At 44.0% G+C, this 72,089-nt stretch overlaps 3 protein-coding genes across 6 annotated transcripts; 1 reads left to right on the top strand and 2 right to left on the bottom strand.

Moving 5' to 3' along the window:
• Positions 45,477 to 47,699, bottom strand: LOC110435795. 4 transcript variants are annotated; one of them, XR_002453646.1, is made up of 5 exons: positions 47,584 to 47,699; positions 47,388 to 47,520; positions 47,214 to 47,296; positions 46,979 to 47,136; positions 45,477 to 45,621 (listed from the first exon to the last, which is right to left on the bottom strand). XR_002453646.1 is itself a non-coding variant. In XM_021461839.1 (3 exons), the coding sequence occupies exons 1-3, from the start codon at positions 47,487 to 47,489 to the stop codon at positions 46,980 to 46,982; spliced, it is 342 nt and encodes a 113-aa protein (XP_021317514.1). In that variant the 5' UTR covers positions 47,490 to 47,699; the 3' UTR covers positions 46,604 to 46,979. The 4 variants fall into 4 exon arrangements, 1 of the variants encoding a protein (XP_021317514.1); XR_002453645.1 differs by lacking the exon at positions 45,477 to 45,621 and having other exon boundaries at positions 46,604 to 47,136; XR_002453647.1 differs by lacking the exon at positions 45,477 to 45,621 and having other exon boundaries at positions 46,604 to 47,116.
• On the bottom strand, positions 48,118 to 58,869 carry LOC110435889. The gene is made up of 3 exons (XM_021461988.1): positions 56,553 to 58,869; positions 49,457 to 49,529; positions 48,118 to 48,145 (listed from the first exon to the last, which is right to left on the bottom strand). Exons 1-3 carry the CDS (start codon positions 58,867 to 58,869, stop codon positions 48,118 to 48,120), a joined length of 2,418 nt encoding a protein of 805 aa, XP_021317663.1.
• Positions 63,461 to 64,288, top strand: LOC110435397. The gene is made up of 2 exons (XM_021460897.1): positions 63,461 to 63,889; positions 63,965 to 64,288. Exons 1-2 carry the CDS (start codon positions 63,481 to 63,483, stop codon positions 64,096 to 64,098), a joined length of 543 nt encoding a protein of 180 aa, XP_021316572.1. The 5' UTR covers positions 63,461 to 63,480; the 3' UTR covers positions 64,099 to 64,288.

Raw genomic sequence — 72,089 nt, 5'->3', positions numbered from 1 at the left:
GTCTTAACATCAGAAGCAGCTGAAAGAAGTGCATCGATGGATCCTCAGCATTAGATTACTGCTGCCGATGCTAAAGGAAAGGGTTTGATCCAGAAAGGAGTTAGCTCAGGAAGACCTCCCTGATCTGGCATCGTGATAACTCATAGAAGGCCTCGAGAGACTTGGCAGCAACGTGAGGATCGGTATCGGCGCCAGCAAGAAGATTATCGTCGGGAGGAAGAAAGACGCCGACAAGAGTGGAATCGGCATAGGGATCATTGGAATTGTCCGTTCTTTATCCATTGCTAGGAGCAAAATATTAAGCTTCCTACTGTCAGAGACTGCACTGAATGCAATGGTTATGATCGGTACGACAGATCGGATCGGCAGTATCAGAGCAATGACCGCTGATTTGATGGACCGATTAGGGGGAGAACTTCAGTGCATGATCGGCTGGGGGGCAGACTCAGTGTACACGATAGGCTTGGTGATCGTGTTGAATATTTTCCTAGAAATCAAGAGGAGCTTGAAGAGATGGCAAAAGCTCGAGTTCCCGATGAGTTCATATTTTGCAGGGATGCTAATACCTATCGGATGGAGCCAAGAGAAAGTCGTCGCCCATCGGCAAGGCAGCCACAACTTCCTCCATGGTATCCAGAGGGATTGACTAGGACCCAGAAAAGGAGGCTGCAGCATGAAAGACGAGAAAAGCTGAACAAAGGCGAGGATTCTGGTCAATCTGGAGTTCAGCAGCAACCGGATCCTAAGGGAAAAGGGCCATCGGCAGATGTTAACATGATATTTATGTTGCCGATGGAGTTCCTTGCGCCGTCTAGTGATGATGAGGAACTGGATTTTTCCGACCAGATAGCTCAGTTGGCTTTGGATCCGATGACGGCTATCTTTGAAAAGCCTGCCGATAACGAAAGGCAGCATCTTAAAGCTCTATTCGTCAAACGGAGAGTTGATGGTCAGCCGATGACCAAGATATTAGTCGATGGTGGAGCTGCTATTAACATCATGCCGTATGCAGTCTATCGGAAACTTGGGAAAGGAGATCAAGACTTGACCAAGACTGATATGATGCTAAAAGATTTTGAAGGAAATGTGTCTCCAGTTAAGGGGGCAATATGCGTTGAGTTGACCATCGGCAGCAAAACCTTGCCAACAACTTTCTTCATGATCAGTGGAAAAGGTGCTTATAATTTGCTGTTAGGGAGAGATTGGATTCATGCCAATTGTTGCATCCCGTCTACAATGCACCAATGCTTGGTTTAGTGGGTAGGTGACAAGATTGAGATTGTCCCAGGAGATTCTTCTTTGTCATTGCATCGGCAGAGGCGGACACTTATGAAAGAACTAGGTGCATCTCAGGAGAGATTTGGGAAAAGGATTTCCTCAAAGTTGCTGATTACGAAATTCCACCGATCCAAGCAGTCGGTTCTAATGAGGAGTTTTAATGGATAGATTCGCCGATGATGGAAAATTAGGCCAGGGGTTCACATCGGCCGATGATTGGAGAAAAGAGATCATTGATTATTTGAAAGATCCATCTAAGAAGGTTGAGAGGCGTGTTCGGTTTCAAGCTACCAAGTATGTACTCCTCGAGGATGAATTATATTATCGAACAATCGATGGAGTTCTTCTCAAATGCTTAGGCGATGATGAAGCTAAAAGTTTAATGGGAGAGATCCATGAAGGAGTGTGTGGAGCACATCAGTCGGCTTTTAAGATGAAGTGGATGATTAGAAGGAATAGGTATTATTGGCCAACCATACTTGAAGATTGTTTTAAGTATTTCAAGGGGTGTCAAGGATGTCAGAAATTGGGCAATATTCAAAGGGCACCCGCATCGGCCATGAATCCCATTATTAAGCCTTGGCCGTTCCGGAGATGGGCTATTGATTTGATTAGCCAGATTTATCCACCTTCTAGCAGAGGGCATGAGTTCATCTTGGTTGCTACTGATTATTTCACCAAGTGGGTTGAAGCTATTCCTTTAAAGAAAGTCACATCGGCCAATATGATTGATTTTGTAAAGGAACATATTATTTACTGATTTGGTATTCCTCAAACAATTACTACCGATCAGGGTACTATGTTTACATCGGGGGAGTTTGATGAGTTTGCAATCGGTATGGGAATTAAAATGTTAAATTCTTCTCCTTATTATGCTCAAGCTAATGGGCAGGCCGAGGCATCTAACAAGGGAATTATCAAACTTATTAAACGGAAGATTGAGGAAAATCCTAGGAGGTGGCATACGTTGTTGAATGAAGCTTTATGGTCATATCGGATGGCTTGTCATGGGTCGACCAAAGTTTCACCTTATCAATTGGTGTATGGGCATGATGTAGTGCTACCTTGCGAAATTAAAACTGGATCTAGGCGACTATCTTTTCAAGATCAGTTGACTGCCGATGATTATGCTACTTTGATGAAAGACGAGTTGGATGATTTAGCAGGGCATCGGCTGAGGGCTTTGATAAGCATAGGAGAAAATAAAAAGAGAGTTGCCAGATGGTATGATAAGAAAGTAAAGGCAAAGGTGTCTGCCGATGGAGACTTAGTATGGAAGTTAATTTTACCGATCGGGACTAAAAGTTCAAAATTTGGGAAGTGGTCTCCTAATTGGGAAGGTCCTTATCGGATAAACCGATCCGCTCCTCGCTATGCCTATATTTTAGAAACCCTCGAAGGAGTTGAATTTCCCAAAGCATTGAATGGCAAATATCTAAAGAAATATTACCCAAGCATATGGGTCGATGCATAAAAGTTTAGGTGCCAATAACACTCCTATCAGCTGGATCAAAGTATGTCTGGGGCTGGACTTAACATTTTAAAAGGGTGCCGATAACAGTCCTATCGGCTAGACCAAAATAATCGGGAATGTTTGAAAGAGAAGAGCAGGATATGCCGCCGATGAAGAGTTTATATGTTCAGCAGAGCCTGGATCATCGATATGGCGCGCAGATGAATCTGGTCAGCTTCTTCTATCTCCTTCATGTCTTCATCGGCAGAGCCCTCCACTGGCTGCAGTTTCTTCTTCATCTACAGTGCCTTACGAGCATGGATGTTTCGCTCCTGTTCAAGGGTCTTGATTGCTTCAGGCAGCTGGCTTTCTTCCTGTTGAGCTTGGGACAGAGCTTCTTCTACTTGTTTGAGTTCTGCCAATAGTGCTTCTCTTTTTGCCGATAGATCAGAGATCTTTTGCTTCAGCACGTCTCCTGAGGATTTCAGAATGCCGATGTTCTTATGCTTTTCATTGGCAAGGAGCTTTATTTTCATCATCTCTTCTGAGAGCTGGGCGTGAGTAGCTCTATCGGCAAGGCGCTGAACGGCCTTTTGATACTGAAGCTGTCGACTCAACAAGTGAGCAGCCTTGAAGAGAATCTCCTCGGCATCGGCAGGAATTTGGCCTCTGAGAGTCTTGAATAAGGCCTTAGCCGGATCGGAGACGTCGACCAATTGGGCCGTGTCTTGATGAAGGAGGGACGACAATTCTTCTAACTTTGCTCTGATCTCTGCCGATGAGACTCCAATAGCTCGAGAAGAACTTGCTTCCTCGCCTTCATCCTCAGAAATTTTGATGGCAAAGGAGAACAAGCTATCGGGAGAATCTTGTTCCTGAAAAGGAAGATAAATATAAGTTATTTTTATGATCAAGTACTGGTGATGACAAAAATAGGGGTCAAGTAACTTACTTGTTTCAGGGCTATCTCTCGCCTCTGACTAGTTGAGGCCGATGGAACCACAGGCTGATCGGCTGGAATTGCCGATGGAGCTATGTCAGCTGAAAGATTGACAAAAATAGTTATAAAGTGGAAAAAGTAGGGTCATCGGCAATAAATAGAGAGTATGTTACCTTGAGGGGGTGCAGTACTTGTCTGAATCGAGGAGACCACCGATGCTATGATCAAACATGCTGGATCGGCGATCTGCTCGTGTACATCACCCGATGTTTCTTCTGGCTGGGGTTCTTCTGGTTGGAGTTCTTCTGCTTGGGGTTCCTCTTGTGGCTGAAGAGGGGATGGTGCTTGTTGTATCTGAACTTCTGGACGATTCCACCGGAATCGGTGACCCTGGAGGGGGAGAAGGCGTTGCTGTTCTCTGGCGCTTCGCTTGTGCTCTGGTACTCTTAGAACCTTTTCTCTTTGGTTGGCTGGACTGGGGGGCATCGGCAGTCGTGCTTCTGGTTTTTGCCGATGTGCCAGTATGCTGGTACAACAATGAAAATTTTGTGAGTACAAGTGTAACAGGGTATTGATAAGCTTTTGATTAAAATGATAAAAGTTACCGATGAAGTTCCCATACTAGCTGATGTATCTTGAAAAAATGTGTAAGTATAAAAATGGATTCGGTATAAGTTGAAGGGCTCGAGACTTTACCTTGAAGGCTTGTGCCAGGGCAGTGGCAGCTACCGATGGGGATGTTCTTGTTTGTTTGGTGGTAACTTTCTTGAGGCGCACACCCCGATGCATTATAGCAGCCAAGGTTGGAGCGTTGTTGCCGATCAAAGAAATTGGGCCCGATGGGAGGAGTTCAATCGGCCTGCCGCTCTTGGTGACTGGTGGTGACGTATCATCAACCTGTATACAACACAAAAAGTGAATTACCGATGGAAGTGAGAGTGAAAGGATTGAAGCATCAGTTTAAAGTACTTACAGTATTATCAGGGACTTTGTATTTGGGGTCGATCATGCCACGGTATGTGAGAGCCGATCTGCAGAACAGATGCTCTTTCCACTCTTCCCACCACTGTTTGAATGCCTGAGTAATGAAGAGGGCTGGGATCCAAGCCGATAGATCGACGTCTGTATCGGCGTTTGGTGGAAGTTGAGCTATTCTGATCCATTCTAGATTGCTAGTGATGGTCTCCCTCGGTTTTATCACATCGGCGTAGCAAAGTGCTATTGGCAGTTGGCCGAAAGCCAGTTGATGAGCTAGTGCCGATGGATTGTAAAATTCATAAGTCAGATTAGATGCTTTCCCACTGCCAAAGAAGTTCACTGGTATGGCTCTTGGGGTGATAATTGCCACCATCACCTCACGGTCCTTGTTGAGAGCATCGTTGAAGGGGTGGAAAGTCAGGGGGAATCTGATGTCTGGATCTTCATAAGGCATCCATGCTCGCTGTTCTTTGGTCAGACCCTCATACAGAGTTTGGAAGAATCGGCTAACCTGGTCTACGTTACCACCCGTGCCAGGCAAAACTATGGCAGCTTCACCAAAGTTCAGAGGGGAACGAGTTGTCGATTCTTCTTCATCCAGTTCATAATCCTCGGCTATATCCCTGGGGAAGCGCTGTGCAAAGAGATCAAACTGAAGGTGCTTGTGCATGTGGAGACTAAGCCACATATTGATGAACCACCAGGGACCCCCTAAGTTGCCGGTGGGTTGACCAAGCAGTAGTTTCTTGGCCACCTGGTGGAGGAGGTGATAAGCAGAGCCAAGTAGGTATCGGCCGAGAGGAAACCGGCCACCATTGGCTAATCTTTCTGCTGCCGACAAGTAAACAGAAGTTGGTCCTGCCGATCGGCCACAAAATATAAACTTATCTAGCCACATATTCAAGAAAGTGATATGTTCCTTTGGATTAACAGGGCCTGTTCTTCGGTACTTCTGAATGTACCCAGACCAACCGCCGATAGCACGAGTTTCCACCTTAGCACTAGGTTTGGTGTCGAAGAGATGACTATTATCGGCAAGCCGGTGAGCATGAGCACATCGGCAAGCGTGGGAGAAGCAGGGCCATGGCCAAACACAAAAGCATTGAGCGTGTCTGACCAGAAATACGAGGCAGCTATCAGTAGTGACTCGTTTCTCTCCATATCGGCAAGAGACAATCTAATGCACTGATCTAATTTTCGTTCACCCCATTGGACCTTATTTGAGTTACTGACTCTCAGGAACCAATCCTTCCATCCCTTGGTAGGACTGGGCCAGGAACGGAAGGAATTTTTCCATAGATCTAGAGAAAAATTCTCGGCTCTAAAGGGGATTCAGTTTGTCTCTGCGTTTGTAAGATTGGTGGGATCTAAGTTTCCTAGTGGACCGAGGCATTGGAGATGGTGTTGATCGGTAGGGATTACGATCTTGTCGGCCAAATCCTAAAGATTTTATGGATAAAAGAAAGAGCAAAAAGAAAAAAGGGAATATTCAGTAAAAGGAATTGCGGATGGATAGAAGTACAGCAAGAGTATGGAAAAAGAAGGGGGGTAAGCTGACCTCAGGGACGACGAAGTTGACGTCCATTGCCCCGCGAGGAAGAAGATCGAAAACTTGGGGTTGTTGGAGGAAGCTCTTGCTGAAGTTCTTGGAGTTCTCGAACAGTGCCACCACCAGGAAAGTAGAGTTTGGGCTGTAGAATGATGCGATGGAGAAGGAGTACCCGAGAAGGAAGTATTTATAGGACAAAACGGGCAAGGGCAAATTTGACTTATCTCTTCGCCGCATCCGTGAAATCCGAGGGTGCTCAGGTGGATATGGTAACTGTTCGCACGGTAATCAAGGGATTGCGCAGGTGATTTGACAGCAAGTGGTCTTGATTTTGGAGATATTTCACTATACAAGATCTCCTGGTCGGTCCATCGGCAGTTTCCTCTAACGGTAATATTGTCGATGGGCGCATAAAGTGGAGAGATTCGGTTCGGAAGGCCGAGGAATTTGAGGAATATGCAAGAAAATCGGGTCGAAGTTGTTCGGATTTTGACGAACGGTTACCAAATTCGGAGAATAATTGCAGAAAGGCATCATTACTGCAGAGAATTTCAGAGAATTAATGATTTTATACTCCAAAATTGGGGGGCATGTGTTGACACCATTTTTGGACACGTACCCGGGGATCGGTAAAGTATAGATCGGCAGATGGAGCAACGGTAACTAGTCTGCAGGGAAGTTGCCGATGAGGGTGATTGCCGATGAGGAGACAGTTGAATATGACTAAGTCCAGAAGAGGTGATGTGTTCGTACCAATGATCAGTTTGCCGATGGCCATAAACAGGAGGTCTGCCGATGAATCTGAAGGAAAGCGGAAATTGCCGATTGATCTATGACGGTGTCCCGGTTGGTTACAAGGAGATAGTTTTATGTTTTCCTTAGTCATTTAAATTCGTTTTGTATACGGATTCCGTTGAATTTGGAATTTGAGTCCTAGTCGTGTCTGATTGTAGCTCTTTGAGTAGGGTATAAATAGAGACCCTAGGGCCTTGTAATGAAGAATCTATCAATCAATCAAACACAAGTTTTTACTCATATTCCAGCATCTACTTTTTCGACGACTTCGTCATATTTTCCTTTTTACTACGAGTTCTTAGGAATTCGTCGACTTAAGCTCGGCACGTTCTCAAGTTCCGCGTGAGCACCTCTCGGCCGTGACATCCGGGCGCATCGCTGTTGTCGGGACCAAAGTGTTCGAGTTACCACCTTTGCCGATAGTAAGGTCAAATCGGCTGACACGCCTTAACGTTTAAATCGGGAATTAGCCCTTTGTGTTTGCAGATCAACTTTTGCACCAACAATAGTATCTAAGAAAATAAATATACCAAAAATACGAGGGCACATGAAGGTCCATGAATTATAATAATCTTTTTATGAGTCTATTAAATCTTAGCTATTGTTTTAGAGTGTGTTTTCAGTCCGGTTCAAGAGTCTCACAAAAGGGCAGCCTAAGTTGTCCTAGTTATCTATGTAATAAGGCACAAGTGTGTTAGGTTAAAAGTTTAGAATCTTTTATAAGACAAAGTTTGTTAAAGTTAGGGCTTAGCTCAATTGCTAGAGTGTTTGTTAGGTTGCTTATCATCATGAATAAAGTGCCTTATTTCTTTATTATTATGTTGGTTTAATATTATCTACTCTACTCTACTCCCTATTTTCTTGGTATGTGTATTTCTCTCCACATGTTACGCAGAAAAGTCTACAGGAAACAAAGTGTGGGGAAGCACCACAAAATTATGAAACTCGATTTGATCGGAGAATCACGTCATTGGGGAGATAGTCATTCCAGGACCACGCACGGCAAAGCAGGGCCCGAGCATCCATATGGGCCCGCCGTCCCTTATGGGCCGGCCCCCCTGCCTCTGCTGCCGCTGCGCCTCATTCACGCTCAGGTTTGAGCCCAATATGATATATTCGCATATGTTTTGATTACCGTTCTGATCCAAATTAAAATTGACATGTTAAAATGATTTTTTTAGAGATAATAAAATTGTTTTCATTCATTTCAAGGAATAACATTATATAACACTTTTCTGGAATTATAATTACTGCTAGGAATCCATGATTGCTTAAGTTGTTGTGGAACATGAGATAGCTGAATAATAAAAACTCAATTCTTGATATTTGGGCTTTGAAGATTTTAATTCAGACATTTAAAAACACTTAGCTATACTCCTATGTGGTAAAATATTTTTTCCTATACACTATAAGTAATGATTAATTTGCCTTAGCTACTTGTTTTTGATTCTGAGTTACCCTTATAAATTGGATTGAGAGATTTATCATGTTCCCAAGATCAAGATCATTTAAAGTTTATAGTTATAAAAAAATCCCTCTTGAGAAGTATTATTATGAAGGAGGCATGAGCTATGCAAAAATATCCGTAGAAATAAAAATGGATAAGTGTTCGAAACCTCAAATAGATAGATCCCGAGAAAATAAAAATGGACAAGTGTCTGAAACCTCAAAGAGATAGATCCTGAGGAAATAAAAAGGGACAAGTGTCTGAAACCTCAAAAAGATAGACCCCGAGGAAATAAAAAGGGACAAGTGTCCGAAACCTCAATCTAAAAAAAAGAGAGCACGTGCTCAACAGTAGAATTAGCCTTATAGCTCATGGTCCCTCCGACATAATATGCCAAGCAAGAGAGGATCATTTTCAAAAAGAAATAAGTATTTCGTGATCTAGGAGTATGATACTCCTCTCCCTGATTTTAAGTGTTGACTTGATCAAAAGCTTGTGTGATAAAGAAGGAAATATTAAATAATGTTTCGACAAAGATACAAGAATTTATTAAATGCTACAAAACGAGAAGGGCATGCTAAGTTCTAGGAAATCAACCTACTCTCCAATAGACCTGATTAAGGAAAAGAGATTTGTTTCAAGCTGTTCTGTTCTTCAACTACTAAAAGATTCTTGGTAGAAGATTCGAATTCCATAATAAGAGATATGACTAGATTTATCTTTATGCAAATATATATTATGCTCCGAATGCTAAAACTAACATTTTTGTCAGGACGAGTAAAAGCTTAAGTGTTAGGGTAATTATTGACATTGTTAATGCTTAATTTTTATAATCAATTATCCCTATATAATATATAAATACCTAGTAGAATAGGACTGTTACTAATAATTTCCACAAGTTTTGGTGAATTATATATTTTTAGTGATTATTTTAGGAAAGGCATTGTTGGCATTTCTTAACGTAGTCACTAGCAGTAGGCAGAGAGCCTATCCCCCGCCACTGCGCAGGAAATGTCGGCTGTCGATTTTACTTAGAGACATCACTAAAGTATAGTAGTGTCACTAGTATTGACCTTGATAGTTCCTTGATCTCTTTTAGATATTAATCCGCAAGCACATGGAGCTATCATTTGTAGCATTTCACCCGGTGAGTATTCGGGTATTGTTATTTGTATTTTTCCAAAGGAAGACATTTGATTAAGATTCTGATATGATCATGAATAGTAGTACTATACAAATTAACCAGTTGTTCTTACAGGGGTAAGGATTGATAGTATAGATAGTGGACACACAAATGAGCTCATCTCAAATGATAAATAAAAGAGAAACTAATAAAATAAGTGTTGATGCAAAAGCTGATCTGCAAACACAAAGGGCTAATACCCGATTTAAACGTTAAGGCGTGCTAGCTGATTTGACCTTACTATCGGCAAAGGTGATAACTCGAATACTTTGGTCCCGACAACAGCGATACGCCCGGATGCCACGGCCAAGAGGTATTCACACGGAACTTAAGAACACGTCGAGCTTAAGTCGACAAATTCCTAAGAACTCGTAAACGAAAAGGAAAAAGTATGACGAAGTCGTCGAAAAAGTAGATGCTGGAATATGAGTAAAAATGTGTGTTTGATTGATTGATAGATTGATTTTACAAGGCCCTAGGGTCCATATTTATACCCTGCTCAAAAGAGCTACAACCAGACACGACTAGAATTCGAATCCCAAATTCGGACAGAATCCGTGTACAAAACTATTTAAACAACTAAGGAAAACATAAAACTATCTTGCCGTGACAAGCTAGGACACCACCACAGACCACTTGGTAACCTCCAAGTCTTCCTTCCACGTCATCGGCAACGATCAATACTGGCCATCGGCATGAATACATCACCACCCATGGACTCAGCCACATCCAGCTATCTCTTCATCGGCAACCACCCTTATTGGCAACTCTCCCGCAGACCAGTCACAATTGCCTTCTCCTTGCCGATCCACACTCTACCGATCCTGGGTACGTGTCCAAAAATGGTGTCAACACATGCCCCCCAATTTTGGAGTATGGAATCATTAATGCTCCGAAATTCTCCGCAGTAATGATGCCTTTCCACAATTAATTCTCCCAATTTGGTAACCGACAACTTTATCCTGAACAATCTTGGTTCAACTCTTCCGCAGATTCCTCGAAATCCTCAACTTCCCAAACGAGCACCTCTACTTTAATCACCCATCGGCAATATTACCGTTACAGGGACTTGCCGATGGACTGACCAGGACGTCCATATCTTATCCTCCCGAACGGCTATCTCCACTTCATTCGTCCATCGGCAATATTACCGTTACAAAGCGCTGCCGATGGACCGACTAAGAGATCCCGCATAGTAAAATATCTCTGGATAATGACCGCTTCCTGTCAAATCGCCTGCACAATCCCTTGATTACCGTGCGAACAGTTACCATATCTACCTGAGTACCCTCGGATTTCACGGATACGATGAAGAGATAAGTCAGATTTGCCCTTGCCCGTTTTGTCCTATAAATAGTTCCTTCTCGGGTACTCCTTCCCCATCACATCATTCCACAGCTCCAACTCCACTTTCTGGCGGCGGCGCTGTTCGAGAGCTCCAAGATCTCCAACGAAGCCCCTTCTTCACCAACTCCGAAGCCTTCGATCATCCCCTTCTTCGCGAGGAAATGGCCATCAACTTCACCGTCCCTGAGGTCAGTTCATCATCCTGTTTCTTGTACCTTTACCATATCCATGTCTGTTCGCAATTTATTTACTGAACATCTCTCTTTTTCTTCTTTTATTTTTCCTTTCAATACCCAAAACCATTAGGATCTGTTCTTGTTTGTTTGGTGGTAACTTTCTTGAGGCGCACACCCCGATGCATTATAGCAGCCAAGGTTGGAGCGTTGTTGCCGATCAAAGAAATTGGGCCCGATGGGAGGAGTTCAATCGGCCTGCCGCTCTTGGTGACTGGTGGTGACGTATCATCAACCTGTATACAACACAAAAAGTGAATTACCGATGGAAGTGAGAGTGAAAGGATTGAAGCATCAGTTTAAAGTACTTACAGTATTATCAGGGACTTTGTATTCGGGGTCGATCATGCCACGGTATGTGAGAGCCGATCTGCAGAACAGATGCTCTTTCCACTCTTCCCACCACTGTTTGAATGCCTGAGTAATGAAGAGGGCTGGGATCCAAGCCGATAGATCGACGTCTGTATCGGCGTTTGGTGGAAGTTGAGCTATTCTGATCCATTCTAGATTGCTAGTGATGGTCTCCCTCGGTTTTATCACATCGGCGTAGCAAAGTGCAATTGGCAGTTGGCCGAAAGCCAGTTGATGAGCTAGTGCCGATGGATTGTAAAATTCATAAGTCAGATTAGATGCTTTCCCACTGCCAAAGAAGTTCACCGGTATGGCTCTTGGGGTGATAATTGCCACCATCACCTCACGGTCCTTGTTGAGAGCATCGTTGAAGGGGTGGAAAGTCAGGGGGAATCTGATGTCTGGATCTTCATATGGCATCCATGCTCGCTGTTCTTTGGTCAGACCCTCATACAGAGTTTGGAAGAATCGGCTAACCTGGTCTACGTTACCACCCGTGCCAGGCAAAACTATGGCAGCTTCACCAAAGTTCAGAGGGGAACGAGTTGTCGATTCTTCTTCATCCAGTTCATAATCCTCGGCTATATCCCTGGGGAAGCGCTGTGCAAAGAGGTCAAACTGAAGGTGCTTGTGCATGTGGAGACTAAGCCACATATTGATGAACCACCAGGGACCCCCTAAGTTGCCGGTGGGTTGACCAAGCAGTAGTTTCTTGGCCACCTGGTGGAGGAGGTGATAAGTAGAGCCAAGTAGGTATCGGCCGAGAGGAAACCGGCCACCATTGGCTAATCTTTCTGCTGCCGACAAGTAAACAGAAGTTGATCCTGCCGATCGGCCACAAAATACAAACTTATCTAGCCACATATTCAAGAAAGTGATATGTTCCTTTGGATTAACAGGGCCTGTTCTTCGGTACTTCTGAATGTACCCAGACCAACCGCCGATAGCACGAGTTTCCACCTTAGCACTAGGTTTGGTGTCGAAGAGATGACTATTATCGGCAAGCCGGTGAGCATGAGCACATCGGCAAGCGGGGGAGAAGCAGGGCCATGGCCAAACACAAAAGCATTGAGCGTGTCTGACCAGAAATACGAGGCAGCTATCAGTAGTGACTCGTTTCTCTCCATATCGGCAAGAGACAATCTAATGCACTGATCTAATTTTCGTCACCCCATTGGACCTTATTTGAGTTACTGACTCTCAGGAACCAATCCTTCCATCCCTTGGTAGGACTGGGCCAGGAACGGAAGGAATCTTTCCATAGATCTAGAGAAAAATTCTCGGCTCTAAAGGGGATTCAGTTTGTCTCTGCGTTTGTAAGATTGGTGGGATCTAAGTTTCCTAGTGGACCGAGGCATTGGAGATGGTGTTGATCGGTAGGGATTACGATCTTGTCGGCCAAATCCTAAAGATTTTATGGATAAAAGAAAGAGCAAAAAGAAAAAAGGGAATATTCAGTAAAAGGAATTGCGGATGGATAGAAGTACAGCAAGAGTATGGAAAAAGAAGGGGGGTAAGCTGACCTCAGGGACGACGAAGTTGACGTCCATTGCCCCGCGAGGAAGAAGATCGAAAACTTGGGGTTGTTGGAGGAAGCTCTTGCTGAAGTTCTTGGAGTTCTCGAACAGTGCCACCACCAGGAAAGTAGAGTTTGGGCTGTAGAATGATGCGATGGAGAAGGAGTACCCGAGAAGGAAGTATTTATAGGACAAAACGGGCAGGGCAAATTTGACTTATCTCTTCGCCGCATCCGTGAAATCCGAGGGTGCTCAGGTGGATATGGTAACTGTTCGCACGGTAATCAAGGGATTGCGCAGGTGATTTGACAGCAAGTGGTCTTGATTTTGGAGATATTTCACTATACAAGATCTCCTGGTCGGTCCATCGGAAGTTTCCTCTAACGGTAATATTGTCGATGGGCGCATAAAGTGGAGAGATTCGGTTCGGAAGGCCGAGGAATTTGAGGAATATGCAAGAAAATCGGGTCGAAGTTGTTCGGATTTTGACGAACGGTTACCAAATTCGGAGAATAATTGCAGAAAGGCATCATTACTGCAGAGAATTTTAGAGAATTAATGATTTTATACTCCAAAATTGGGGGGCATGTGTTGACACCATTTTTGGACACGTACCCGGGGATCGGTAAAGTATAGATCGGCAGATGGAGCAACGGTAACTAGTCTGCAGGGAAGTTGCCGATGAGGGTGATTGCCGATGAGGAGACAGTTGAATATGACTAAGTCCAGAAGAGGTGATGTGTTCGTACCAATGATCAGTTTGCCGATGGCCATAAACAGGAGGTCTGCCGATGAATCTGAAGGAAAGCGGAAATTGCCGATTGATCTATGACGGTGTCCCGGTTGGTTACAAGGAGATAGTTTTATGTTTTCCTTAGTCATTTAAATTCGATTCCGTTTAATTTGGAATTTGAGTCCTAGTCGTGTCTGATTGTAGCTCTTTGAGTAGGGTATAAATAGAGACCCTAGGGCCTTGTAATGAAGAATCTATCAATCAATCAAACACAAGTTTTTACTCATATTCCAGCATCTACTTTTTCGACGACTTCGTCATATTTTCCTTTTTACTACGAGTTCTTAGGAATTCGTCGACTTAAGCTCGGCACGTTCTCAAGTTCCGCGTGAGCACCTCTCGGCCGTGACATCCGGGCGCATCGCTGTTGTCGGGACCAAAGTGTTCGAGTTACCACCTTTGCCGATAGTAAGGTCAAATCGGCTGGCACGCCTTAACGTTTAAATCGGGAATTAGCCCTTTGTGTTTGCAGATCAACTTTTGCACCAACAATAGTATCTAAGAAAATAAATATACCAAAAATACGAGGGCACATGAAGGTCCATGAATTATAATAATCTTTTTATGAGTCTATTAAATCTTAGCTATTTTTTTAGAGTGTGTTTTCAGTCCGGTTCAAGAGTCTCACAAAAGGGCAGCCTAAGTTGTCCTAGTTATCTATGTAATAAGGCACAAGTGTGTTAGGTTAAAAGTTTAGAATCTTTTATAAGACAAAGTTTGTTAAAGTTAGGGCTTAGCTCAATTGCTAGAGTGTTTGTTAGGTTGCTTATCATCATGAATAAAGTGCCTTATTTCTTTATTATTATGTTGGCTTAATATTATCTACTCTACTCTACTCCCTATTTTCTTGGTATGTGTATTTCTCTCCACATGTTACGCAGAAAAGTCTACAGGAAACAAAGTGTGGGGAAGCACCACAAAATTATGAAACTCGATTTGATCGGAGAATCACGTCATTGGGGAGATAGTCATTCCAGGACCACGCACGGCAAAGCAGGGCCCGAGCATCCATATGGGCCCGCCGTCCCTTATGGGCCGGCCGGCGCCCCCTGCCTCTGCTGCCGCTGCGCCTCATTCACGCTCAGGTTTGAGCCCAATATGATATATTCGCATATGTTTTGATTACCGTTCTGATCCAAATTAAAATTGACATGTTAAAATGATTTTTTTAGAGATAATAAAATTGTTTTCATTCATTTCAAGGAATAACATTATATAACACTTTTCTGGAATTATAATTACTGCTAGGAATCCATGATTGCTTAAGTTGTTGTGGAACATGAGATAGCTGAATAATAAAAACTCAATTCTTGATATTTGGGCTTTGAAGATTTTAATTCAGACATTTAAAAACACTTAGCTATACTCCTATGTGGTAAAATATTTTTTCCTATACACTATAAGTAATGATTAATTTGCCTTAGCTACTTGTTTTTGATTCTGAGTTACCCTTATAAATTGGATTGAGAGATTTATCATGTTCCCAAGATCAAGATCATTTAAAGTTTATAGTTATAAAAAAATCCCTCTTGAGAAGTATTATTATGAAGGAGGCATGAGCTATGCAAAAATATCCGTAGAAATAAAAATGGATAAGTGTTCGAAACCTCAAATAGATAGATCCCGAGAAAATAAAAATGGACAAGTGTCTGAAACCTCAAAGAGATAGATCCTGAGGAAATAAAAAGGGACAAGTGTCTGGAACCTCAAAAAGATAGACCCCGAGGAAATAAAAAGGGACAAGTGTCCGAAACCTCAATCTAAAAAAAAAGAGAGCACGTGCTCAACAGTAGAATTAGCCTTATAGCTCATGGTCCCTCCGACATAATATGCCAAGCAAGAGAGGATCATTTTCAAAAAGAAATAAGTATTTCGTGATCTAGGAGTATGATACTCCTCTCCCTGATTTTAAGTGTTGACTTGATCAAAAGCTTGTGTGATAAAGAAGGAAATATTAAATAATGTTTCGACAAAGATACAAGAATTTATTAAATGCTACAAAACGAGAAGGGCATGCTAAGTTCTAGGAAATCAACCTACTCTCCAATAGACCTGATTAAGGAAAAGAGATTTGTTTCAAGCTGTTCTGTTCTTCAACTACTAAAAGATTCTTGGTAGAAGATTCGAATTCCATAATAAGAGATATGACTAGATTTATCTTTATGCAAATATATATTATGCTCCGAATGCTAAAACTAACATTTTTCTCAGGACGAGTAAAAGCCTAAGTGTTAGGGTAATTATTGACATTGTTAATGCCTAATTTTTATAATCAATTATCCCTATATAATATATAAATACCTAGTAGAATAGGACTGTTACTAATAATTTCCACAAGTTTTGGTGAATTATATATTTTCAGTGATTATTTTAGGAAAGGCATTGTTGGCATGTCTTAACGTAGTCACTAGCAGTAGGCAGAGAGCCTATCCCCCGCCACTGCGCAGGAAATGTCGGCTGTCGATTTTACTTAGAGACATCACTAAAGTATAGTAGTGTCACTAGTATTGACCTTGATAGTTCCTTGATCTCTTTTAGATATTAATCCGCAAGCACATGGAGCTATCATTTGTAGCATTTCACCCGGTGAGTATTCGGGTATTGTTATTTGTATTTTTCCAAAGGAAGACATTTGATTAAGATTCTGATATGATCATGAATAGTAGTACTATACAAATTAACCAGTTGTTCTTACAGGGGTAAGGATTGATAGTATAGATAGTGGACACACAAATGAGCTCATCTCAAATGATAAATAAAAGAGAAACTAATAAAATAAGTGTTGATGCAAAAGCTGATCTGCAAACACAAAGGGCTAATACCCGATTTAAACGTTAAGGCGTGCTAGCCGATTTGACCTTACTATCGGCAAAGGTGATAACTCGAATACTTTGGTCCCGACAACAGCGATACGCCCGGATGCCACGGCCAAGAGGTATTCACACGGAACTTAAGAACACGTCGAGCTTAAGTCGACAAATTCCTAAGAACTCGTAAACGAAAAGGAAAAAGTATGACGAAGTCGTCGAAAAAGTAGATGCTGGAATATGAGTAAAAATGTGTGTTTGATTGATTGATAGATTGATTTTACAAGGCCCTAGGGTCCATATTTATACCCTGCTCAAAAGAGCTACAACCAGACACGACTAGAATTCGAATCCCAAATTCGGACAGAATCCGTGTACAAAACTATTTAAACAACTAAGGAAAACATAAAACTATCTTGCCATGACAAGCTAGGACACCACCACAGACCACTTGGTAACCTCCAAGTCTTCCTTCCACGTCATCGGCAACGATCAATACTGGCCATCGGCATGAATACATCACCACCCATGGACTCAGCCACATCCAGCTATCTCTTCATCGGCAACCACCCTTATTGGCAACTCTCCCGCAGACCAGTCACAATTGCCTTCTCCTTGCCGATCCACACTCTACCGATCCTGGGTACGTGTCCAAAAATGGTGTCAACACATGCCCCCCAATTTTGGAGTATGGAATCATTAATGCTCCGAAATTCTCCGCAGTAATGATGCCTTTCCACAATTAATTCTCCCAATTTGGTAACCGACAACTTTATCCTGAACAATCTTGGTTCAACTCTTCCGCAGATTCCTCGAAATCCTCAACTTCCCAAACGGGCACCTCTACTTTAATCACCCATCGGCAATATTACCGTTACAGGGACTTGTCGATGGACTGACCAGGACGTCCATATCTTATCCTCCCGAACGGCTATCTCCACTTCATTCGTCCATCGGCAATATTACCGTTACAAAGCGCTGCCGATGGACCGACTAGGAGATCCCGCATAGTAAAATATCTCTGGATAATGACCGCTTCCTGTCAAATCGCCTGCACAATCCCTTGATTACCGTGCGAACAGTTACCATATCTACCTGAGTACCCTCGGATTTCACGGATACGATGAAGAGATAAGTCAGATTTGCCCTTGCCCGTTTTGTCCTATAAATAGTTCCTTCTCGGGTACTCCTTCCCCATCACATCATTCCACAGCTCCAACTCCACTTTCCGGCGGCGGCGCTGTTCGAGAGCTCCAAGATCTCCAACGAAGCCCCTTCTTCACCAACTCCGAAGCCTTCGATCATCCCCTTCTTCGCGAGGAAATGGCCATCAACTTCACCGTCCCTGAGGTCAGTTCATCATCCTGTTTCTTGTACCTTTACCATATCCATGTCTGTTCGCAATTTATTTACTGAACATCTCTCTTTTTCTTCTTTTATTTTTCCTTTCAATACCCAAAACCATTAGGATCTGTCCAACAAAATAATCATCCCTACCGATCAACCACATCTTCAGTGCCTTGGTCCACTGGGGAATCCAGATCCCACAGATTTAATCAACGCAGAAACAAACCAGATCCCTTTTAGATCCGAGAATTTTTCTTTAGATCTGTGGAAGGATACCTTTCGCTCCTGGCCCAGTCCTACCGTAGGATTGAAGGATTGGTTTTTGAGAGTCAGCCACTCAAACGAAGTCCAGTGGGGTGAGAGAAAACTGGATCAATGCATCAGATTGTCCATTGCCGATATGCACAGGAACGAATCACTTTTGATAGCCGCATCATACTTCTGGTCAGATACCTTGAATGCTTTCGTCTTTGGCCACGGCCCTGCTTCCCCTACTCTTGCCAATGTAGTTATGCTCACCGGCCTAGACGTATCCTCTACCGACAGCACCCACTTTTTTGACACCGCACCTAGTGCCAAAGTGGAAACTCGCTCCATCGGCGGCTGGTCAGGGTATATTCAGAAATACCATAGGACGGGGCCCGTCAACACAAAGGAACAAACCACCTTTCTGAACATGTGGCTAGACAAATTCGTATTTTGTGGCCGATCGGTAGGACCAACTTCTGTCTATCTATCGGCAGCAGAGAGACTGGCTAACGATGGCCGATTTCCCCTCGGCCGATACTTGCTTGGTGCTGCCTACCATCTCCTTCACCAAGTGGCTAAGAAACTCCTGCTCGGCCAGTCCATCGGCAACTTGGGGGGTCCCTGGTGGTTCATCGACATGTGGCTCAGCCTCCACATGCACAAGCGTCTTGAATTTGACCTTTTTGCACAGCGTTTTCCAAGGGACATAGCCGAGGACCATGAACTGGATGAAGAAGAATCGGCAACACGCCCTCCCCTAAACTTCGGCGAAGCTGTCATAGTTCTGCCTGGTACAGGGGGTAATGCAGACCAGGTCAGCCGATTCTTCCAAACCTTGTATGAAGGCTTAACCAGAGAGCAGTGAGCATGGCTGCCTTATGACGATCCAGACACCATGTTTCCTCTGGTTTTCCACCCGTTCAATGATACTCTCAACAAGGATCACGAAGTGATGATGGCACTGATCACTCCCAGAGCTATACCAGTAAATTTCTTTGGTAGTGGGAAAACCTCCAACCAGACCTATGAATTTTACAACCCATCGGCACTAGCTCATCAATTAGCTTTCGGCCAGCTGCCGATTGCACTCTGTTATGCCGATGTGATAAAACCCAGGGAAACCATCACTAACCTCCTTGAATGGATTCGAGTAGCCCAACTGCCATCAAGTGCCGATACAGATGCAGACTTGTCAGAGTGGGTTCCAGCCGCCTTCATCACTCAGGCGTACAAGCAATGGTGGGCAGAATGGAAGGAGCATCTGTATCGCGGCATGATCGATCCCGAGTACGAAGTTCCAGACAATAGTATCTTCGAACCGATGTTTTCATTTTCTCAATTTTATTTCCATCGGTGATTCACCTTTGTATCATCTTGCAGGTTGACAACACCCCTCCATCGGTCAGCAGGAGTGGCAAGCCGATAGACCTGTTCCCATCAGGTCCAATCTCTTCAATCGGCAACAACGCTCCTACCTTGGCTGCCATAATGCACCGGGGTGTATGTCTCAAGAAAATCACCACCAAGCGTACAAAGACATCCCCATCGGTGGCTGCTTCCGCCTTAGCACAGGCCTTTAAGGTAACTGTTAACCCTTTTCATTCATACCGATTTTACTTTTACATCTGCTACATTGTTACTCACAAATTCTCCTTTCTATATCAGCAGACCGACGCATCGGCAAAGGCCAGAAGAAAAAGTACCGATGCCCTCCAGTCTAGTCAGCCGAAGAGAAAGGGTGCCAAGAACACCAGAGCACAAGCAAAGCGCCAGAGAGTAGTAACGCCCTCTCCTCCTCCGGTATCTCCAATCCCAGTGGAATCTTCTCCTTCTTCTCCAGAAGTACAGACACAGCAAGTATCATCTCCCTCTCAGCCGCAAGAAGCGCCTCAGGTGGAAGAACCCCAGCCAGAAGTACCCTAGCCGGAAGACACATCGGCTGACGTAGGCGAGCAGACCATCGATCCAGCAGGCTCAATCATATCATCGGTAGTCTCTTCCATTCAGACAAGTACTGCACCTCCCCAAGGTAACACACTTCCTATGAAATCATTGCCGATGAACTTATTTCTTCTGTCTTACAATTATTTCTGCTATTCTTTCAGCCGATATAATTCCATCGGCAGCCCCAGCCGATCAACCTGTGGTTCCACCGGCATCCTCCAGTCACAGGCGAGAGATTGTCCTGAAACAAGTAAGTTATCCAATCCCTGTTGTTGACACTTGCTAACACCACTTGAATACTAGGTTGTCATCCCCAGCATGGCACTAGAGTGTACTATGGTATTTATACGCACACAAATAATCCGCAAGCGCACGGATACTGTTGAAGCTTTTACCCGGTTAAAGGTTTTATCGTATCCACAGGGAAACGGGAGAACTGATCTACGCTCTAACTTGACCAAGATAAGTAAATAGGTGTAAATAGGAAAGATGGTAGAATCGAATAAGAACAATATTAAAGGTAAGATAACAGTGAGTGATAATATGGGAATAGAGAATAGAGCAATTCTAGTATATGGGCGATGGTAGCAGAATAGAGAGCATAACTATGGTTTCTCTACTTCAAAGGGGTATGTCTATGTCTAGGACGAACCACGTGATAAGATTACACCACAAAGGATGCTTATCCATAGGCCGATAAACCCTACCCGTCCTGCTAACGAGAGGTGGACTACAGAGGACCAACGTAACTGTCACCTACGCGGCCTACCACACGATCCAGCTAGACAGGGGATATCCACAAGTAATCTAAGTCTAAGCACCACGCTTACACCTATACTACAACTCTAACCTATAGCGTCCTATAGATTAGAAGTACTCAAAAGAGTTGTGAACCAGAACATACATGATTTGTAATTGCATAATGAATTAGAAGTAGATTACCAGAGTCATCCCATGAGCAAGCTTGATTAGAGCTTGATCATGACGAAGTACAACCGGAGGAAGAACCGACAGGCCGGCCTCTCCTCTAATCCTCCTTCGCTCTCCATCTCGCTACTTTCTAGATCTACTCTAGTTTAGAGAAGAGAGGAGAGCTCTCATCTCTAAACCCTAGCTTTTGCTCTGTCTATGAATAATGAATAATAATCAAGGGTTGCCTCCTCCAGGGGCCAGGGGGTCTGGTTTTATAGTCCCCTCAAGTGAACCTGGGCCGTCGGATCAAACCGACATTGATTGAACGGTTATTCTTGATCCTTTAGGTCGGTGGAGATCTCCCGAGAGAAAGAGTCCCGATTGGGCCCCAGAGGTGGGCGGGCGCCCAGGGCAAGAGGGCGGGCGCCCTGCCTCTGGCCCCGTTCGGCCTCCGCTTCCTTCCCGTGGCTTCTGGAGTCTTCTAGATGTAAGATAATTGCGCGGCACGTTAATATCTCTATGTAATCCCGACGTGTGGGCCTTTCTTCCGTATTTCCTGATAACCCCCTACAGAAATAGACAAACACCAAAACTCATGGAATTTTGTCAGATAAAACCCTAAGTCTAGATGTTGATTTCATTTGGATCCTTTTCTTTGTTTATTTGATAATTAAATTTGATACTTAAGGACCGTCAACAAACTCCCCCAAGCTTACCTCTTGCTCGTCCCTGAGCAAGGATAGACTCAGCAATGGATCAGAAGTTGTTGCAATATCTTAAAAATTTGACGGTACACATGCTTTTAAATAAGATCTCATCTCTGAGTTAGAGTAAACTGTCAAGAACTAAAACTTACTTACTTTACCTTTCAACATGGGACTTGTAACCGTCACTTCTGTCTTGAGTAGTTAAAAGATAGAACAGTCTAGCCAAGTGCCATGTCTCTTATTCTTGATCAGCTATAGCTCTGGAGTTTTTGCAGATTTTCAAATAAAACTCAGAGATTCATTGTATGACTCTCTAAATCTCTCTTTTGTGGTATTTCTGGATCCTTACCAAGGCAGTGATGGTATATGCCTTCTCTCAAGATATGTGGTATTTGTGGTATAAGGCACAGTGACATTGCCTTCTCTCTCACCCTACTCTAATAAGGCTTTAATATCTGGAGCTCATAGGTGGGAGATAAAGTATACATACTTACAAGACATTTATTGTATAGTCAAACCATGGATCCAAAGAAACAAATCAATAAGCCAAATCAAGATGTGCATGTGTGGCGAATGAATGGTGTATGGTGATGATGGTGGTAATGGTGGAAGTCTAATTCTACTTTGCTCTTTCAAGGGGATACATACCTTTCTTGCTTTTTGAAACTTTGTGAGGAGAATGAGATGCTCTTCTTTTTCTTTTCTCTCAGATGGGTATCTTGTACCCCTAATTCTACTGTCGGACACTTGTCCATTTTTACCTCTCGTCTCACTTTTCCTTTCCTTTCGAGGTTCCGGGCACTTGCCCCTTTTTATTTCCTCGTATCTTTCTCTTTTTTTTTCTCTTTTTTTTTCAGAGCACTCATCTCTTGAGATAATATAGCAAGTGGTAGTTGCAAGATAACTTGAGCATTTATTTCATAAGGGAAAACAAAAATATTTTTGGCTATTCTCTCCCGGATTAGGAGTAGAATATTTTTGGATGATTCTGGAGATGGACATGGATGGATATATGTGGATGGTACTTCCGGAGTAGAAGTAGCATATATGAGTGAACGTGCAAGTGAATCTTGATTTAACCACATGACAAGCTCCTAAGGGTCTACACAGCTTGACCACACTCAATGCTCATAAGCAGTAAATAGTAAATGTGTGGCCCAAAGTCTAGCAAGCATGTATATATGGCTGTGGTAGGAATTTAAACTCTCATCATACAAGAACTCATCATGCAATATTTTAAAGATTTTTTAAAGATAAAATTCTCCAGAATTCTAGCATCTCTAGGAACAGATAAACAGCAGCTCAACCTTCCCATATCATATCCGTTAACAACTTAGATTTCAGATCAAGTTTTCATCCCACAAGTTTAGATCTAGAGCAAGGTTTAAAATATAACAGTTATGTCTAAACTTGAGAGAGAACTTCAAATTTGCAAATTAGGCAGAGCAACTATTCATAATATCCATGCTGGAGATTTATTATTAAGATTCAGATTAGCATAGCCACTTTATTTATTTATTAAACACACTAAGCAAAAGATATATATATATATATAAGCACAAAATCTTTATTTGGTTTTTCAGAGTTTATGTATTTTAATATTCTAACATAATATAAGTATAAAGATAGGTAGAAATACTTAGCGAGATGAATGGGGGTGCTCTCCCCCAAGCTGAATTTTGACGTAATTTCTCTTGATGTAGCAAGCAGGTGGCAGAGGTGTATTTGAAAGTCAGCAGCATTCTGACAGCGATTAGAATGTCCTCCGTTGTCACACCCGGTTTTAAAGAACAAAACCAAGCAAGCCATATGTGTGCCCAGGAAGTCCACACATATAACAACAGAAAGGAATAGTATCAGAAAACAATGATATATAGCGAAAACATACATATAATAGACACTTACATCAGAGTATCGCGGAATGATAACTAATCTTTAGGCTCAATCTTCACAGGGACGGTTGACTGGGGTAACATATGCCTAGCACTTCTTGTATCCTGAGAACATCCTTCATGACTCCATCCTTCTAATCAACTCTTTCTAGTGGACTGGAGTGGTGGGAAATAGCAAGAGTGAGCACATATCGTACTCAACAAGTATAACTAGGGGTTCATGAGGCTCAAATAGCTGACACTGGTTTGACTGCATTTAGCTTTTAATAGTGGATAGCATGTTCATAATTAATAGCAAATGTCAAGGTAGTATAAATAATCCAATAATCACATGATCAAGTGTAAGCATAATTAATCCATAGCATAAACGATAATCAAATGAACATAACAACTTAATAAGCTCATCGTCGGCGCAGCAAGAACCCCCAAGGCCGCTCATAACCGTGAGCACGGCTAGTATACCAGTTTTACACTCTGCAGAGGTTGTACATCTTTACCCATGAGTCATGATTTACCCTTTCGCCCGAGGTAGCTAATCTCTTAACCCACTACCAAGGAAGGTCGGCAGGGATCACTATGAAGCCTTTCAAAAGTTCGTCTAACATGTTAGGGCCGCAAGGTTTCCTTTGCGCGCAGATATAGATACCCCCCTTCCGAATGGCACAATGACACGCAGCCTATACACATAGGGACAGGGGCTCGCACTATACCCAAAACGGTTCAGCCCCTCCGCCCTTTCGGGTAACCGCTAACAAGCTAGAAAAGTTCTTCATACTGAGCTAAAGCCAGAGCCATTATAGCCCTCATGGTTGCACTGTTGTCCCGGTGATCACTTACAGACAAGATCTCATATAGTTATTTGTCATCTTTGAACGTTCATTGCATAGCTATTAATCATCTTACAAGATCATGGATTATATCAAGCACTAGCACATCTACACCAAATGCATATCAAGTAGGTAGCAAGGAATCCAGGTAACAATCATCTATGATTTTGCTAAGGTCGACAAGGTGATAGCATGCATATGATATATATGTGTAGTTAATAGTGAATAGGTAACAAGGATGATCCCAAGTTATACTTGCCTTGAATACTTGCTTTTCACTCAAAGCAAATGCTCATAGATATTCTTTGATCTTCTCTTTTGTAGCTTCTGTCCTCCAACGCCCTCATAGATCTCTTTCTACTCGTAGCAAGCACCACACATAGGCAAACATACAAGCAACAAATAAAAGCAACTAAGAACAATACATCAATCAAAGGAAAAACTTTAAAAGAGCACACTAAACGGCATGGCTTGATGCTAAGGTCACAAAAACACAGGAAACACTGAGAACTGGGCTTTGATTGAAAAGAAGCGACTACCGAGAGCTTATATTATAAAAGCCTACAACTGTGAGCTTAATTGGTGTTAATTAAGAAAAACTATGTGTGTAGCATTAGTTGAGATTAAATAAAACATATTTAAATTAACTTGAAAATTAAGTGGACGCTAATCATGTTTATTTTATAAATGTTACCACCTACTTTATAAAGCAAGTTATTAAATGTTATCTTTACAAAAGAAATAAACATGTGAGAGCGTCTAATACAATAATTTGAATTTTCTATATCAAATGGGTTGAACTAAGCAATATATAACTGTAAACAAATTTCGTTAGCAATTAATATTTATTTATGAAGGACCGAGGTATAAACCTATGTTGCTTTTAATTAGAAAGCTATTAAATAATGATTAATTTAATTAGTATTTAAATTAATGAATTTGTAATCAAGTGATATGATAAACTTTAGAACTACTGTGTAGAGCGCATCGACACGAAATTAATGCAACTAGAACCACTCGAATCGGACGTAAAACGAATAAACTATGAGAATATTACAAATTGGTGCCAAGTTCGTAAATACCTTGGCTTCTTACCTTAAACATGTATGATGGTCATGGCTGATTCGGCCTTGACAACCAGCGCATGGGCCAGGGGCAGCTTCGGGCTCCGGCGGCAGGAACCTTCTACCCACCAGGCAAGACGAGATGGCGTTGGCTCGGCTGGTAGGCTTGCGGAGCCGTGATGTGTAGCTGCGTGCAGCAAAGGCAAGCAACAGCGGCCTGGGCATGCGAAGATGATGATGGCGGCTGCCCTGCTCGTACACCATCAGAAAGAGCCGAGATGCACAAGGCCTGGCCAAGCTTGCGAGTTACTAGAAAACAAAGAACAGGTAATGATGAACTTGCCATCCTTGGTCCACCTACCGGCGCTGCTTTTGAAGATGGTTACGTCGGCTTTCCGAAACTCTGCAGTAGTCTGCCCTGTACTCGTTGCCGTCGAGTCGCCGGATGTTTGGCAGCGAAGGGAATAGCAGATTGATTTTAAGACGGCGGCGCAAGGAGAAGGAACGATACCCTAATTTTTTTCTTAAGCTCATGTCTGGCTCTTTAGGATTTATAAGAACTATTTCGCACAGGCGTTGAGCATCAAAAAGAGATATTTTATTATATCCGGAATTAATGAATTTTGAGATTAAAATAATTCTAGAAAAATCCATAATTTCTCCAAAAATTTGAAGAAACTTCTTAGAGACATTTTAGAACATGAAGAACCCAAATAAAGTATTTAGGGCTCATGAAAAGATGTCTAGGAGCATCTAAAAATTAGATTATGCTCGTAGAAAAGCGAGAAAGAATTCCCAAAATGACGAAAAAATTATCGAGAAGTTTTAATAGGCCGGTTGATAGAAGATGAACTCAAAGGAATGATTTGGAGTAGAATAGGACGATATGGAAACTTTAGATGAAAAGATTAAGATCATGATAGAGGAGACTTGATTTGTAGAAAAAGGTAGATACATGCTAGATACAGATAAATGACTTACTAAACGCGCTCTAAATCTTTATCTACTCACAACACAAATTCAAGCAACAATCAAGCATCACATCACGTCAACAAAAGCACATAAAGTTAATTTGGAACAATTTGAAAATTCATATTTTCCTATAACTAAATTTACACTAACTCCACTAATCTTGGCAAACCTTATACAAATATTAAATTTATTTTATAATTATTTAGTGTTTTCTATGCACAACCTAAAATTAGAAATTTTGGGGTGTGACATCCGTCTACTAGTCTTCTTGATTCTTAAATTCTGTGGAGCTCAAATAGACAACAAAGCTTGTGGAACTAATTAAGTGTTAGCATAAATATCTAGCCTTCATCATGTTGAGCTTCCTCAATAAATATTACTCCCTGTTTTTATATTTTTATTTTATAAAGCAGAAAAAAAATATTTATTTTATTTTTATGCCACCACAGTGAAGGTACTTATGGGTTTTATGCCACTCGTATACTCACATGGGGCTTAGTATTTTTTAACATTTTTATTTTCTTTTCAAGATAGCATGATTTAACTAATAATCTATTTAAGGAAAGTAAATAATTAAAGGGAAAAGGGAATGCAGAAAGGATAAATATGGATAACTACCGAACTTACCTTTCGACGAGGGTTCAATGCTTTATGTCTTCTTAACAAGACTTCTCACCGTGTTCATTCTTCAGGTGCGTCATTTGATTTAGGTGCGGACCATGACGTCTGCACCTCTTCGTTTGCCCAGCAGTTCGAAGTGCGGCGTTGGCAGTATCTTGCTCAGTGTGTTTGTTCTCGTAGATCCAAGTCCTTCACTTGATAGAGTCTGAGAGTTATAAAACTCCTCCATGTTTGTCTCAAAGTGTACCTGCTCATAGAGACAAGGCAGAGATCAAGTGCATGGGTCCTGTTGGTGGAAAACACCAACAGAACCTAAAGTGTATTTGTTCTTCTCTAACCCTAAGCATAGTGAGCAAGACAAAGTTGATGGATGAAAAGTTCATGAGTGTAGCACTTATAACATTTGTCAGATCAGATCGCTCAACCTTATGGAAAGATAATCTATCTATGTATATGTCTTTTTCTTTATATCTCTCAATGATTGAATGTGTAACATTCTAGCTCATATGATTAGGAGTGTGGGATCATGGAGGTAGTACTAAGAACAAGGATTAAAGGACTAAACATGTTGAACCAGTTGGGTTGGTTAATCTAGAGTTGTAAATCATACATGTTTGTCTCTTTTATTTATATGAACGCTAGAACCAAGGAGAAGCTTATAAAAGTGATAGTCAAGTACCTTAAGGTGTTACCTTACTTGAAGAGTGATGGTGTAGTATCACCTTGTGGAAGCTTTCCTTTCTTAGTGGTTGTGCATCGTGTTTGTGGCACCCTCCATGGATCATCTCTCTATGATGAATGAGCTATGTCCTTCTTGTGCAAATTATTAAACTTCATGTGTCACTCTCTTCGTCTCTAATGTGAGTTTATCTCAGGACTTCCCAAATCGATATTGAAAGTTTTTCTGCAGGGGTTAGTCCGACAAAAATATACCAATGTCTACACAAGCAGTTTTTAGTTCAATAACTGAACTAGACTCCATGTCTAATCAGATTAAGGAAGGCTGTTTAACCTAAGCACCATGCTTAATTTAAAAGCCAAAAGAAGTATGTGCAGTACTTCCAAACTAACACTTACTAGTAAATAGACAAAGGTAGCATGACAGCATTTATAGAGATCTACTCAAGTGGAGATGAAGTAATGTGATTAGTATTTAACAAATTGAGCATGTCTTAAAGGTAGGGACAACGAACATAGCAACATGGCAAAGGATGTTTTTATGTAAAGTACTCCCCCAAGCTTGAATTTTGCAGAATTCAAGTTTGGATGAATTTAATTCAATGTTGTATGATGATTGGTTGGACATACCTTGTGCTTGTCATTCATCCGATCTTCTTGCTCCAATCCTGTAAAGGTTAGTGACAAGAATACCCGAAGGAATATTTTTACAATTATCCTTATATGCTCAATACACAAGGTAATGTTGCAAATAATTAAAAGCTCATGTTACGATCTCATCAGTGCTTATTTTAGGACACTAAGCTTGTCCTTGGGAAACCATCAATTTATGTCGGTGAAGTGGTTTCCCTTCCAACGCTGACCTATATCAAGATCAACTCAACGAGATCTGCAATATTTATTATAGACATATGCATCGACAACCGCCCTTTTAAAGTTTTTATAAATAGAAAGGAAAAGGGGGTTGGAGATCTCAAATGTGGTGATGTTGGAGAGACCAATAGATTGGGAAGATGTTGCATATGAGCATGGAGTGAATGAAGTGGCTATGAAATAAATTCCATGCTCATTAATGTTATCTTCGTCTCCAATCTGAATGTTCGGAGTTTCTCCTGGATTGGTCTCACCTATGTCCTCTTTTGTAGTTGGATGAATCTCATTTTCAAAGGGAGTCATGAACTCATCATTTGAAATTGAGCCAAAGTCAGAATCCATTAAGGCTTCTTCCTTATCCATCCATTCTACACATTCTAACCATTTAGAACTTGTGATCAAGAAAGGGGAGGTGTTAGAATTTTCTATATGGCTTAGCTCTCCTTCACTTGATATGTCATCCTCAACTTCTTCATAATAGGAACCAGGACATTCTCTAAGAGAAACATTATTGCAAGGATTTGAATTATCCCTGCTTGAAGGTCTCTTATGGAACCAGAAGTCTAAACCATCAGTATCTGAAAGATTTAAGGTCAGAATTCCTTCCTCCCTTGGAGAATTTTGGGGTATTGATGGTTTAGGATCGATAGCTAAAGTTTGGAATTGAAGTGGTTGTGATCTGGCTATTGAAACTTCTTCTTCTTGTCTAGGAACTGGTTCTGTCTCTTTCTCAGGGATATAAAAGCTAGGAGACTTTCCACTTAATAAATCAATCAAATTCCAAGCTTCACTAGCAGGTAGGTGATAGAAGGATCCTCTAGAGGCTGTATTCAAGGTTTGCTTATTTTCCCCACTAAGGCCCTCAAAAAAAGTGAATTAGAAGAACTTCTTCTGGAATAGAAAGCTTTGGGCTAGTGAGAGTAAGGTTAACAAAGCGGTCCCATGATTTGCTAAGAGATTCTTCTTCCAGTTGTCTGAAAGAAATAATCTCACGCCAAAGTTCTGCCACTTTAGAGATTGGAAAATATTTTAAAAGAAAACTATTATGTAACTCCTTCCAATCTCCATGAACACTCCCTACTTTGAGTTTGTACCAATGTCTAGCTTTTCCCGTTAAAGAGAACGGAAAGAGCTTCCATTTGAGGGTCTCATCGGACATTCCTTCTATGCGAAGGAGGTCACAGACTCGATAAAACTCTCTTAGGTGTGTGTATGGGTTTTCCTCACCTTCTCCTGAGAAAGGTTGTTTTTGAACAAATTCTATGTACTCGGGGTCTATCTCAAAACTGGATGCTATGATAGGCTTTGAAGATTTTGGTGGTTCGAGATGTGTGCCCGTAGGTCTATGAAATTCATAGATAGACATGTTTGAATTCATGATAGACCAGAGATCAAGGATTAGATAAGAAGAAAGATTAGCAGAGATGAGGCAAAGGATAAAAGCAAAATATTTTTTTATTATTATTATTTTAGAAAATGATTAAGCTAGTTCGTAGTCAACTCAGCAACCGTTTCCCCGGCAACGGCGCCAAAAATGCTTGTTGACACTTGCTAACACCACTTGAATACTAGGTTGTCATCCCCAGCATGGCACTAGAGTGTACTATGGTATTTATACGCACACAGATAATCCGCAAGCGCACGGATACCGTTGAAGCTTTTACCCGATTAAAGGTTTTATCGTATCCACAGGGAAACGGGAGAACTGATCTACGCTCTAACTTAACCAAGATAAGTAAATAGATGTAAATAGGAAAGATGGTAGAATCGAATAAGAACAATATTAAAGGTAAGATAACAGTGAGTGATAATATGGGAATAGAGAATAGAGCAATTCTAGTATATGGGCGATGGTAGCAGAATAGAGAGGATAACTATGGTTTCTCTACATCAAAGGGGTATGTCTATGTCTGGGACGAACCACGTGATAAGATTACACCACAAAGGATGCTTATCCAGGCCGATAAACCCTACCCATCCTGCTAACGAGAGGTGGACTACAGAGGACCAACGTAACTGTTACCTACGCGGCCTACCACACGATCCAGCTAGACAGGGGATATCCACAAGTAATCTAAGTCTAAGCACCACGCTTACACCTATACTACAACTCTAACCTATAGCGTCCTATAGATTAGAAGTACTCAAAAGAGTTGTGAACCAGAACATACATGATTAGTAATTGCATAATGAATTAGAAGTAGGTTACCAGAGTCATCCCATGAGCAAGCTTGATTAGAGCTTGATCATGGCGTAGTACAACCGGAGGAAGAACCGACAGGCCGGCCTCTCCTCTAATCCTCCTTCGCTCTCCATCTCGCTACTATCTAGATCTACTCTAGTTTAGAGAAGAGAGGAGAGCTCTCATCTCTAAACCCTAGCTTTTGCTCTGTCTATGAATAATGAATAATAATCAAGGGGTGCCTCCTCCAGGGGCCAGGGGGTCTGGTTTTATAGTCCCCTCAAGTGAACCTGGGCCGTCAGATCAAACCGACATTGATTGAACGGTTATTCTTCATCCTTTAGGTCGGTGGAGATCTCCCGAGAGAAAGAGTCCCGATTGGGCTCCAGAGGTGGGCGGGCGCCTAGGGCAGGAGGGCGGGCGCCCTGCCTCTGGCCCCGTTCGGCCTCCGCTTCCTTCCCGTGGCTTCTGGAGTCTTCTAGATGTAAGATAATTGCGCGGCACGTTAATATCTCTATGTAATCCCGACGTGTGGGCCTTTCTTCCGTATTTCCTGATAACCCCCTGCAGAAATAGACAAACACCAAAACTCATGGAATTCTGTCAGATAAAACCCTAAGTCTAGATGTTGATTTCATTTGGATCCTTTTCTTTGTTTATTTGATAATTAAATTTGATACTTAAGGACCGTCAACACCTGTCTGTATTATTTATCAATACCGGACCATAGAATAACTCGTTTTAACTCTTCTTCAGGAGCAGGATTCTCCCGACAGCCTATTTTCTTTCGCCATTGAAATCTCCGAAGATGAAGGCGAAGAAGCAAGCTCTTCTCGGGCAGTTGGGATCACATCGGCAGAGGTCAGGGCAAAGCTGGAAGAACTATCGGCTCTCCTCCACCAAGACACAACCCAACTAGTCGATGACTCTGATCTGGCCAAGGCTTTGTTCAAGACCCTGAGAGGCCAAATCCCCGTCGATGCCGAAGTAATCCTCTTTCAAGCTGCTCATCTGGAGAGCCGTCAACTGCAGTACCAGAGGGCTACCCAACGCCTTGCCGATAGAGCCGCTCAGACTCAGCTTTCCGAGGAGATGATGAAAGAAAAGCTTCTTACCAATGAAAAGCACAAGAACATCGGCACCTTGAAGTCCTCAGGAGATGCACTGAAGCAAAAGATTTCTAACTTATCGGCAAGAAGAGAAACTCTGCTGGCAGAACTCACGCAAGTAGAGGATGCCCTGTCCCAAACCCGACAAGAAGAAAGCCAACTGCCAGAGACAATCAAGCTTCTTGAGCAAGAACGAAACGTCCATGGCCGCAAAGCATTGCAGTTGAAGAAGAAATTGAAGCCGGTGGAAGGTTCTGCTGATGAAGACACCAAAGAGATAGAAGCAGCTAATCAAATCCGCCTACGCGCCATATCGGCCATCCAGGTGCTACTAGACTTGTGAGCTCTTCATCAGCAACACGTTCGCCTTTTTCTGTTTCCCGACCTTCTTGATACTTGGTCTAGCCGATAGGACTGTTATCGGCACCCTTTTAAAACACTAAGTCTGACCCGAGACACATTTTGACCCAGCCGATAGGGATGTTATCGGCACTTAACTTTTATGCATCGACCCATATGCTGGGGTAATACTTCTTCAAATATTTGCCATTTAATGCTCTGGGAAATTTGACTCCTTCGAGAGTTTCTAGAATATAGGCATTACCAGGAGCCGATCGACTTATCCGATAGGGACCCTCCCAATTGGGAGACCACTTCCCAAATTTTGAATTCTTAGTCCCGATCCGTAAGATCAATTTCCATACCAAATCTCCATCGGCAAACTCCTTAGCCTTTACTTTCTTGTCATACCATCTGGCAACTCTCTTCTTATTCTCTTCTATACTCATCAAGTCCTTCAGCCGATGTCCTGCTAGATCATCCAACTCGTCTGTCATTAAAGTAGCATAATCATCGGCAGCCAATTGATCTTGAAAAGATATTCGCCTAGACCCAGCCTTAATTTCCCAAGGTAGCACTGCATCATGCCCATACACCAATTGATAAGGTGAAACCTTGGTCGATCCATGACAAGCCATCCGGTATGACCACAAGGCTTCATTCAACAACGTATGCCACCTCCTAGGATTTTCTTCAATCTTTCGTTTAATAAGCTTGATAATCCCTTTGTTAGATGCCTCGGCCTGCCCATTAGCTTGAGCATAGTAAGGAGAAGAATTTAATACTTTAACTCCCATACTGATTGCAAATTCATCAAACTCCCCTGATGTGAACATGGTGCCTTGATCGGTAGTAATCGTCTGAGGAATTCCAAATCGGTGAATGATGTGTTCCTTCACGAAATCAATCATATTGGCCGATGTAACCTTTTTCAAAGGAATAGCTTCAACCCACTTAGTGAAATAATCGGTGGCAACCAAAATAAATTTATGCCCTTTGCTAGACGGTGGATAAATCTGGCCGATCAAATCAATAGCCCATCCTTGGAACGGCCATGGCTTTATAATAGGATTCATAGCCGATGCAGGCGCCCTTTGAACGTTACCAAACTTTTGACATCCTTGACACCCTTTAAAATACTTAAAGCAATCCTCAAGTATTGTCAGCCAATAATATCCATTCCTTCTAATCATCCACTTCATCTTAAAAGCCGACTGATGTGCTCCACATGCCCCTTCATGGATTTCTCCCATCAAACTCTTAGCTTCATCATCACCTAAGCATCGGAGAAGAATCCCATCAATAGTTCAATAATACAATTCATCTTCGAGGAGCACATACTTAGTGGCTTGAAACCGAACCCGTCTCTCAACTTTCCTAGATGGATTCTTCAAATAATCAATGATCTCTTTTCTCCAATCATCGGCACCGATTGCCGATATTGCATTAATCACAGGCTGATATCCCGAGGCATGCTGAGCCAACCGATTGGCCTCTTCATTATGCAATCGAGGAACATGCTCTAATCGGAAATCTTTGAATTCCTTTAACAGTTGCATACTCCTTTCGTAATGAGTTATGAGAACTTCACTTCGGCATTCATAGCTTCCAGCCAATTGATTTATAACTAGCATAGAATCCCCGAAGACCTCAACAGCGTCAGCATGAACTTCTCTTAATAACTCCAACCCTTTTATTAAAGCCTGATACTCAGCCTGATTATTCGTCGACGTGGCAACAATCGGCAAGGAAAACTCATACTTCCTTCCCCGAGGGGAAATTAATACTATGCCGATTCCTGCCCCCGGGTCACACGTGGATCCATCAAAGAAGAGCGTCCAAGGTACAATTTCCAAAGCCTCCACTGCACCGCAATGTTGAGTTACCAAATCGGCCATAATCTGTCCCTTATTGCCTTGGCTGATTTGTAACGCAAATCGAATTCCGACAGTGCCAAAATCCACTTACCGATCCTGCCACTCATGATCGGCATAGACAGCATGTACCGGACCACATCATCCTTGCAAATGACAGTGCATTCGGCCAACAGCAAGTAATGCCTTAACTTGATACAGGAGAAATACAAGCACAAGCATAATTTCTCAATGGCCGAATACCTGGTCTCAGCATCAATCAACCTCCTGCTTAAGTAATAAATCACACGATCTTTCCCTTCAAATTCTTGAATTAAAGCTGAACCGATGACCATCCCATCGGTAGACAAATACAATCTGAAGGGCTTCCCTTGTTGAGGTGGGATCAGGACTGGAGGATTCACTAAATAATTCTTGATATCATCTAGAGCCAACTACTGTTCTTTCCCCCAAACAAATTCTTGATCGGCCTTTAACTTAAGAAGAGGACTGAAAGCATGAATTTTACCAGACAAATTAGATATAAATCTTCTGATAAAATTTACCTTGCCGATCAAGGACTGGAGCTCAGTCTTGTTGGTAGGGGCGACTATTTTATTGATGGCCTCAATAGATCTTCGACTAATTTCAATCCCCCTTTGATGCACCATGAAACCAAGAAACTGCCCTGCCGATACACCAAATGCACACTTATTGGGATTCATTTTCAAACCATGCTTCCTTGTGCACTCCAACACCTTTCGTAGATCGGCAAGATGCTTTGTGAAGTCTCTAGACTTAACTACCACATCATCAATATAAATCTCCACCAGTTTGCCGATGAATTCATGAAATATAAAATTCATGGCCCTCTGATAAGTAGCACCAGCATTCTTCAAACCAAAGGTCATGACTATCCATTCAAACAACCCAACATGACTAGGACATCTAAATGCAGTCTTTGGAATATCCTCTTCAGCCATGAATATTTGATTGTATCCTGCATTGCCATCCATAAAGCTAATAATCCGATGTCCAGCTGCAGCATCAACTACCAGATCGGCAACTGGCATTGGGTAGCCATCCATCGGTGTAGCTTTGTTAAGATTCCTGAAATCAATGCAGACCCGAAGCTTCCCGTTCTTCTTGTAAACCGGAACAACATTGGAAATCCACTCGGCATACCAACATTGCTGAATAAATTTAGCTTCAATAAGTTTAGTTATTTTGGCCTTGATGTCGGGAAGTATGTTAGGATTACATCGGCGAGCTGGCTGCTGATGTGGCTGAAATCCAGACTTGATGGGTAACCGATGCTCAACAATCGATCGGTCTAAACCAGGCATCTCAGTATAATCCCAAGCAAAGCAATATTTATATTCTTTTAACAGATCGGTTAACTGTTGCTTACACTCAGAATCTAACTTAGCACTAATAAAAGTAGGTCTAGGCTTATCACCACCACCTATATCTACTTCTACCAAATCGTCGGCCGATGTAAATCTCTGGCCTAACTTTCCATCATCGGCGAACCTATCCATTAAAAACCTTCATCAAAACCGACTGCTTGGATTGGTGGAATTTCGTAGTCGGCAACCTTGAGAAACTCCTTTTCCCAAACTTCTCCTGAAATACAACTAGTCCTTTCATAGGTGTCTGCCTCTGCCGATGCAATAACGTATGAAGAGTCTCCCGGGACAATTTCAATCTTGTCACCTACCCACTGAACCAAGCACTGGTGCATTGTAGACGGGATGCAACAATTAGCATGAATCCAATCTCTCCCCAACAGTAAATTATATGTGCCTTTTCCACTGATCACGAAGAAGGTCGTTGGCAAGGTTTTGCTGCCGATGGTTAATTCCACGCAGATAGCTCCTTTAACTGGGGACACATTGCCCTCGAAGTCTTTGAGCATCATATCGGTCTTGGTCAGGTCCTGATCTCCTTTTCCAAGCTTTTGATACACTGCATACGGCATGATGTTGATAGCAGCCCCACCATCAATTAAAATCTTGGTCATCGGCTGGCCATCAACCCTTCCTTTGACAAACAGAGCCTTAAGATGTTGCCTTTCATCATCGGTAGGCTTTTCAAAGATAGCTGTCATCGGATCTAGAGCCAACTGAGCTATTTGATCAAAGAACTCCAACTCATCATCACTGGATGGTGCAAGGAATTCCATCGGCAACATAAAGACCATGTTGACATCTGCCGATGGACCTTTCCCCTTAGGATCTGGCTGTTGCTGATCCCCAGACTGTCTAGAGTTTTCCCCCTTGCTTAACTCTTCTCGTCTTTCACGCTGCAGCCTTCTTTTCTGTGTCCTGGTCAATCCCTCTGGACACCATGGAGGAAGTTGCTGCTGCCTTACCGCTGGGCGACGATTTTCCCTTGACTCCATCCGATAAGTGTTGGCATCCCTGCAAAATATGAACTCATCGGGAACCCGTGCATTAGCCATTTCTTCAAGCTCTTCCTGGATTCTGGGAAGATATTGAACACGATCACCAAGCCTGTCGTGCGCACTGAGCCTGCCCCCCAGTCGGTCATGAACGGACACCCTTCCCCTAATCGGCCCATTAAACCACCGATCATCATCGTGATGGCGCCGATCAGACCTGTCATACTGATCATAACCGTTGCACTCAGGGCAATCTCTGAGAGTAGGAAGCTTGATATTCTCCTCCCAGCAATGAATGAAGAACGGACAATTCCAATGATCCCTATGCTGATTCCACTCTTGTCAGCGTCTTTCCTCTTCCCGATGGTACTCTTCCTGTCGGTGCCGATACCGGTCCTCACGCTGCTGCCAGGTCTCCCGAGGCCTTCGGTGAGTTATCACAATACCGGACCGGGGAGGCCTCCCTGAGTTAGCTCCCTCCTGGATCAAACCTTTCCCTTTGGCATCGGTAGTAGTGATCTGATGCTGAGGATCCACTGATGCACTTCTTTCAGCTGCTTCCGACGTCAAGACATTGGCCTTTCCCTTAGCATCCATTTGTTGGGAAAGGATGTTGATCAATCTTCATCGGCTTCTGGGTCTTGGAACTGTCAAATTTAATCCTTCCAGACTCTATAGCCGATTGCAGCTGCTGTCTGAAAACCTTGCACTCATTGGTGCTGTGAGAAGTTGCATTGTGCCACTTACAATACTTCATCTTTTTCAACTCCTCAGCCGATGGGATCACGTGATTTGGTGACAGTTTGATCTGACCTTCCTGAAGTAGAAAGTCAAATAAATATCCTATCGGCCTTAGTGATGTCAAATGCAAACTTCTCTGGCTCCTTATGCCCAAAAGGGCAAAACATCGGCTTCTTATTTTTCACCCATTCTGCCAAGCCGATGACTGGTTCCTCATCAGAATCCAAGCTTGTTGCTTCATCAACGAACGACACCTTTTTGTTCCATGCTCTCTTGGGCTCGAAAGGCTTGATATCTTGATCAGAAATTCTCTGCACCAAATGACTTAAGCTTTCAAACTCCTGAGACGCGTACTGGTCCCTGATGTGTGGCAACAAACCCTGGAAAGCCAAATCGGCTAGCTGCCGATCATCCAGAACTAGGCTATAGCATTTGTTCTTGACTTCCCGTATCCTCTGCACAAAACTTTCAACCGATTCATCATTGCGTTGCCTCAATTTGACCAAATCGGTGATCTTCTTCTCATGGACACCAGAAAAGAAGTATTTGTGGAATTGCTTCTCTAGATCAGCCCAAGTCACCACTGAGTTAGGAGGTAATGATATAAACCAAGTAAAAGCCGATCCAGATAATGACGATGAGAATAAGCGAACCCTTAACTCGTCCCTGTTAGCAGCTTCTCCGCACTGGATGATGAACCTGTTGACGTGCTCCATGGTTGACGTGTCATCCTGCCCAGAATACTTGGTAAAATCCGGTACTTTGTACCGATTTGGAAGCGGGATCAAATCATATGCGGGAGGATACGGTGTCCGATAAGAGTAAGTGTTGATTTTGGGTTTTATCCCAAATTGATCTCGCATCACTTCAGCAATCTTATCGGCCCAATAAGCATCGACATCTTGCCGATGAGGCGGCTGCGGATCCGGCACCTGCTGGTAAGCTTCCACGTGTCTGTGCGGCGCACGATCTGCATGGAACATTGGGTTAATCATTTGGCCACCCACCTGTTGACCACCAAACTGCTGTGCACCGATCTGTTGTCCGCCGATTTGTTGCCCAAGATTCATCGGCTGGTTGGGTAGTCCCTGATTGTGGAACCCGGGGTAGATCTGGCCTTGCTGGAACCCTGTAGCCTGATGATTCTGTTGGGGCGTTTGCGGAAAGACTTGCTGCCCAAGCCATCCACTATTAGCATTCATCGGCATAGGTCCTGCCGATGACTGGTAATTGGGCATTATCATCGAATTGACATACCCTGGTTGAGTCATAAACCTCTGTTGCATCAGCATTGAGTCTGCCGATGCGTTAGGCATCTGGAACGTCGGAGCTTGAGAATTCCCAGTGTAAGGTCTTGCAGTAGTGGTTGTAGTATACTGGGGACTCTGGTTCATCGGCATGTTGGGAGGTGCCAATGCCATAGGAGCCTTGCCTCTCATATCAGTTGCTTGAGATGTGCCAGGTGTCTTCAAGTATTCCGGGGGCATACCAAAGCCCCACCAGTTGGGAGGAGGAACTGGTCCTGACATTGCCGATGCCAACAGATCTATAGCGAGTTTAATATGCCAATCTGAAGTCGGTGGATTGGATGTCATCGGCGTAGATTGTGCATTAGTGACTCCTAACGTGCTTGGAGGAACAGGAATTTCCACGCCCGCAGCGGCTGTAACAGCCGATGGAGCTGTGACCACCGGTGATCCTGGCTGATGATGAGAGGGGCCCACATAATCTGGTGGCAATTGTCCTTCCTTGAAAGTTCTGGCCACGGCATTGAAAACTGTATTGGACAGTACACCAGCTTGGTTGATCAAAGCACGGTTGATAGCACTATCAACCATCTCTTGAAGTTTACCAGGATTGGCTTCAAAAGTAACCTGCCGAGGTGCCGGCAGTGCATCCTTCTGGATGACTTCACCGCTCCTGTTTATGCTGAAGGATCTCAGGAATTGCTGCTTATAATCCGCCATGGCTTTAGCAATAGCTTGCTTCTGCTCATCCTTGAGATTGGCTTCCGTCATGGGGATAATGTTCTCCTGATCAAACTCAGTAGTCGACATATTGATCTTGATCTTGAATCTTGAATCTAGTCCCACTGGGCGTGCCAAAAGATGTGTTGATGCAAAAGCTGATCTGCAAACACAAAGGGCTAATACCCGATTTAAACGTTAAGGCGTGCCAGCCGATTTGACCTTACTATCGGCAAAGGTGATAACTCGAATACTTTGGTCCTGACAACAGCGATACATCCGGATGCCACGGCCAAGAGGTATTCACGCGGAACTTGAGAACACGTCGAGCTTAAGTCGACGAATTCCTAAGAACTCGTAAACGAAAAGGAAAAAGTATGACGAAGTCGTCGAAAAAGTAGATGCTGGAATATGAGTAAAAACGTGTGTTTGATTGATTGATTGATAGATTGATTTTACAAGGCGCTAGGGTCCATATTTATACCCTGCTCAAAAGAGCTACAACCAGACATGACTAGAATCCGAATCCCAAATTCGGACAGAATCCGTGTACAAAACGATTTAAACAACTAAGGAAAACATAAAACTATCTTGCCGTGACAAGCTAGGACACCACCACGGACCACTTGGTAACCTCCAAGTCTTCCTTCCACATCATCGGCAGACTCCTCATCGGCAACGATCAACACTGGCCATCGACATGAATACATCACCACCCATGGACTCAGCCACATCCAGCTATCTCTTCATCGGCAACCACCCTTATCGGCAACTCTCCTTGCCGATCCACACTCTACCGATCCTGGGTACGTGTCCAAAAACGGTGTCAACAATAAGATTTCTAGATGAGCAGGCATTAATCAAGTATAGTCATGTTATGGTTTGCTAATATTCATACAATTCACATAATTAGGATTAGAGCTAAGTGTGATATGGATTAGGAGAACATGCCGTACTGGTCTGCCAGCAACCGTCATGCCAATTTAGACTTCTACATCCAAAACGAACAGGGGGAATGCCAAGGACGGACAAGGCTGTCACCACCTGCCGCCATCCACCTCAGTTGAAGCAAGGGCCATGTAGACACCTACCTCTCCATACACAGGCACCTCGCCTACGTATGCGATGAACCAACCTAACGCTAGCTTTAATTAAGTGAAATGTATTTATTAGGCACAATGTTAATGATGACACTCTATTGACACATAGACTATACTCTAGTTCATATATCAATAGCATAACATCACAACTATACTCTAGTTCATAATCATGACTATAATTAAATAATGAGAGAATGAACTTGGAAGAACTCATGATTCTATTGCCTTACTCTTTTACTAGCAAGAAATAAAAGAACTACAACTAGAGAGTGGAGATTGAGAATGGTTGAAGTGTTGGTGTGTGTTGAGAGGGGGGTATGGCCCCCTATTTATACAGCTGAGTGAGGCGGTGCTCTCCCACAATCTACGCATAAGCACTCAATCCACCGACCCCAGGGAGCGCTATGCAGCCACAAAACAAAGGCGGTGCTGAGAGGGCTCAGCCAAGGGCCAGCCAGCCCGAGGGACCGGCCGGTCCCTGGGTGGCGCCCCTCAGCATCCAGCTTCATGTGTTGGACCTTGGGCCTCTTCTCATGAGGACTGTGTTAGGGGGAATTGCTCTTGAGAAACTTCACTTGATGTCTTGGTTATTTGATAAGTGCCTTTTTGTGGTATCCTCATGTATTTATGCACATGTCCTGTAAAAAATACAATCTTCCAAACACATGTGGAACTAGGTTAGAAATAAATGCATATGTGATGTTGGTTTGCCAAATTTCCCTATTTTTTGATAGTAATTGACAGTCAGATTTCTGAGTTAATGACCATCCACAACTCCCCCAAGCTAAACCTTTGCTCGTCCCGAGCAAATATTTAGTTGTTTTAGGGTTGTTGATCAGGAGTTGCTTCAATGCTGATACAATTCATAAGTACCAGGGTTGTAACAATATTCCTCCTTGATTTAAATAAGTTTGCAATTTTATCTATCCATTTTGACTTAAAATTCTATGGGTCTTTCGCTTTCCCATTCCTTAGGTGGTTGCAAGATAGAACGACATAATAGATTTACTAGTCTTTTATTCTTTGATCAACCTTTTATTCGAAGGTTTTAGAATTTTGAAAAATGACAAACAAGTCCCTCAAATGGGTCACTTATTGTACTACATAATGTTGCTAAGTCAAAGACTGGATCCAAGGAGATGCAAGACATACACTCTGACCAAGATGTGCAAGTGTATAGAATATTTTTGTTCCATTTGCTATTCCTCTCCCTCTTCCATCACATAGCGGTTGGGAAGATTGGGCTATACTTTTTTTCTTTTTTTGGCTCATGCTTCTTTGGCATGGCATCTTTTCATTTTCTCCATGCTCTTTTGACATGGTTTATTTCTATATAGCCCCATCCTCCTTCTTGTTGAGATTTCTCGAAGAGAGGTTTATAACACAATGGAATTTTTATTTATGGATGCGTAACTCTTTTGAGTTAGCGTTTTATTTAGTGAGTGTACGTAATCTTGATCATGGATGTATGAAGGATATCTCACAAGGTTCACATGAATTTGACAAAGCTCAATGTAAGTACAAGCAGCATATGACTAAAGGTTGAAATTGGGATTTATGTCATATGGCTGTGGTAGGATTTTATAATCATTGAGGAACATGTTTTTTTGAAAAGAAAACTCTAGATTTCAAGTTTCTCTTAGAACTAAGACATAGCATAATCCATTTAGCATCTCACAACTTGCAACAACTTAGAAAAGGAATCATGCTTTTGCAACAAATGAGTTTCTCAAGTCTTAGGTTAAGAGGTGTTAGCCATCAAACTTAAACATTGGGGAATATTAAGTTACAAACTAGGCACGTGATGAATTATAAACAGAGCAAGTATTCATCATTTCAACATAGGGAGAACTTAAGCATTCCTAGTCACATATGAGAGTGGAATCATTATTATTGTTACTTGGGTTGAAAACTTTATTCAAATAATGCAACAATTTTTTTTGGAATGAGTAACAAAGAAAGCGACCGGAAAAGATACTTACGTGATTGGGGTCCTCCCCCAAGCTTATCCTTTGCTTACGGCTCACTTTTTATTTTGTTTTCGATGATGTAGATTCGGCTTCTGGGACCGGTACCTTCTTTCGCCATACCATCTTGGTCTTCTTTGGTAATGTGGGAGTGGGTTTTGGGATGTTTACCTTGGGTTGCTAGGCCTTCTTCTTCAACTCTAGTGGGGCAAATGCGACTTTTACCTTTCTGTTCATCTTTGGTGCAGCTTCAAATTTTCTTGGAACTTTTTCCTGTCCTGGTGCCTTTTTTATCCTTGTCTTTTCAACCTCTTTAGGAGTTCCCTTACCCTTTTTCTTTTCCTGCACCTTGGTTAGGATATGATGGCTCATGAGTGGTCTTACGCCCCCTCGTTGTCACTGATTCCACGTTTTCGCAAGATTTTATTGGTTGAGCAGGAATTTTACCAATTATTATTAATGGGGACTGCAGCAGCAATTTGAGCCAATTGCTTTTCAATAATTTGTTAAAATTTAATTGGTCATTTACAGAGGAATTCAAGTTTTCTAGTTCAAAATTTATGCTCTCTATATTTTTATCATGGTGAGCAAGTTTCGTAGTGAGGTTTTCCTTAATTTTGGCTTGCCCTAGCACTAGATCTTTTAATGAAGGCTGATTCGAATTGGAATTGGAATTGGAATTGTGGTTCGAATTACCTTAGTAGGGTGGACGTTGCTGGTTATTCCACCCGTTATTACCTGGTTGGCGAAATCCGTTTTTGATGAATGCTACGTCATCTCAGGTTTTGGGCAGTCGTTTCCTGAGTGACCAACGTTTTCATAGACCTCACAGGTCATGCGTGAGTCTATGGTGTTGATGGTGCTTGTCATAGGTTCCTTTTCTTGGGCACAATCATCCAACCTTCTCATCAATAGGTCTATCTTTGCGGCCAGCATATCCGTTTCTTTGACGGTATGCGTCGCTTTTTGTGTTTTCCTTTCCTCCCCCCAGCTCTGGTTCGTCACCATCTTGTTGATCAGCACAGTGGCTTTGTCGATGGTGAGGGAGAGGAAGGCTCCTCCGGTAGCAGCGTCAATGTGCCCCCTACACATCTGGTTAACCCATCATAGAAATACTAGAGCACTAACCAATCGTTGATGAGAAATGCTTGTTGGCATTTCTTAACGTAGTCACTAGGAGTAGGCAGAGAGCTTATCCCCAGCCACTGCGCTAGAAATGTCGGGTGTCGATTTTACTTTGAGACATCACTAAAGCCATAGTAGTGTCACTAGTATTGACCTTGATAGTTTCTTGATCTCTTTTAGATATTAATCCACAAGCACACGGAGCTATCATTTGTAGCATTTCACCCGATGAGTATTCGGGTATGGTTATTTGTATTTTCCCAAAGGAAGGCATTTGATTAAGATTCTGATATGATCATGAATAGTAGTACTTTGCAAATTAACCAGCTGTTCATAAAGGGGTAAAGATTGATAGTAGAGATAGTGGACACACGAATGAGCTCATCTCAAATGATAAATAAAAGAGAAACTAATAAAATAAGATTTCTAGACGAGCAGACATTAATCAACTATAGTCATGTTACGGTTAGTTAATATTCATACAATTCACATAATTAGGATTAGTGCTAAGTGTGATATGGATCAGGAGAACATGTCGTACTGGTCTGCCAGGAACCGTCATGTCAATTTAGACTCCTACATCCCAAACGAACAGGGGAAAATACCAAGGATGGACAGGGTTGTCACCACCTGCTGCCATCTACATCACTAAAGCAAGGGCCATGCAGACACCTGCCTCTCCTTACCTAGGCACCTCGCCTACGTATGCAGAGTCTACCCAACTCACCCTGTGTCGCACCCGGTTTTCCAAAGAAGACCAAGCGCTAACTATATGTGTACCCAGGTTGTCCACACGACACATATAGCGACAAATATGGAGAATATAAAGAACAATGCTTTATTATATATCGAAACATAGTTACAACAAGGCTTACATCTATTACAAAGCATAGCGGAAACTAATCCTAATCTTCACTTTGGGTCTCCATTTTCCACAGGGACGGTTGACTGGGGGTACACTCGCCTAGTACTCCTGGAACATCTCAGGGAACTCCACCTTTGTATCACCATCTAGTACCCATCCCAGATTTTTGATTGTTGAATGTAAAGCAAGTGTGAGCGCACCATACTCAACAAGTATAACATGAGGGGATGCAAGGCTCAAAAGGCTTGACTTGGTTTGACTGCGATGAGCATTTTTAGTTGGTCATATTTTATTATTAGACCTATGTTGCTAGGTTATGCTTAAGCTCCCAAGGTGAGAAGTATAATTAACATCAACATTATTCATCATCCAAACCATCCATAGAACCATCTATCTCGAAAAGGATCCAGGCCGCTCGTGTTCATGAGCACGGCTGATATATCAGTTTTAAAACACTCTGCAGAGCTTGTACACTTTCACCATGAGTCGTGTTACCCATATGCCCGAGGTGATCAGCCTCTTGACCCACTTCCAAGGTAAGTCGGCAGGGTTCACTATGAAGCCTTTCGAAAGTCCCCCTAACAAGCCGCGAGGTTTCAATGGCAAGTGTGCATAGGTGTCCTCCTCCAAGAGGCACATGTGGTCGCGGCACTGTACACACCAAGGTAGGAAAACAACTATACACCACGAGGCACCCCCCCTCTTGCGCCTTTCGGTAACCACTAACAAGTTAGGAAGTTCAGTTTACTGAGCTAAAGCTAGAGCCATGTAGCTCTCATGGTTGTACGGTAAATCCTAGGTGGCCGCTTTAAGATTCAGTCCTTACGGAGGGCAGACTAGAGCACCCAAAAAGGCCCAATGCTCTAGCCCCCTTCTGTCCATGTTGCTAAAAAGAAACATTTTATCATTGATTACATAATCCATTAGTCAAGATTAACATTATACAGTTTGGTGATTGCAGACTAAGCAGAACTACCCATGTGCATAACCCAAGGTAACAAGGGATTCAGGATAACAAAGGTTCTAGGTAAAGTCCTTAGGGGTTTATCATATTAGACACATGCACATGAAGAGATTATTAAATAGTTATTAGGTAACAAGGGAACTCATGTTACACTTGCCTTCCAAATTCTTGCTATCCAACTTCTTGATCATCCTTGTAGAGCCCCTCTTCTAACGCTAGCAATCAATTGGTACAAGCATCACAAGAACCTAAAAACAGTACACCAAGCATTACAAAATATGATAAAAGTTTTAAACACATAGAACTTGCAACTACGATCATTGGCCACAAAAACAACTAACATAAAATTCATGATTAAAAGATATATCAGATAGAGACTAGAAGGTTCGATAAATGATAGGATTAGAGTAATCATGATGAACATGGACGCAAGATTTATGGAGCACAAGGATCTATAGATGTTTTGTGGATGACTATGGTTTTGTGAAGAGGATACATGGAATATATAATGACTAGTGGCTGCACTGATGAAATGTTACATAAAAGGGAAGCACGATGATGACGATTTGCGCACCGGTTGAGCAAACCCAGTGCGGACAGTGGTGGTTATGATTACAAGGAACATGGTCTTAGCAGCACCAAATTGAGATCATTTTTGTGGGCTTGTTGTGGACTGTATGGAGTATGTTGTGGCAAAAGAACATGATGTTTTGACCATCTGATAGCCGGGGAATGAGGTTTCAAGATGGTACTGCGTGGCTGTTGGCATGACAGGAGCAGCGACACTGTGATGCTTATATTTTGGGCGTTGTGGTTCACATGACTAAGAAAACTTGCAGAGATGTGTGTATATATTTGATATACACCATGATCAATGGGCATGACCACTAGAGTGGTGATTCAACGAGAACACACATGCCAACTGGTCTCAACGCGGCTGCGGGACAGCAGGGTCAGCAAGCACAAGATAGAAACATTTCTCTTTTATCTTGAATCCTACAGCCACGGAATTTCTTAGAGGCATGTGCAACAATATAAGACACATTGTGGTTGAACGACACAGTCACTGGAGTGATGGAACATCGGGAATATGCATGCCAACCAGCTGGAACTCTGCTGCGGGGCAGCAAGGACAGTGAGCAAAAGATAGGATCATATCTCTTCCACATTTGATCCTATAGCCATAAAACTTTGCAGAGGCATGTGCAAGGATAGGAAACACATACTATGTGAATGGTTTGATGATTTGACTAATGTATTATGGGGAACATCACTACCAAACAGAGGCACAACACTGCTGAAATAGCAGGGACAGCAAGCACTGAAAAGACGATTATATCTCTTTCATCTTGAAGTGTCTCGCTATGAAATTTTGCAGGGACGTGTGCAAATATATAAATGATGTTATATTCAAAGGATTCATCATAGATCTTGACAGATCAATGGAGAACATGAACGCTGACTAGCAATAGCACTGCTGTCCAAAAAGGACAGCAACACGATTGCGGGAAAACTTTTGACATAATTTGATCAAACTTGGACTATGACTCATGATTTATGGAAAAGAATATGTATACAAGATTGAGATAGGGGGGAGGGACTCACATCAATGTTCATCGCTGCTGGACATGATCTCGATGGCGACCAACGCCAATAATGGACAGCAAAACGGTCGACAATCGATGGGATGTGCTGCTGGTTTCGGAAGGCGACACGGCACATTGAGATGGCCTCCATGAAGCACTGCAGCAGCATGGTATTTCCTTGAAAGATCACAACAAGGAAGGGACACGATGAACATGAGTTTCTCAGCAAAAACAGAGAAAACCATGACCCTTACCGCAGCACAATGCAAATGATTCCTGGATTCCAGCGACGGGAAAATATGTGCAGTGGCATAACAGATTCATCGCAGCCAGGGCACTGCAATATCATAAAAAGGGAGGAGAGGAAACTAGAGGATGAAGATAGGGTGACCATGTAGGTGAGAGTGGAGGAGGTGGAGTGTCCTCACCATGCTGCACAGCAGAAGTAGCAACGGCGGCAAACCACGATAAGAAGCGAGGAATATCACTGCATGGAGTTCAATAGGAAGCACAACCTCATCTCTGTACATTAGGGATTATTATGAGGAATTCCTTGAGGTCCTGTGATTTGAAGAGATCAGCAAGGGGATATATAAGAGATGAACAACAAGGAGAAAATCTCACCAATTGTTGCTGTCATGCCTAGAAGATAGAATCAGCAGCATAACATACTCCGATTGATCATGTGATTCCATTTTGTTGGAGAAGAATGAGAGGGATTTGGAGCTGCAGCCATGGGCAAAAGGAGAGGACGAGGGGCGCCCATCTGATGGATGGAGGGGAGGAGATGGGATGCTCCTTCTCTGGTGCTTGCGTGAGGGAGAGAGGAGGGGATGAGGGGGTTTTATAGCTGTTGTTTGCTGCATGAGAGCATGCAAATGAAGAGAGTAAAACTGAGGAAATAAAAGGGGTGTTATCAAAGAAGAATTGAAGAGAGGTGACTGATGGTTTGTGCGTGAGAGAGAGGAGACAATGTGGCTGATTGTTGCATGCATGCAATGGTGTAAAGGTTAGTAAAAGAGAGATTTTGGCTGTTGCGTGAGAAAAATAAGAGAAGGAGGAATGGCTGCCATTATGTGCATGCAATTGAAAGAGGAGGCAAAAGGAATAGGTGTGTAAGGAGGAATGAGGTTGTCGGCATAGGCAAGAGGTGCTCTGCTATTCTTTTAACTTCTTCAGCATGCAGCTGAAACAAAGATAACAAATAAAGAGTAAAGGAGCATTATTGGGGAGGGTGGGTCTAGGAAATTAAAGCAATGAATTGTTACATCCATTCTTGCATGAGAAAAAGGGAGAGGCGCCAGTGCAACAACAAGAGGAGATGGCTGGCCATGATAATAATTCATCCTTTGGTTCTGTACATAAAAATAGAATATTAAGAGAAAGAGAATTAGTTAGAGAAATTATGGATGCTTATTGAGATGACTTCAAGGGAATCAAGGAGGGAGCATTAGCGTTGCTATTTTTGCATGAGAGTAAGAGGAGAATGCACCGTAGGAAAAGAGAGGGGTTGTTGTTGTGTGTACACAAATGTTATTGAGGAGTGATAAATAGAGTAGCAGAACATTTTTAAAAGAATGTCTAGTAAATTTGAGAGGAAGGAATTAAGTAGATTTATTTTTGCATGGGAGTAGGGAGAGGCGTGGGCAGCAGAGGAGGGATGGCTGTTCATCAGCTTTAATCTTGTAATTAGAGAGGCATGCAAATGTGATGAGGTAGAGAATTAAGAGAAGGGATTTGATGTAGATATAATTCTTGCATGGAGAAAGAGAAGCGGGCAGCATAAGAGAGGATACCGATTTAATAGGTGTGTCCATCTGTTCTGCTTGATGAAAAGAGGGATGAGAGAAAATAATGCATCTCTGTTGCATGTATGCATGCAGAAATGAAAGGGATATGAGGAAGTCATGGTTGTTTCATCAGCCATCAAGGAAGTAATGTGTGATTGATGGAGAGATTTAAGGTGGGCATGCAAAGGAGCTCCACTGATGGATTAAAGTGCTGCTGCTCTTATTTGCATGAGGGAAAGGTGAGGTCGGCATTGAAGGAGTGATGTTTTCATGTGAGGGAGAGGGAGGAGATATGCTGCTGCTACTCATCTTTTAATTGCACAATTCAAAAGAGGAACACTAAAAGGGAGTTATGGTGTTGATTCCATGCATGTTCATAGAAGATGTGGCGCATGTTTTCATAGGAGAAAAAGAGACTCGGCCAAGGGGTGGGAGAAGAAGAGAAGAGTGTTGGGCTGAGTTGTTCTTGACCCAAAGCATTGAGATGCGAACCAATAATGGTCATACTTTGACATTTTAACAACAAATAAGAACTTGAGCTTCTATTGTGATAAAAATGGAAGAAAGTATAAGTCCATTAATGGAAACGAGATAAGTTGGGATGCTATATACATGATAGAAAGAAAGAGTGTGTTGGTATTTGCTTCACCCAAATGGAGATTGATTTGGAGTTCGGTAAAAGCTTGGAAGAGGAAGGATTATAACACATCAGGTGGAGAAGATATGATAATATTTGGGTTGGAATTTTGGAAGACAAGGTTGCGATCAAACCAAGCATATCTAGAAATAACTAAATTCATTTTTCAAACGTAAACACAATGCAAAGGCATGAATGCAACAAACAACTAAGTTGTATTGCAAAAATTTTAGAAACTCACATTTTTCACTATCTAGAATGTTGACAACATAACTAAAGTTGGAACATTTTATAAAATAATAAAATGTTTGGCTCTGTTTTTAGTGTTTTCCAAGTCACATTCCAAAGTAGGAAATTTGGGGTGTGACAACTCTACCCCCCTTAACAGGAATCTCGCGCCGAGATTCGCTGAAGCTACACTCATTACAAAGAACCAAATCATACAAGTTCATTAGGACAAAACAATCAACCTAGCTATAGCACACTAACATGATAGGGTCCTTATGAAAGCATACTATCACTCACCTTAGCATCGTTACTAACGTAAGAGCGCTCGGGGATAACAACATCCTAAGGGCATTAGGATAGACAAGCTTGAGCCCCTAAACTTTGGTGATGATGTTTATTATTGACGTAGAATCTTCAACTTCACCGGCATCTTCTTGGATTTTGGAGAAAGAAGGGGTTTTGGCAAACAGTTTTGTTTTTCTTTTAGAAAATATCAAGGAGGAGGAAGACAAGATAAGTTTTCATCAAAATAAGTTTGTAAAAGCGACCATTTCTATCTAGGCAGAGCGTCCTACAGTCAACATCATGTAACACCCGGCCCAGGGCTTAATAGGATTAATAAGAGACTCATACCAACAAGTTGCAACTTCTTTTCCGGGAGCCTATCTCGAAAGAACTCTAAAGTTAAGCGTGCTTGGCCTAGAGCAATTTAGGAATGGGTGACCTACCGGGAAGTAGTTCCTGGGTGCGCACGAGTGAGGACAAAGTGTGCAGAAAAGACTAGTGTTGGTCTGTGGGGACTGACTATGTCTTAGAAAAGCTACCAGATGTAAGCGGGCTCGGCCTCGTGGAGGCGGGACGTTACATAATGGTATCAAAGCCGACCCTCGCGGTTTCACAGGCGCGTGTGTCGTAGTTGCACAGGCATGGTGTGCATGGCTGGTGTGGATCCGGAGTGGTCACACAGCATGGCATATGCGCTGGCACTGGATGCACGGACGTGGCCAAGAGGGGACGTTCCTGGGTTGGGGTTGATCGATGAGGACGTCGATCTCTTAAGGGGGTGAGGATGTAACACCCGGCCCAGGGCTTAATAGGATTAATAAGAGACTCATACCAACAAGTTGCAACTTCTTTTCTGGGAGCCTATCTCGAAAGAACTCTAAAGTTAAGCGTGCTTGGCCTAGAGCAATTTAGGGATGGGTGACCTACCGGGAAGTAGTTCCCGGACAAAGTGTGCAGAAAAGACTAGTGCTGGTCTGTGGGGACTGACTATGTCTTAGAAAAGCTACCAGATGTAAGCGGGCCCGGCCTCGTGGAGGCGGGACGTTACACCTTGGGACTCCGACCCTACGAATCGACAAGTTATGAATTGGGCACACCTTGTGGTGCAATGAACCACCACATCCAACCTAACTCTAGCTTTAATTAAGTGAAATGTATTTATTAGGCACAATGTTAATGATGACACTCTATTGACACATAGACTATACTCTAGTTCATATGTCAATAGCATGACATCACAACTATACTCTAGTTCATAATCATGACTATAATTAAATAATGAGAGAATGAACTTGAAAGAACTCATGATTCTATTGCCTTATTCTTTTACTAACAAGAAAATAAAAGAACTACAACTAGAGAGTGGAGATGGACAATGGCTCAAGTGTTGGTGTGTGTTGAGAGGGGGGGTATGGCCCCCTATTTATACAGCTGAGTGTGGCGGTGCTCTCCCACAATCTGCGCATAAGCACTCAATCCACCGACCCCAGGGAGCGCCGTGCAGCCGCACAACAAAGGCGGTGCCGAGAGGGCTCAGCCAGGGGCCGGCCGGTCCCTAGGTGGCGCTCCTTAGCCTCCAGCTTCACATGTTTGACCTTAGGCCTGTTCTCATGAGGGCTGCGTCAGGGGGAATTGCTCTGGAGAAACTTCACTTGATGTCTTGGTTATTTGATAACGTAATCATGTGTTGAAAAGTGCCTTTTTGTGGTGTCCTCATGTATTTGCAGCACATGTCCTGTAAAAAATACAATCTTCCAAATACATGTGGAACTAGGTTAGAAATAAATGCATATGTGATATTGGTTTGCCAAATTTCCCTATGTTTTCATAGTAATTGACGGTCGGATTTCTAAGTTAATGACTGTCAATAACTCCGCCAAGCTAAACCTTTGCTCGTCCCGAGGAAATATTCAGTTGTTTTAGGGTTGTCGATCAGCAGTTGCTTCAATGCCAATACAATTCATAAGTACTAGGGTTGTAACAAAATATTCCTCCTTGATTTAAATAAGTTGGTAGTTTTATCTATCCCTTTTGACTTAAAGTTCTATGGGGCTCTTGCTTTCCCAATCCTTAGGTGGTTGCAAGACAGAACGACATAATAGATTTACTAGTCCTTTATTCTTTGATCAACCTTTTATCCGGAGGTTTGAAAATTTTGAAAAATGACAAACAAATTCCTCAAATGGGTCACTTATTGTACTACATAATGTTGCTAAGTTAAAGACTCGATCCAAGGAGATGCAAGACATACACTTTGACCAAGATGTGCAAGTGTATAGAATATTTTTTCCATTTGCTATTCCTGTCCCCTTCTATCACATCGCTTTCGGGATGATTGGGCTATATTTTTTCCTTTTTTTGGCTCATGCTTCTTTGGCACGGCATCTTTTCATTTCTATGCTCTTTTGACATGGTTTATTTTGGGCTCATTCTTCTTTGGCATGGCATATTTTCATTTTCTCCATGCTCTTTTGACATGGTTTATTTATATATAGCCCAATTCTCCTTCTTGCTGAGATTTTAGGAAGAGAAGTTTATAACACAATGGAATTTTTATTTATGGATGTGTAACACTTTTGAGTCAGTGTTTTATTTAGTGAGTGTACGTGATCTTGATCATGGGTGTATGAAGGATATCTCACAAGGTTCACATGAATTTGACAAAGCTCAATGTAAGTACAAGCAGCATATGACTAAAGGTTGAAATTGGGATTTATGTCATATGGCTGTGGTAGGATTTTATAATCATTGAGGAACATGTTTTTTTTGAAAAGAAAACTCCGGGTTTCAAGTTCTCTTAGAACTAAGACATAGCATAATCCATTTAGCATCTCATAACTTGCAACAACTTAGAAAAGGAACCATGCTTTTGCAACCCATGAGTTTCTCAACTCTTAGTTTAAGACGTGTTAGCCATCAAACTTAAACATTGGGGAATACTAAGTTACAAACTAGGCACATGATGAATTATAAATAGAGCAACTATTCATCATTTCAACATAGGGAGAACTTAAGCATTCCTAGTCACATATGAGAGTGGAATCATTATTATTGTTACTTGGGTTGAAAACTTTATTCGAATAATGCAACAATTTTTTACGGGTTTGATGAAGAAGCTTCTACTCCGGATATGGTGGTGGAGCTTTTTGCTTGTCCTACTTGCTTAAAAGTTCTGTGATATATTTGTGGTTGCCCAGGTTGGTTATTCTTTTGATTTTTCTTATAGCCAACGAAGGGACACTTGAGGGTTTTTCCTTGAACTCTAAAATTAATACACCCTGAGCTAACATAGATTGTTGCATTTGCATAATTAAGGAATGGCCTTCCCAAAAGTAAGGAGACTTCTTTAGGTTCACCTACATCCAAAATGACGAAGTCGGCAGGGATAATTTTATCTTGAATTCTTATCACGATGTCTTTAGCCATCCCTTCAGGGCATCTACAGGTTTTGTCTGCCATTTGCACGCAGAAATTTATAGGGACCAATGATCCACTAAATAGGGTTTCATACATTTTCTTTGGCATAATATTGATACTAGACCCAAGGTCAAACAAAGCATTATTAAAGTGGTGTGGGCCAATGGAACATTCAATTGTGGGTCACCCTGGGTCTTCCTTTTTTGGAACAAACAATGTTTGAATTATTTCGTCAAGATTCTCATGGCATAAAAGTTTATCTTCATTTATTGAGACTAGATTGGCATATTCTACGGGAGTTGTAGATTGTTGAGAGGTTGGGATTGCAGTGGCGATCTATGCTAGTTGAGTTTCAATCATTTTGTTGAAGCTTAGCTGATTCTGTACGGAGGAAGTCAAGTTTTCTAATTTAAAATTTATGCTCTCTATATTTTTATCATGGTGAGCAAGTTTCTTAGTGAGGTTTTCATTAATTTTGGCTTGCCCTAGCACTAGATCTTTTAATGAAGGCTGATTCAAATTGTAATTTGAATTGGAATTGTGGTTCGAATTACCTTGGTAGGGTGGACGTTGCTGGTTGTTCCACCCGTTATTACCTGGTTGGCGAAATCCGTTGTTGATGAATGCTACGTCTTCTCGGGTTTTGGGGCAGTCGTTTCCCGAGTGGCCAACGTTTCCACAGATCTCACACGTCATGTGTGAGTCTATGACATTGACGGTGCTTGTCATAGGTTTCTTTTCTTGGGCACGATCATCCAACCTTCTCATCAATAGTGAAAGAATGTAAGGGATGGTTCTATTGATCTCATCGGTTACATATTTATACAACCTCTGCACACATGCAGCCACACACGCGACACACACATGCAACCGCACGGTGCCTAGTCTAATACATGCAACCACACATAGACTCTGCACACATGCAGCCACACACGCGACACACACATGCAACCGCACGGTGCCTAGTCTATACATGCAACCACACATTGCTTAGTCTAACACTCCCCCATAGTTTTAACTGGGAGCACCGCGAACATTAAGACTGGACCTAAACTCCGTGAAGAGTGATGTCGGCAGACCTTTGGTGAAGATGTCGGCGTACTGAGACATAGTGGGAACGTGCAGGACGCGTGCTTCACCGAGGGCGACTCGCTCTCTGACGAAGTGCAAGTCAATCTCAATATGCTTGGTCCGCTGATGCTGGACAGGATTGCTGGAGAGGTAAACAGCACTGATGTTATCACAATAGACTATGGTAGCATGGTGAAGAGGATGATGAAGCTCTTGCAGTAGTTGTCGCAACCAGCAGGCTTCAGCAACGCCGTTTGCCACGGCTCGATACTCTGCCTCAGCACTGGACCTGGACACTGTAGGCTGACGTTTAGATGACCATGAGATGAGATTGTCCCCGAGAAACACCGCTTAGCCAGAAGTGGACTTGCGCATGTCAGGACAGCTCGCCCAATCTGCATCTGTGTAGACAGTCAGATCTACTAGTGAGGTCCGGTGAAGATGAAGACCAAGATCCAAGGTACCCTGAAGGTAGCGAAGAATGCACTTCATAGCGCCCGGATGAGGCTCCCGGGGGTCATGCATGTAGAGGCACACCTGCTGGACAGCATAAGCGATATCTGGACGAGTAAAAGTGAGATACTGAAGAGCACCAACAATGCTACGGTAGGAGGAGGGGTCGGTGACGACAGCTCCATCGACGGAAAGCTTGGAATGAGTATCCACAGGTGTGCTGCAAGGCTTGCAGCTAAGCATACCAACACGGTCAAGAATGTCCAGAATATACTGACGCTGTGAGAGGAACAAGCTATCACTCTGACGCTGCACACTAACGCTGAGGAAGTGGTGAAGTGCCCCCATATCTGTCATAGAGAATTCTTGGCGGAGAGCATGGATGATCCGCTGCAAAAAACTCGTAGAGGAGGCTGTAAGAACAATGTCATCAACATAGAGAAGCAAGAATGCCACATCAGTATCCCGGCTGTATATGAACAGAGAACTGTCAGTCTTCGCCTCAACAAATCCGAGAGAAGTGATATGACTTGCGAAGCGATGGTGCCAGGCTCGGGGTGCTTGCTTCAAACCGTAGAGGGACTTGTTCAAACGGCACACATAATCTGGGCGGGAGGTGTCAACAAAACCAGCAGGCTAAACAGAATATACTGTATCATTCAGGATGCCATGGAGAAATGCATTCTACACATCAAGCTGATGAATAGGCCATGAATGAGAGAGTGCCAAAGTAAGAACTGTGCGGATGGTTGCTGGTTTGACCACTAGGCTGAAAGTCTCATCATAGTCGATACCTGGACACTGTGTGAAGCCGCGGAGCACCCAACGAGCTTTGTAACGGTCCAGAGAGCCATCAAACTTGAACTTGTGACGAAACACCCATTTTCCAGTAACAAGGTTGACACAGGACGGTCGAGGCACCAGGGTCCATGTGTCATTAGCCTGCAGAGCATCAAACTCATCCTGCATTGCACGGCGCCATGTGGGGTCAGTCAGGGCAGTACGGACTGAGGAAGGCACAGAGGACAGTGGTGTTGCATGAAGGTTGAGGCGGTCAATGGGCTGCCGGATGCCGTCCTTGCCGCGTGTGCGCATGCCATGCGCGTTGATGACAGGTGCTTGCTGGAGAGGAACTGTGGCGGTGGTGCGGCCGACTGGGCGCCCGACGCCACTGGCAGTAGCCTGGGACGGACCGTCCGCAGGGGCAGTGGCACCAGGCGCGGTCGAAGCGGGGCCACCAGTGGCACCCGTGGCTGGCTCAGCTGGAGAGGAGCCGTGGCCGCCCGTGGCCGGCGCGCCGTGGCCGCCCGGGGCTGAGGCGGTGGGGTCGAGGCCGCCCGTGGCTAGAGAGTCGTTATGACCCCCCGGAGCAGCATCCATGCCGCCGGGGAGGCGGGTACCTGCAAGCACAGCTCTTGCGCCATCGAGCGAAGAGGAATCATCAGCATCCAAAAACTCAAGTGTGGTGTGGTCCTGGGGGGAAGTGGACATATCGGCAAAGGGGAAAACCGTCTCATCGAAGGTGACATGGCGAGAGATGATGATACGGTTTGTGTGAAGATCAAGACACCGATAACCCTTATGATCAGTGGAGTATCCCAGGAACACACACAGAGTGGATCGAGGTGAAAGTTTATGTGGAGCTGTGGATGATAGGTTGGGATAGCAAGCACAACCAAAAACACGTAAATGATCATACGTAGGCTGCGTGCCATATAGGGAAAAGAAAGGAGTGAGGCCGTCTAGGGTTTTAGTGGGGTGACGATTGAGAAGATATGTTGCAGTGTGCAAGGAGTCAGCCCAATAAACGGGAGGAAGACTAGCCTGAAAAAGAATGGAGCGCACAATATTATTTATAGTGCGAAGAATGCGCTCGGCCCGCCCATTTTGCTGTGAAGTGTAAGGGCAGGACATGCGAAGAACGACTCCATGAGTGAGGAAGAACATGTGGGCCGAAGAATGGTCGAATTCACGGCCGTTGTCGCACTGGACTGCCTTGATGGAGGAGCCGAACTGCGTACGCACATAGGAAAAAAAGTGAGTAATGGCACCAAATGTGTCGGATTTGAGGCATAAAGGAAACGTCCAAGTGTAGTGTGTGCAGTCATCTAAAATAACAAGATAATATTTGTAGCCAGACACACTAACAACTAGGGATGTCCAAAGATCACAATGTATTAAATCAAAGGCGTGTGAGGCATGAGAGTTTGACATGCTAAAAGGAAGGCGCACATGGCGACCAAGCTGACAAGCGTGGCAAATATGAGTATCATGGCGCTTATTACATGGAATAGCATTGGAACTAATGAGCGTGGACAAAGCCTCATAACCGATATGACCGAGACGACGATGCCATAGAGTGGTGGAAGATGCAACAGCAGTGAAGGCAGTGGTGCTGGATGGCATGAAGAACGGGTAAAGGTCTCCCGTGCTATTGCACCTGGCGATCACACTCCGTGTCTGAAGATCCTTCACAGAAAGACCGAACGGATCAAACTCAATGGAACAATTATTATCGGTAGTAAAACGGCGAACTGAAATCAGATTCTTAATAATGTTTGGAGAAACTAAAACATTAGAAAGAACTAGAGGACGCCCAGTGTTCGAAAAAGAGTGTGATCCAACGGAAGTAACGGGAAGTAAGTTCCCATCACCAACAATGATAGATGAAGGATGTGATGACGAGGGAGGGTGAGAGGTGGTGAGTATACCAGCATTGTTGACCATGTGGGAGCCAGCGCCCGAGTCAGCATACCATTCGCCCGTGCCGAGAGGGGAGAGCGTCATGGTGCTGAAGTTGCTGGCGAGCGAGGACATGTCGAAGCTGCCCCCATGCATGGGCGTCCACGGCTGTTGCTGTTGTGGCGGCGGCGGGGCGACGTGGTAGCCGGGCGCCCTGTAATCATAGCCAGATGGTGCGCCGAAGCCTGGTGGCGCGCCGAAGCCGGGTGGAGCGGCCTGGTAGCCGTGCGGCGCCTGCTGCTGCTGTTGTACGACCATGTACCCTACAGCAGGCGGCCTGTACATCGGCCTCGGAGCGGGCGGCGGCGGTGCCCAGTAAGCCCAGGGCTGGTACTGCGCCGGCGGGCGCTGGTGCTGCCCGTGCGGTGCCTGCTGCTGCTGCTTGTTGCGTCCGCGACGGCGTCCGGAGCGGCCGCCCTGGTTGCCATTGCCTTGGCCGGTGGGTGCGCCGCCCTGGTTGTGGCCAGGAGGAGCAGGGCCGCCGGCAGGGGGGCGCCATGCGGTGTTGGTGGAGCCCGTGGCCGCAAGGAGTGTCGGTGCGCCCGCGGCCGGCGTGGTGCTGCTGGAGGACGTGCCGGTGTTGCCGGCGGAGTCGTTGAGGTCAATTTCCTCGAGGAGCAGCAGGGTTCTCGCCTCCGAGAAGCTGGGGAACAGCTGCCGCAGCTTGATGTTCGTCACCATGGGGCGGAACTTCTTGCTGAGGCCGCGCAACAGGGTGAGGACGAGGGTGCGGTCGCCAACGGGGTCGCCGAACTCGCGAAGAGAGGCGGCCATCGTCTCGAGGCAGCGGCAGAAGTTCATGATGGAGGAGGAGACTTGCTTGACGGTGCGGAACTCGGCGGACAGCAAGAGGGCGCGTGACTCGCGCTGCCCGAGGAACTCGTCCTCCACATGTATCCATGCGACCCGCGCGTTGGGCTCTTTCAACATCATGGACTGCTGTAGGTCGGGGTTGATGGTGTCGTAGATCCACGTGAGGACGGTGCAGTTCATCTGCAGCCACGCCGGGCGATCATCGTTGACCACATCGGTGAGGACGTGATCGGTGAGGGCATATTTGCCCAAGATGACGAGGAAGAGGGCGCGCCACCGGGTGTAGTTGTTGGCGACACGATCCAGGACGACGAGGACGAGCACCTTGATGTTGAGGACAGCGATGGCGGCGGCGTGGACGTCGGCGTAGTTGGCCTCGTACTCGTCGAGGGCCTTGGCGCGGGCAGCGGCGGCCTCCCGGTCGCGCTGCTCCTGGGCCTCTCGGGCGGCGCGCTCGGCCGCGGTCTCCGCCATGGTTGGGGTGGAGGCAGGAAACCGACGGCGGGTGGATGGATCGGGTCACGGCCTGGATGGCGAGCGGACGGATCGGTCGGCGACGGGGACGGATCAGTCGTGGCGGCGCGGACGTGGCGACGGGATCGGGTGCCGGCGCGGATGGATCGGTCGGCGGCGCGATCAGAACGCACGGCGTCATGGCGGCGCACGTGTGGTACTCCGGTGAGCCTTGGCCCGACGACGGAGGGAAGGCATGACGTAGGGGCGCGCGTGCGGCCAGCGAGCGCGAGGCCCAGCGATGGCGAGCCGGTGAGTGTGGCGCTCAGCGTCAGCGAGGCCGCGTCGGTCATGAGGGCCGGCGGCGGCTAGGGTTGCTGAAGCGGGGATCGTAACCCCCTTGAGATACCATGAAAGAATGTAAGTGATGGTTCTATTGATCTCACACGCGACACACACATGCAACCGCACTGTGCCTAGTCTAATACATGCAACCACACATAGACTCTTCACACATGCAGCCACACACGCGACACACACATGCAACCACACGGTGCCTAGTCTACTACATGCAACCACACATTGCTTAGTCTAACAAATAGGTCTATCGTTGCGGCCAAAATATCCGTTTCTTTGACGGTATGCATCCCTTTTTGTGTTTTCCTTTCCTCCCCCCAACTCTAGTTCGTCACGATCTCAGTGATCAGTGCAGTGGCTTTGTCAATGGTGAGGGAGAGGAAGGCTCCTCCAGCAGCAGCGTCAATGTGCCCCCTACACATCTGGGTTAGCCCATCATAGAAATACTGGAGCACTAACCAATCGTCGATGTCGTGGTGTGGGCATGCTTGAATGTAGTCTTGTAGTCTTTCCCATGCCTCTGGAATTGAGTCAGTGGTGTTCTGCTGGAAGTTGGAATTTCTTCCGTTCAGGGCATTGGTTTTGCTCATGGGGAAGAACTTGGCGAGGAACGCCGCGGAATATTTGGCCCACGTGTTGACAACTTCCTTTTCCTTGTAGAGACTATAGGTGGCTCATGCAGAAAACAGAGCTGAACACAATAGAACTCGTAATAAAAATAAGTTGTGCTGCTGCACTAGTTACTGAAACCTGAACTAAAAACAACATACCGGAACACTATTGCTAAAGCTTTTGTCGCCACTGCAGAAAAACTGAAAAATAAGAAGCAGAGACCTCTCTTCATGCCCACAAATGAATAAGACTCACATAACAAGAACCTCCAATCATGATAAGCATGCAGTAGAAACAACAAAATATTTGAAATAAAAAATGTATATCATCAACTTCAAGCGTTGCTTCAGTGCTCACCCCAGTGGTCTGCACAACATATGATTAAAATTAGTCCAATTTGGAAAATAAACATGGCGGAAGCAAATAATTCAGTATCTCTAGGAATGTAAATACCAGATTTTTTGGAATCCGGCTGCAAGCTCTGGCCATTACACCGGATGAGCACAACAGTATTGGCATCATGGCACTTTGATTCATTCAGTTCAGGTTCCCTCGAACCTTAGACCCTGGGAAGGCAGATCCCCACCGCTGGTATGCTAGCACCGTCCCTGCTCCGAGCGAGCGCCATAACTGGTGCACAAATTTGGTGAGCAAGCAGAAAGGTGGATCCGGCCTAGCTCGGTGGCAGCGCTGAGCTCCTCCGCTGCGGGGTCCAGATCCAGAAGGACTAGGTGGAGGCGCTGCCCTTAGTCTCCTCCACGGTGAGGGCTGGGTCGGATGCCGCCCTTAGTCTCCTGCACCACACGCCGTCCTCTATGGCGACAACAACAGAGACGACTAGGGTGCAGAGAAGAGGCAGCTGGGATGGCGTGGGGTGGACAGCGGCGGCTGTTGCGGAGAAGTGAGGTGTGTGGGGGTTAGGTTTCAAGGATCGTTTATATACATTAGTGGGTATCGGGCTTGGGCTGGATATCCAGTGTGATAGCTCAATGGATTGCTGATTGTGTGTATGGTTTCATGATGGTTTTTGAATTCATCACAGAGAATCCGTCATAGATTGAACGATTTCTTGTAGTGTTGCTATATGCTTACCACGGTTGTTGATGGTGTGTAATAGAAATCTGACATTGGGGCATATATGGAATTAAGAAAAAGAAGTGAGCCTTATTTGAAAAGTTGGCAATCCACCATAATAAATATAATCCTTTACCCCAATGCTGCCATATTAGTCTTACTAATCCCTCATTATACCCTAGTCTCTCCCAACGACCCATGAACTCAAACCAAAATCCGCTCTCATCGCCGCCGCCACCGATGCCACCACCACCACAACCAGAAAATGGTAACACCAGGGGCGGCCCACCTCTCGTCTCCATGAAGCTGCATGATGAAGGAGATGGGAGCGCCATAGGAGTAGGTAATATGGAAAGTGCTGCTCTCCGCCATGGATCATCATGCGCGTCATGCCCAGAGCTCTTTGGATCTGGTCGCCAAGAGCTCTCCAGATCTGGCCGACATGAGCTCTCTAGATCTAGCCGCTGCCATGAGCTCTCTAGATCTGGGCACCACGAGCTCTCTGGATCTGGCCGCCATGAGCTCTCTAGATCTGGTCGCCATGCGCTCTCTGGATCTAGCCACCGCCTTGAGGGCACAGCTTCACCAAGATCTTTGGTGGGCTATCCTTATAGGGACAACCCAACTGACAAGCATCGTGGTTTGCCACGGCGGCACTCGCGTGTTAGGGCTAGGCTCGGATTAACTGGTCTTGGCACCGTTGCTACAGTGGATGACCGGCCCTACACTTGTGCAGATTGCTCCATGACCTTTGGTCGGGAGACAGCTCTATGTGGGCACATGAGGTTGCACAATCATGACCACCTCTTCTATGAATCTGAGGAGGATGTACGAGGTGCTGCTCTCCACCGTGGATCACCACATGCATCATGCCCTGAGCTCTCTAGATCTGGCTGCCACAAGCTCTCCGGATCTGGCCACCATGAGCTCTCTAGATCTGGCCGCCATGACCTCTCGGAATTTGGATGTCACGAGCTCTCTAGATCTGGCTGCCATGATCTCTCCGGATCTGGCCACCACGAGCTCTCTGGATCTAACCACTACCTTGAGGGCAATGCTTCACCGAGATCTTTGGTGGGCTATCTAGGTAGGGACAAGCCATCTACCGAGCAGCATGGTTTGCCACGACATCACTCTCGTGTGGTGACTAGGCCCGGATTAGCTGGTCTTGGCACTATTGCTGCGGTGGACGACCGGCCTTACACTTGTGTGGATTGCTGCATGACCTTTGGTCGGGAGACAGCGCTGTGTGGGCACATGAGATCCCACAAGCGCGACCATGTCTCCTCTGACTCTGAGGAGGATTCACACACACCGAACAAGAGAAGGAAGAAGCGGAAGTCAAAGCAGAGGACCGTGATGCCGCTTGAGGCAACATGGGGCAACCGCGCTAGTCGCAGCGGAACACCTAGAGATGCCCCTGCTGAGGTAAAAGTTTCTAGAACTGAGTCTATTGTCACTGTTCCTAACATAGCGGCTGCCATGCATGAAAGCAACAAGGTCATAGAGAATGACGACAACAGCGATGATATTTCCGTGATCCTCATAGACAATGATGATGATGATGATGGAAATCCTGTCATCGCCGTCGTAGGGTCTCATGGAACTCCTAGCCCAGATTCTGATGCGGCAGCAGCTCTAGCCATGGCACCAGCTCCTGCGATGGCTATGCCAACTCCTACGCCAGCACCTCATGCAGCCGCAGCATCTTTGAACACTGAAGGAGCTCCTGCTGCTACATCAGCAGTGGCTGTGACAATTCCACCAGCTCTAGCTTCTGCGGTAGCGACACACCAGGCACTAGGAGGCCACGTTACTAGTTATCACAGGATCATGGAGAAGAAGGGTAAGGCAAAGCTAGACTTGCAGAGTGGTCTGCACATGTGCAAAGTGTGCAACCATATGTGCCAGACAGGGCATGAACTTAGTTTCCACATGATATGTGTGCACCCTCACCTTGCCATCGCTACTGCTGCTGCTTCTGCTTCTTCTTCTGCTAATAAGGAAAAAGACTTTGTGACAGAGGGCAACAACATAGGCACAGCTGTGGATGGTCCTTACAATACCGTGGGCCGTCAGATCCCAGCGAGTGCTCCCACAAGCACCATCCTCACGCTTCCTGCATCAGTGGCGCCAGTGCACCAGCCACCTCAAGGGATGATGGTTATGGCTGGCAATCCTATGACTGGTCATTTCTCAGCTGCCAACAACTCCACTGGCTGGTCACTCCTTGGAACTACTAGCAGTATCCTTCCGGCAACCCCCTTGCACAATGAAGAGCTTAATCCACTAGAACAGATTCCAGCAATCGCGCTCAGAAACCACAGGCACCACAGCATCAGTCCTGCATTATTCTCATTCCCAAGGAGACAAGAGATAGCAGTGGTGCCTGGCAATGCCATTGCCAGCAGCTCCTCCACTCCTCGCCCTGGCATGGAGCCCTCCCAATTTATAGGGATCAACAACCACTATGCAGCCATTCATGCCCCTGCCAATACCTTGGGCCGCCACTTGCCATTCTTCCAAGCTGGCAGAAACCACACCCAAGCATCTCCTGTGTCCTCGCTGGTACACCACCCAACTCAAGGGATGGCAATGGATGGCAATCTTTTGACTGGTCATTTCCCAGCTGCCACCTCTGCCACTGGCTGGTCATTCCCTGCAACTACCAACAGCGTCCTTCGTTCTATTCCCTTGCAAAACCAAGAGGTCAACAACAATGTTGCAGCGATTGATGCTCTTGCCAATACTATGCCCTGCTTGCCATTCTTCCTAACTGGTAGAAGTGCCATCCATGCCCCTCCTATGTCGATGCCGGTGCACCAGCCAACTCAAGGGATAGTGGCTATGGCTGGCAATCCTGTGGCTGGTCATTTCCCAGCTGCTATGGCTGGCGATTGGTACTCATTCCCTGCAACTACCAGCAGCGTCCTTCCTGCAATTCCCTTGCAGACTCAAGAGGAGAATCCACCACAAGGGAGAGTGGTGCCTGCTAATGGTGAGCATCCCTCCACCTGTCTCATTGGCTCCAAAACCTTCTCTACGTTCCCCTGACAGTTTTTTTTTTGAACAGAAGTGGCAAACCCCTCACAGAATCAAGCGGAGAATTCACCAGAGCAAACTGTGCCTAGCAACAATAATGGAGGTCGCACGATTCGTCTCTTTGGCACCAACGTTGTGGAAGGTCAGAAAGAAGACAAAGATTAATGTCCATCAGGACTCATGCTCTGCATAATATTTCTTTCCATTAAACATTACTTTTTTCGTTCAAAAATTACTTAGTTCAAGCAAGACTTGTAGTCTTTGGAATTTGAATAAGGTTGTGTATTTTATTTGATCAGACATTTTTTGTGTTTTATTTGAATAAGCTTGTACTGGATGTATGAACAACTTATGGTGTTTTCTGTTACCCTACCCATACAAAATGAGAAAGTAATTTCATATTGTGTTGCTCATCTTCATGTTGTTCTCTGAATGAATCCAAGGTTATGTCAAAATCAATCAGAATGCATCACACCTGCCATGTTTACAGTTGAAACTGGAAAAGCTTTGAGGTCAGAGTCTTTTGACCAGATGGAGTTAGCATCATGGACATCATTTGGCATATAAATTGAACATTGCAAGATCATATATTTTGAATGGAGAGCCCTGCAGCTATGATTCCAATATTATGTTCTACAAACTTGATACCATTGTTTATCCTTTCAAGGGTGTCTATCGAATCCATCGCTTGTATCTTGTAATTTTGCAGGTTGAGAAGTTCTTCATTTTTTTTTGCGATAGTTGAGAAGTTCTTCATCTGACATGCCTGTAGTACGGTTTAAAAGTTAGATACCTACGAATATACGGATCAGGTATGACGGCGCTTGATGTATGCGTGCATCATCTCTTTGGATGGTTGTCATATGTAAAACAGATATTTCTCATTTATAGAATATATAGATGCGCAGTGAAAGATTGATCAATATGATAAGACCTGAATATTTTGAACTAGATCGATGAAATCAGAATTAAACATCACCTGAAACTGTTTGGTGTGCAGCAAATGAGAGACATTTTGGGTGTCCAGGGATAAAAGATTGATTATACTCTTCAAAAATTTATTTTTGTGACCACAATACAGATGCCCTGATGTTAGTTTGCGGTGGTTCATCCTCACGTACCTAAATTTGAAATGTTGAAATAAGAAATGACTAGGATAAGAAGCACTGGATGGGCTTAAGGTAGTGATCGAACCTTCCACTTCATTTGTGGACTGTATAAATTGCACATGGATTCTTTGAGCATGGAAATTCTTGTCCCTAATTCAATAGCTTCATCAGCCTCATCCATCATTGGAGAAACTGTACCACTGAAATAAGGCTCCATCTGGGTCAAGAAAGACAAAGATGTGGTTCAGAGCTTTTGTAATTTCTTCTTGCTAGTATTAGAATTCCCTTTTTTGAACAAAAAAGCAGGAGCTCAGTCGCTCAATTGAGAAGAATAGAAGTTCATACAAAGCCGTGATGCACCCGCACAACAGTGCAGTCGGTATTGCACTTAGCGACTAAGCCCATCATGTGTCATCGTTGCATAGCTTTGGCGCAAAAGAGACAAAGCAGCTTCGACTTGCCATGGTGGACCCTTACCCAAAGCCACCAAGACAACGCCACATGCTCCCAACTGGCTCCAGTAAGATGCCTAGGAAGATCCTAACACATGTCATCATCGCCAAGCTTCGTCATGCCCACAATGAAGCAGCTCCAACTCAGAAAACTTAAGAAGTGGTACGAAAATGTTCTGAACTACTGCATTTTTAGCTTTAATAAATAATGATACAGAACCAGAGCATGTGGGCAATTCAATCCGAACTAGAAGGTGAAAGTTTTGTTCAAACTTCATAGTACAAGGGATAGTGAGATTGAGGTACAGTGCATTCTCTTATACATGTTTCTGATAACTTAGACTTTCTGTACTTCCATTATTCAGCAATGGAAACGGGGTGTATCCACATTTTGAAGAAAAAAAAGAAAGAATGTGCTGAACAAAAAATTCATACATCCTCTAGCAATATATCTTGCTTCATACAAGTGTAGAATGTTGTATTCAGATGGTATCAGCACCTATAACATTTTCATTATCTTAGAACAATCCAACAGATTTTACTGATAATGCAAACTGCTGATTAATCCGATTAATGAAAAGACATGCAGCTCTCTTGCGTCATTTAAGAAACGAAAAAACAATGAAAAAATAACTGATTGAAGGAACTTATTGCAATTTAGAAATTTTATATGAAACTGTGAGGTTTTTTTTTATGGTAGAAGACTGTGGGGCAGATCCACACAGTAAGAAACTGTGAGGTTTTTGAATAGATAAAATACACAATACAAATTCACAGATAAGATCCAAAAGTAGTGTGATAGTGTCCAAAAATAATATCTGGAAATGCTAAAATGCTTGAATTCACAAGATTTTTTTTTTAATTTCAACGGGGGGTGGGGATTTTCCCCACCTGAATTTTATTGAACTTGGGCTTTTAATCGCAGATTACAGAAGAGCTTTACAGGTATTTCGCTAGAAGAATTGTGCAAAGGTTCTTATAAACTACAAGGTGTTTCTAGAGATCGCCTAATCGAAAGCTTTGATCCACTCTTCTGCAACCCTTTGGCTCTTCTTCGGCAGCCAGTGCTTCCATAGAGTGGCATCTCCTTTGCATAACAGAAACAACTGGTGAATAGAGCTTTGCTCCTCCCTGAAGACAAAGGCGTTTCTTCTCTTCCAGACCTGCCAGCAGCACAAAGCAACGAACGGAATGTATTGTCATCTGGGATGCCCGCTGACCTTTGGTACATTATGCCATTCCTTACACTGTAAGTTGCTGCAAGGCCGCAGACCGAGGCGAGACCAGAAGAGTATAGCAAAGGGGCACTGGAATATGATGTGATCAGGAGTCTCCTGCTGAGCGCCGCAAACCAGGCAGTTTGGAGAGTCGATCATCTTCTTCTTGAACAGATTACTTCTGCATTGGATTCGGCCTCTGATGAGTAGCCAAAGGAACATTTGTACTCGCGGAGGCGTGGCGTTCTTCCAGATGAAAACCGACGACGGGTCATTTTGTTGTCCTTATGCCTTGAGCAGCTTGTAGACAGCTGACATATCCAGCTTGTCGTTGGTATGACTCAAAGCCGACAATCGCCTATCCGGCTGATCGGAGAGCTGCACCTGCAGTAGTAGATCATGTAGCTGCTGAAGCTCTGATTGAGCTTGGAGTGACTTTCTGTTGACAAAATGTCCCTGAAGATCTGATAGGATGGCCTGCTGTACAGTGCATTCTGTCTTGACGCAGTGGGAGAAAAGGCGTGGAAATCGTTCTTCAAGAGCTTCATCTCCTAACCATACATCAGACCAAAAAAGGGTTGTGGTGCCGTTCCCAAGCTCAACCGTCGTTAGAGCTTGATACAGCAGCAATAGGGTTCTAAGTAATTCCTAGTGGTTACCCAGATCACGCCCTTTCAAATTTGCAATGTCAGCTTTCTCTCTGATCCAGTTCACCCAAGCCGATGCTTCGGTACAGTGCAGGCGGTGAATGAGGTTGAGCAGAAGGCAGATGTTGTGTGTGCCAAAGTCTCGGATCCCTAGCCCGCCCAACTCTTTGGTTGTCCAGTTGTGCACACTGTCGGTCAGGCCAATAAACATCTGCCAGCAGAGAAATATTTTTTTCCCGCCCACAGGAGCGCCTAGGCTTGTCAATCTGTGATAACGTCTACAAAGGGGTCCTGTTGCCCCGGTTTCCGAGCCGGTGCTGCCCATCCGAGACTAAATCTATTCTTTAGTCCCGGTTCGGGGAACCGGGGCTAAAGCCCCCCTTTTCTGCCAGGGCTGCCACGTTGCAGGACCCGTTGCTAGGGTTTTTTTTGGTTCACATCTTCGGTTCTGTTTATTATTGTTTTTATATAATAATAATAGGTTTTTCAATACATGTTTTTCTGATACAATAATATATTTATATTACACGCATATTAAGCATATATAAATGAAAATTATAGGTTTGGCTTAATAATTAAGCTTTGCCTATAATAAAATGAATAGGCCACATAAAAAATTAAATAGATATGTAAAAAGCTTTTTATATAAATAGTTTTATATGTACAAAATTCGTAACACATATATACATAGAGTTTTTTCACCCAATGTCTACAAACGATACAAATGATCATCGTTGTTTGGAATAAGAATTTCGTTGCCGTTGAAGTCAAACTCGCCGTTTGGATTGATCATTTGCTCGCGGAGAAATCCTGCTATCGTCTCTTGGATAACTTTGATTCGGTCTTTTTGTATGACCTTTTCCCTCAACCATTCTGTCTTTAATTTAAAATAAATAAAAAAGGTATTAGTTATCTAAGTTATTCAATATAATTTAGGAGATAATGAAAAGATACATGTAACGTACTTTGAGCGTCTCTGTGGGTGTTTGATTGACTTGTGCCATCATGAATTTGCACACGTAATATGCACATAGATTGTTCCCCCTTCTTGTCTTAAACACCACTGTATGATATATATATATAATATTCACGACCACGACAATAAGAAGGCTAAAAGTTAGCGAAAGTTTGCTAGCTAGTAAAACTTACTTGTGGATGAATTATATTAAGCGGCGCTTTACATCCACTGAGATGTTCACGGTCAATGAATCTTTCCCAAACCCTACACACAGCCATTGTGGATCGTGAACTAATAATTACAGAGTCATATTATGATATTCTTCTAGCTGAGATCGACATTACGTACCTTTGAATAATGTTTACCATTTGTTGATAATTTTCTTGTGGTTTCCTCATTGAGTCAAAGATTATCAATCGGTTCTTGGGAATTTCAATGACCATGAGTATCCAGTGAAAGCTGTTTACATATATATAGTCAGGCCTATATATAACTATATAAAACTTGTCTCGAGTAATAATAAGTAAAATAAAATATGCATGCACTTAATAACTATATAACTCACTCGAAGTTGAAGGGGAAGAGTATTTTTTATTTTTTTTTGGTTCACAAAGAACCTCATAAGATTGCTGCAGACTTCTGTCTCATGAGCTGCTGTCCACACTGCCTGCGGAGCCTTGAAAACAATATAAGGGTCAATGTCGACGAAAGCTGGTCGGCAGTCTACCTTGGGGGTATACCCACGGTAGTAGTTTATCGGTAGACGGTGCGCAAACTACGAACTCGATGGTGACGCAAGACACGGACAAGCTTTTTATCCAGGTTCGGCCGCCAAGTTGGCGTAATACCTACGTCCTGCGTCTGGTTGTATTGATTTGTGTTGAGAGAATAATGATGTATGATCTGTCCTCTAGGGGACCCCTGCCCCTCCTTATATATCGTGAAGGGACAGAGGTACAAGCAAAGTATCCTATTTGGTACAATATCTTGTAGCCTTGCGGTGCACGCCGACTAGTCGTGCGCCGCACGTCTTCATCCTGTGGGCCGAGCCACCTCTGATGGTGCGGCCCATATAGGCCCACGAGGGTATAGGGGTTTATACCCCCACAGCTAGTCCCCGAGCACCATGTATTGTGATGTAACACGCCGTCTTGAGCTTCTTCGGTCAGTGAGGCTTGACGTCTTCAATAAGTAGGAAAGTCACCCAAACAGTTGCAACGGTATTTTGACCAACTCAAAAGACAGTTGGTCAACATTGACATCGAAGAAGCAAGTTGTTCGAAGAATGCATGGTGCTCTTAATTTAAAAAGATTTCTTTCCTGGTGAAGTGTGCCCACTTTACTTTTATGAAGAGTATAGACCTCAAAAAAGCAAGCATATTCACCGCAAGGTGAAGTGTGTCCACTTAGTCCCCGAGCCTGGTAGTAGGTGACGTAAGCACGTGGTGCCAGGGTCTAAAGAGAAAAACCACGTAGAAAATCTGATACTGAAATGCATCAACAGATGCATCGTACCGATGTAGTCCCCGAGCTTGCTGGAAGGCGAAGTATGAGCCTTGTAGCAAGGTCTAAAAAATTAAAATTACCTAGTCCAATTCATATGTAACTGAGAAAAGCAGTCCCCAAGCTGCGGTCAGAGAGTGATTGAAGCAAGTCCCGAGCACAGCGCAGGGAGTGATTGATGAGTCTCCGAGCACGATCGGTAGTCAGCACAGTCCCCGAGCACGACATAGAGGCTGATCGCCAGTCCCCGAGCGTGGTTGGGAACGTAAACGTGCTCGGTGGTCGGCTCAGTCCCCGAGCACGGCGTAGAGACTGGTAGACAAGTCCCCGAGCGTGGTTGGGAACGTAAACGTGCTCGGTGGTCGGCACAGTCTTCAAGCACAACGTAGAGAGTAGTCGACAAGTCCCCGAGCGTGGTTGGGAACGTAAACGTGCTCGGTGGTCGGAGCAGTCTCCGGGCACAGCGTAGAGAATAGTCGACGAGTCCCCGAGCGTAGCTTGTCGACTCGACTAAACTCCTAAAAAATAAATATAGAGAATAGGTAGTACATGATGTATAAATAAACTCTAGATAAAAAATTAGTACTGAGACAAGTTTTAGATTTTTTTGTTATAAAATTAGCACGAGTAGTTAATTCATCCTAGAGCTTGTACCAGCTCTGGTCTAGCCAACAATCAGCATGAGGTGCGGAACCTAGACATGCGTGGAATTGCCAGCCTCGCTAGAGAGCTACTGCCGACCACCCAGAACGCAGAGGGCGGATCTCATGCACGTGTAGGGAGGAGTCGGAGACAGTACCGGCTCTGGAAAACTCGTGTAGGAGAAAAAACTAGTCGGCTAACCAAAAAGTTATTTTGAAGGATAATAAAAAATATTATGCTAAAATTAAATAAAATATTAGAATTGTACTTATCTTTGGACGAAAGTCTGGTCGGAAGAGTTGCTTGACTTGTTGTCGTGACGGTGGTCGCGGTTGTCGTAGCGCCGTTCTTCGTGGGGATTATTATTGTGACTCGTGGTCAGAGCAAGTAGGCCAAACAACTTGGTCGATAGCCTGAGAAGGTTGGTGTCGTCGATCTGCCTCCCTTTGTAGCAGAGAAACGGGTGACGCGTTGTCGGTGTGGTCGGAGACGTTGCTGGAGTAGTCGGAGTCGTAGCCAGTGTGGTCGGAGCCGCGGCCGACGTCGATGAAGAAGTGATTGGTGCAGATCGGATCTACGCCTCCTTCGTGGTCGTGGCGGTGAAGCTGTTGAAGACGACGGTGAACATGAAGCCACCCGCCATGGCCGCGAAGTCGGGGATGATGGCCATCTTGTTCATCTTAGAGAGCTGTACGCACACCCCCTACCTGGCGCGCCACTGTCGATGAAAGCTGGTCGGCAGTCTACCTTGGGGTATACCCACGGTAGTAGTTTATCGGTAGACGGTGCGCAAACTACGAACTCGATGGTGACGCAAGACACGGACAAGCTTTTTATCTAGGATCGGCCGCCGAGTTGGCGTAATACCTACGTCCTACGTCTGGTTGTATTGATTTGTGTTGAGATAATAATGATGTATGATCTGTCCTCTAGGGGACCCCTGCTCCTCCTTATATATCGTGAAGGGACAGAGGTACAAGCAAAGTATCCTATTTGGTACAATATCTTGTAGCCTTGCGGTGCACGCCGACTAGTCGTGCGCCGCACGTCTTCATCCTGTGGGCCGAGCCACCTCTGATGGTGCGGCCCATATAGGCCCACGAGGGTATAGGGGTTTATACCCCCACAGTCAACTAACCCAATACTATTGTCATTTCTGATTCTGAGCTCTCTCATTTGGTGCCTACATATATACATACAAATCCTAAGTGTGTAAGGATTATATACATGTAATTAAAGAAGTTAGAAGTATAATAAAAAGAAAAAAATACTTACAGACTAAAGCAGTTGACAAGAGATTTGTCGAGAGCGTCGAGGTGACATAATTGGTGCAATTCTTCGAACTGCACGTATATGAGGTCATTTCCACGGAAGTAGTGATGTTGTCTAATACGAACTAGTGATGTTGTCTAATACGAACAGAAATCCAATTCTCTTCCCTTTTAGACGCCTCAATGCACCATTTGTTTATTGCAAACATTTGTGTGCCGAGCTCATGTAAACGCTGAGGGTCAAATAGACTCCTGCCCGGTTCATATCTTGCCCTCCATTGATCAACTACCTCAGCTTTTTCAAATGTTTGGCATCCAATAATGGCGGCAATTTCTTCCATATTTAAACTGCTCTGT

This window comes from Sorghum bicolor, chromosome 5 (assembly GCF_000003195.3).
Source record: "Sorghum bicolor cultivar BTx623 chromosome 5, Sorghum_bicolor_NCBIv3, whole genome shotgun sequence".
Taxonomy (NCBI): Eukaryota; Viridiplantae; Streptophyta; class Magnoliopsida; order Poales; family Poaceae; genus Sorghum; species Sorghum bicolor.
Note: the sequence above shows the minus strand (reverse complement) of the source record. Positions and strands in the feature narration are given on the sequence as shown.

Coding starts and splice junctions, on each gene's coding strand:
- LOC110435795 (XM_021461839.1), bottom strand. CDS start 47,489: ATGTACAGAGATGAGGTTGTGCTTCCTATTGAACTCCATGCAGTGATA. Junction 47,297..47,387: donor TACTTCTGCTGTGCAGCATG/GTGAGGACACTC, acceptor ATGATATTGCAG/TGCCCTGGCTGCGATGAATC. Junction 47,137..47,213: donor ATCATTTGCATTGTGCTGCG/GTAAGGGTCATG, acceptor TGATCTTTCAAG/GAAATACCATGCTGCTGCAG.
- LOC110435889 (XM_021461988.1), bottom strand. CDS start 58,869: ATGGCGGAGACCGCGGCCGAGCGCGCCGCCCGAGAGGCCCAGGAGCAG. Junction 49,530..56,552: donor TCCTTTCTTTTCCCTATATG/GCACGCAGCCTA, acceptor AGTTATTTCTAG/ATATGCTTGGTTTGATCGCA. Junction 48,146..49,456: donor TCATATCTTCTCCACCTGAT/GTGTTATAATCC, acceptor TCTTTGTTTCAG/CTGCATGCTGAAGAAGTTAA.
- LOC110435397 (XM_021460897.1), top strand. CDS start 63,481: ATGGCAATGGATGGCAATCTTTTGACTGGTCATTTCCCAGCTGCCACC. Junction 63,890..63,964: donor GAGAGTGGTGCCTGCTAATG/GTGAGCATCCCT, acceptor TTTTTTGAACAG/AAGTGGCAAACCCCTCACAG.